General features: G+C 42.8%; 2 protein-coding genes across 2 annotated transcripts in view; one reads left to right on the top strand and one right to left on the bottom strand.

Annotated features, from left to right (window-relative positions):
• Positions 1-1,265, top strand: part of LOC139542190 (translocon-associated protein subunit delta-like) — a 4,357-nt gene extending 3,092 nt beyond the window's left edge. The window contains exon 6 of the mRNA XM_071347305.1: positions 404-1,265. Coding sequence (XP_071203406.1) covers positions 404-508 — 105 coding nt within the window. The 3' untranslated portion in view covers positions 509-1,265. The remainder of the gene's footprint in view (positions 1-403) is intronic.
• Positions 1,266-18,860: 17,595 nt separating this feature from the next.
• Positions 18,861-68,217, bottom strand: LOC139542186 (vasopressin V2 receptor-like). Its single transcript, XM_071347297.1, has 9 exons — positions 67,763-68,217; positions 67,000-67,038; positions 42,020-42,408; positions 41,043-41,288; positions 38,451-38,597; positions 35,818-36,595; positions 25,514-25,732; positions 23,938-24,386; positions 18,861-22,478 (listed from the first exon to the last, which is right to left on the bottom strand). Exons 3-7 carry the CDS (start codon positions 42,404-42,406, stop codon positions 25,533-25,535), a joined length of 1,758 nt encoding a protein of 585 aa, XP_071203398.1. The 5' UTR covers positions 42,407-42,408; positions 67,000-67,038; positions 67,763-68,217; the 3' UTR covers positions 18,861-22,478; positions 23,938-24,386; positions 25,514-25,532.
• Between the last annotated feature and the right edge of the window lie 3,872 nt (positions 68,218-72,089).

Below are 72,089 nucleotides of genomic sequence, written 5' to 3'. Positions count from 1 at the left end.
ATACGCATTACGCTTAGAAAATGGAGACGTCACAAACGGCAGAAGAGTAAACACTACTGGAGGCACCTTGTCGTTTTTGGAGACGGTGTTGTATTTGGTAGCAAACAGCAGTGGGCCGCAAACTTACGGGAAATACGTGAATTGTTTCCACAGTTAGCTGAGATGTTTATCTAGCTAGCAAATGTTAGTTACACAAAGCTCAGACACATTTTTGCTAGTTAAAGTAGCACTGTTCTGTCAAACACATCAGTCTTCAAAAATGGTGTCACCAGTTGTTTACATTTATCAATTGTGTTGCACCTTCCATGTGTCTTCACACATGATGGAACACTTGTATTTAGTGTTTTTCATTCTCATCTGAGATTCCTTCCTAACTGGTGCTGCGTTGTCTTGTTGTTTCTAGGGTGCGTGGAACGGCCCGTGGGTGGCTACTGAGGTTATGGCTGCTCTCATCGGTATCCTGCTCTACTACCTGGCCTTCAACGCTAAAAGCACCATCCAGACATAAAGGACTGCAAGTCCCACAATTCTCTGCAACTGTAACTCTAAAAGACTGTTGAATTCTGGTGTGACTTTTCTACCAATCCAGAACAACAATTTGCCACCATCCATTTCGAGATGCGGAACTAGTTGTTTTATATTTTTTATTTAAAAAAATTTAAGCAGAAGAAGCCATTGCATTTTCTCAAGTTGTGGTAAAAATTGGACACCTCAATCAAACCCGATGTACCCCACTAACTAAATTGAGCACAGTAATTTTGTGTTCAAAAGCAAACCCAGGTACTGAAAGTTAAAGGATTGTTTCTATATGCCAACACTGACTTCCTTTCACAGCCTCAGGCTTATTGTTTACCTACCGGTGGACTTGGCATCTGAGAGACAAGAATATGTGTTCATCATTCTGTGGTCTTTCTTGTGAAGGACCTTCATTGGTACTGACACTACACAGTCTAAAATGACTGGTTCTGTATCTACAAGAGTCTGAGTAGGAGTGCTGATCTAAGATCAGTTCCCCCATCTTCTATTCATTATGATCTGAATAGCAATACTGATCCTAGATCAGCACTCATACGATGAGATACTGTGAATATGGACACTGGTGTTTAAGAGTCTGATGCCACTGTGGATTTGGGAGTTGCTGACTGGCTGTCTTACCTACAGTACATGGAACTGTTGCACTGGCTGGCTGAAGAGGCCAAATATTCAAGAATTGGTGATTATTTGTGCTTGGTGGTCAAATGAATAAATGGTTTGCTTTTCTCATACTGTGGCTCAATTATGCTGCACACATCTACGTCTAGGGGCAAAACATTATCCAATGCCACACTACGATGCATCAAACTAAAATGAGTTACTACTAGAGTATGAAGTAGAGCAGGGGTCCCCAACTACATTCAGCTGCAGGACAATTTTTTTCTTGAGCATATGGTCGAGGAGCCTGATCATAACTATATATCATTTGTAAACTGCAAATTGATCGCAAGAAGCCCAGAGTTTTCAAAAACCCAAATTTCTGAATAAAAGTACTGTATACTAATATAGTATTTGAAAAACATAAAATCCCACGGTCTGCCTGTTGAAGACCCCTGAAGTAGAGCATGACCTTAGCGGTGAGGAAATTGAGGGATGTGTTGCCTGATACATTACATAGGATGCCTGTTAAACTGTATAGGCTTTTATCATAGTTGTGTCCCAAATGGCACTCTATAGGGCTCTGGTCAAAAGTATTGCACTGCACTATATACAGGTACCTGCCAAAATAATGGAAACACTTATATGAGAGATACAAATATATATTGAAAGCAGGTGCTTTCACATGTGTGGTTCCTGAGTTAATTAACACCCCATCATTCTTAGGGTGTTGAACAAAAATACTGGGCAGGCCATTATTTTGGCTAACATGGCTATGCCCCCATAGGATGACAATGCCCCCATCCACAGGTCACTGAATGGTTTGACGTGCATGAAAACGATGTAAAACATGTCTGTCTCAGTCACCAGATCTCAACCCAATTGAACACGTATGGGAGATTCTGGAGCGAAGCCTGAGACGGGGTTTTCCATCAACAAAACATCAGAGGATGGAATTTCTCGTGGAAGAATGGTGTTGCATCCCTCCAATACAGTTTCAGACACTTGTAGAATCTATGCCAAGGTGCATTGAAGCTGATCTGGCTCATGGTGGCCCAATGCCCTAAAGACACTTTATGTTGGTGTTTCCTTTATTTTGTCAGTTACCTGTAGGTAATAAGGTGTGCCATATATATAGCGTATATACCCCTTGACTCAACACCATCCCTTCAATGTATACCACAAATTCTGTAAAGGAATTCTCATAAATAGTTTTTCCTTAATGATGTCTTCTTTAGCAACCTATTCTTCTCCATACTCAGCATCTCCTCGCTCCTTTGTGTGGTATTATGTGGTAAACATATCCATAAATTCCTGCATCATCTAGGCCTTCCTATTGCTGTAAACAGGTTCACATGCATGCATATAAGTAGGCTGAAAACCCTGGTTGTGTCCCAAAAGGTGTATTATGTCCTGTATAGTGCACTACCTGGTCAAACGTAGTACACTAAAAAGAGAAAAGAGTGTTGTTTAGGACACAACCCCTTAATGGAACCAGTGGTTATTTTAGTATTGCAGGGGAAAGCTCAGGGGAATAACTGTCACACCGGGGTATGCCTTGATAGTGGAGGAGAGAGCATGCTCTACATTTCAAGACTGGCTGAGGAAGGAGTCTGATTTTAAGTGGCTGTTGCAATCTGGATCTCTCTTTATCTCTCTCTTTCTACTGTCAAATCTGTCTGGCTGGTTTGTTCTCAACTGTCTTCTAAGAAAGTAATGTAGTTATTTTAGGTCAACCTTTAAGTGGAGGCTGCTGAGGGGAGGACGTCTCATATTAATGGCTGGAATGGAGTCAATGGGAATGGTATCATACACATCAAAGACGTGGTTTCCATGTAGTTTATACCACTCAATTTATTCCATTCCAGCCATTATTATGAGTCGTCCTCCCCTCAGCAGCCTCCACTGATTCACTGTAGAGTCGGGTTCATTAAAAGTAGTTTTTCATCAGTTATTTGCAGTACTCCCGACTGGACAGCGTGTGGCAGCTGTGTGCTGCAGGTCTGTGGTTCACTACCATCATAATTGAACCGTGTTGCTACATACACTCCCTCTCTCTCCAGCTGAAACACCATCATCTCATAGGTTGGTCTGCGGATTACTTGTAGATGAAACCCTCATTTTTAACTTTGTGTGTTATCTTTTATGCTACTCAACTTTTTCCTTCATTCATGACACATTGTGAATGATTCATATGCCTCTATGGCAGAGTCTGGTCTCTATACAGTAGCAGTGTCTACTCTAGGCTTATCTATTGATTTCAAGGAAGCATTTCTAAATAAGTGATTTCTTTGCTGTGAACCAGACAGTGTGACAGTGAGTATTATATTGTATATATACTGTATATATGATTTATCGCATGGGATAGGCCTATTGTTGAAACTTCACTGGTTTATGAGAACACAGTAACTGTAACTCCCTCTGTCTATCCAAGCGAATTATGTCAACTCTGTACTTAGTCCAGGTAACACGATATACAGTACACTCTCCTGTATACCTAAACAATGTACAAAGTACACATGAGCTTTCTCATATCTATCTTTTCTTTAACTGCTTTAACAACACAATAGTTCGCCCAGAATTTTTTTGCGTTTATTAAGTCTACACTTTCTTAACAGGGGGAATCCATATTTATGAAAAGAACACAGCTATTTTGCTTATGCTTTGATGCAATAAATTATATTGAAAAAGGGTTTTAATGACTAGATTACTAATCTACTCCCTTCCCTGAAAATCCCACCAATAGTGATCGATTGACAGGCCAAACTATTAAGAATGTGGCCAGGATAACGCATGACAATGAGGAAATGAAATCGAAAATGGGAGGAATATTATAGTTTTACTCAATAAGGATTTGAATTTGAGTTTGGACTTGGTAGGTTAAGAAAAAGCATAGTTAAATTGCACATTAAGTTTTCATCTTCTTTTTGTCACAAATAATGTGATCACAATAATGTAGTACAGTTACAAATGTGAACTTTTATTTATATTTTAACAATTGTTTTTCTCAATATGGCAGTGTTCTCTGTTAGAGCATTGAACAAGAACTGTCAACTTGAAAATCCACACTGGAGTTTTGCATTTCAATTTGGTAATTATGTTCACATAAAAATAATATTGCTAACATATTATTAATTCATCAATATCATTATCAAATTAGCATTTTTTGGGGCAGCTATATATACCCGTAAATTAAGACCTGAATCTGCAATAGAAAGAATAAAATGTAGCTCCAGTAATATGGCTCATATTTGAATGTTTGGGCTAGAGCGGGGATATCCAACCTTTTTTATTTCATAAAGGCTACTTCATACTAAAAATTGTTTGTGGAAGCTACTCATATACAGCCTGCATATTTGAGAATCTTGTCTTTTTATGATGAAAGAAAATAAAAGGGTTTTACATTTGAACAAATCTTGTCATAAATTGTCATTCTGTCCAATAGTGACCTTTTGAACAACAACCGCAGTTAGTAAGCTGCATATTTGACAACAAATCATGAAGAAACTGAATTATCATGCAAAGTATGAGGAATAACAAAAGTGTGATCTCATCAAGTACATTAGTTGACATTCCGCTTTTCCTCTGACATTGTTTGAAGCACTGTCGCCATGACATTTTTTTTTAAATTAAGCAGCATACACATTTGATGCAATAACGTTATAAATTGTGAGATACAAATAGCCTGTGCTTTTTCTTTTATAAAATAGGAGCATACAGATAAAACTTTGGCTGAATTGTAACTGTGAAGTGGCCGTGGTGCACTTACATATGGGTCTCAGCCAGGACTGTTACTTTTGTAACTTAATTAAAACATTTGAACAATGTGATTTAACTGATTGAAGTTGGGAAAATAGGTGGCAAAAAAAAAACTGAATGGTGTTAAATGCATGTAAACAGCTTGCGGTGTTACGTATTACCCGGCAGTCAGGTGCAGAAGGTGAGTATAATAATGATAAATGATAAACAAAACACGAGAAGCGTACAGAACGTGGATAAAAACAAGACTATCTAGTGACTGATGGCTACTGAGGGCTAAATAAAGGGAGAGTAATCAAGAAAATAATGATATCCAGGTGTGCGTAATGACAGGGAGCATGTGAGCGTAATGATTGTTGCCAGCGACATCGAATGCCGTAGCGGGATTAGGTGTGACAGTACCCGCGATCACAAGGAGGGAACACGAGAGCCTCACTGCGGTGGCGGTCCACCTGATACTTCTGATGGTGGACGGAGCGCTGGAGCCTCGGTCTGGCTCGGAGTCCACGGAGCTGATATCCCAGGACACACTGTAAGGGAGTCAGCCCGGTGGAGGAGTGACTAAGTGAGTTCTGGGCGTACTCCCCCCAGGGAAGGAACCGGACTCTCTCCCCCTGTCGGTCCTGGCTGTGACTCCTAAGGAACCTCTCCAGCTCCTGGGTGATCCTCTCCACTGGCCTGCCCATTGGACTGAGGCTGGTATCCAGATGCGAGGCTGACTGTGGCCCCCAGCTTCTTCATAAAGGCTCTCCATACCCGCGATGTGAATTGAGGACCACGTTTGGAAACAATGTCCTCCAGAAAGATTTGGTTTGGGCACATACGGAGCAGGAGTTGACATAGCGGGCGACCTCCCCCACCAATGTGGGCCACCATTACTTAGCAGGGAGAGATTGAATGGTGCGGGTGATACCTGGGTGTCCAGCGGCGAGGGTTGTATGTGCCCAGATCAACAGCCGATTCCTTACCCCCATAGGGACGTAGGTGCGCTCCGGAGGGCAGGTAGCAGGTGCAGGTTCCCTCTCCAGAGCCTGGCGGATGACTACGTCTACGTCCCAAAGCACAGGAGCAACGATTCGAGATGGTGTAATGATAGTCGCACTCAGGATCGGAACCTCTCCCGAATCGTAGAGATGGGACAGGGCATCGGTTTTGATGTTCTTACAACCTGGGTGATATGACAGGGTGAAGTTGAATCTAGTGAAGAAAAGGGCCCACCTTGCTTGGCGCGGTTTAGCCACCACGCCGTCCGTATGTACTCCAGGTTCCTATGGTTGGTGAGGATGAGGAATGGCTCCTTGGTGCCCTCCAGCCAGTGTCTTCACTCCTCTAATGCCAACTTCACCGCCAGGAGCTCCCGGTCGCCGATGTCATACTTCCTGTCTGCAGGAGACAATTTCTTTGAGTAGTATGCACATGGATACAATTTCTGTTGGTTACCTTGGCGTTGGGACAAGATGGCTCCCTCGCCCACTTCTGAGGCATCCACCTCCACCACGAAGGGCAGCATGGGATCTGGGTGTTTCAGCAACAGGGCGGAGGTGAAACTCCCCTTCAATACACGAAAGGCCTCATCGGCTGCAGGACTCCACACCAGCTTACGAGGACCACCCTTGAAGAGAGAGGTGAGACGAGAGGCAATGGAGCTGAAGTTCTTAATGAAGTGGCGGTAGAAGTTGGCAAACCCAAGAAACCATTGGAGTCCCTTTATGGTGGTTGGGACTGGCCATGAACTCATCCATACTCACCCTCTGCGGGCTGATCTGGTATCCCAAGAAGGAAGCATCGACCTGATGGAACTGGAACTTCTCCACTTTAACATAAAGGCGGTTATCCAGGAGGTGTTTTAGGACTACTTGGACATTAGCGATGTGATCCTCCAAGGTGGCCGAGTAGACCAGGATGTTGTCGATATACACAACCATCTGGTGTCTGATCATGTCCCGGAACACATTGAACACGAACGCCGGAAAAACTGACAGAGCATTGGCTAGTCCATAAGGCATCACCAACTACTCGTAGTGCCCAGACGTCATGCTGAAGGCTGTTTCCCACTCATCCCCCTCTCGGATGCGGATAAGATTGTAGGTGCTCTGTAGGTCGAGCTTCCTAAAAAAACGGGCCCTGCGGAGCTGGCCCCTGTTCGATGGCGGCCGGTACCAACGGGAGAGGGTAATGATACTTATTGGTGATGGAATTGAGACCTCTGTAATCGATGCGGGGATGCAGACCCCATCCTTCTTGGTCGCGAAGAAGAATCCTGCCAACGCAGGATGAGCAGACAAAACCCTGTTGGAGAGCCTCCTGGATGTACTCCTCCATGGCCTCGGTCTCAGCCACTGACAGAGGGTAGACGTGGCTACGTGGTGGCGCAGAGCCTTTTAGCAGGTCAATGGCATAGTCCCAGGGGCAATGAGGAGGGAGACAGGTGGCTTGGGTCTTGGAGAACACCTCCCAGAGATCCTGGTAAACCTCCGCGATGTCGGGCTGGAGGGCAACCACAGGACTCTCAACCGATGTGGAACCACAGGGCAAGGGAAAGCAGGTCTTCCGGCATCCGGGTGCCCAGTCGGTAACTTCCATCCTCGAGCAGGAGATGGTGGGGTCATGACGTTGAAGCCACGGGAGGCCGAGGATGATGAGGAAGGGAAGGTTCTCCTGGTGCATGATGATGAGGGAAGGAAGGCCCTCCTGGTGCATATATCCCACGGTGAAGTTGAGTGGTGCTGTGACGTGTGATAATGCCAGATCCCACTTGTCGATTATCCAGGGCGTGGTCCGGAAGAGGAGAGGAGAACGCAGAGGACCTCCTCCATAGCCACACCCAGTTGCACCAGCTGGTCGTGGTGTTGGTGGAGTAGAAGACCTTGTTCGTTGACCGTTTGGGAGATGGTTTTATCTTCTGCTGCTTCCATATGTCGAGGTAGTATTCTGTAACGTATACGCCGGGAGTCAGGAAGCAGGTGCAGAAGGTGAGTTTAATAATGATAAACGCAGATAAACAAAACATGAGAAGTGTACAGAACGTGAATAAAAACAATACTACATTGTGACTGATGGCTACTGAGGGCTAAATAAGAGAGAGAGAGTAAACAAGGAAATAATGATGCCCAGGTGTGCGAAATGATAGGGAGCAGGCGTGTGGATTCATGGTTGCCAGGGCTGGTGGTTAGTTAACCAGTGAGGTCGAGCGCCGGAGCGACATGGGGAGAAAAACACTTTCACAGATGTAATAATGTAATATTAGGCCTACTGATTATTTCTAACTATCTTGCGAGCTATTCATTAACAGCCTGCACACTACTGGACATGCAGTTTTCTGCTAAGGTGCAACCTTTGGTAGGCTGATGGAAGGCTGCTCAGAATCGGAGTCTGCGCTACATCAAAAATAAATCATGTTTTATTGTCACATACAGCAGATAGGTGTAGTGAAATGTGTTGTTTTACAGGGTCCGCCACAGTAGTATGGTGCCCTTGGAGCGAATTAGGGTTAAGTGCCTTGCTCAAGGGCACATCGACAGATTTTTCTCCTTGTCGGCTTGGGTATTTGAACCAGCAACCTTTCTGTTACTGGTCCAACCCTCTTACCCCTAGTCTCCCTGCAAATCTCATGGACAGATAAAGAGGAAATGACAAACATTCGAGACAGAATTGAACTTCTGTATCACCAAGATTACAGATAAGCCTAATCAGACATGCCCATGCGCGTCATGGTTCTTACAGGCAAAGTGAAATGACACAATACATTTGCTCGTGGTGCATGCAAATGATATGGAAACACCATTGGACCAACACCATCAGACATGAAACAACAGATACAAATGTAACAACAGTGCAACAAAATAGATTTTGCAGGTGCCTTTTGATTTTACATTTTACACACCAGTGGTGCAACTGTTGCTTTCCAACTGCACTGAACCAAAACTTTAGAGTGGTCGACAAAACCATTCATCTTGAGGTGACGGGGGTGCTAAGTAGCCTACAATCTGTTCATTGTTATGTAATATTTCAAAGGGAGATCTATTTTAATACAGACTAGCTCAAAACATTACTAATCATTGAAAATGACAAATTACCCAATGGATCTTGACAGTTTTCTAGTAAAAAAGCATACGTTTGCACCCTTTGAAAGTGGGGTTGCAGCTGCTCTGTTTGCTCCATTGCTCAGGCGCCTATGATTATAACATGTTTACAAGCAGAACTGGTTTGAAATATGGTTGAAATTGTCATTACAACCTGTTTTGCTCACTTGGAAAGATTTAGAGTACAGCATTTTTGTTTTTGTTTCTTTCTTTGTTAAATTAATACAGTACTTTCGTGAGGCTAGATGTGTTGATCAATTGAGTTATTCTTTTTCTTGTTGAAAATTATAGCCTACCTAAACAAATAATGTGTGGTTATAATTTCTTCACATGAGGGATCACTTCACTGCGCTGGTAGTTGTTGAAAATTCAAATCCCATCTCTCGTTCAGTCTTTGAGTGGGTTTAATGTACTGTAGTAGTGGGTCTGTGTGATGTCAGGCACATACAGTGGGGAGAACAAGTATTTGATACACTGCCGATTTTGCAGGTTTTCCTACTTACAAAGCATGTAGAGGTCTGTAATTTTTATCATAGGTACACTTCAACTGTGAGAGACGGAATCTAAAACAAAAATCCAGAAAATCACATTGTATGATTTTTAAGTAATTAATTTGCATTTTATTGCATGACATAAGTATTTGATCACCTACCAACCAGTAAGAATTCCGGCTCTCACAGACCTGTTAGTTTTTCTTTAAGAAGCCCTCCTGTTCTCCACTCATTACCTGTATTAACTGCACCTGTTTGAACTCATTACCTGTATAAAAGACACCTGTCCACACACTCAATCAAACAGACTCCAACCTCTCCACAATGGCCAAGACCAGAAAGCTGTGTAAGGACATCAGGGATAAAATTGTAGACCTGCACAAGGCTGGGATGGGCTACAGGACAATAGGCAAGCAGCTTGGTGAGAAGGCAACAACTGTTGGCGCAATTATTAGAAAATGGAAGAAGTTCAAGATGACGGTCAATCACCCTCGGTCTGGGGCTCCATGCAAGATCTCACCTCGTGGGGCATCAATGATCATGAGGAAGGTGAGGGATCAGCCCAGAACTACACGGCAGGACCTGGTCAATGACCTGAAGAGAGCTGGGACCACAGTCTCAAAGAAAACCATTAGTAACACATTACGCCGTCATGGATTAAAATACTGCAGCGCACGCAAGGTCCCCCTGCTCAAGCCAGCGCATGTCCAGGCCCGTCTGAAGTTTGCCAATGACCATCTGGATGATCCAGAGGAGGAATGGGAGAAGGTCATGTGGTCTGATGAGACAAAAATATAACTTTTTGGTCTAAACTCCACTCGCTGTGTTTGGAGGAAGAAGAAGGATGAGTACAACCCCAAGAACCCATCCCAAACGTGAAGCATGGAGGTGGAAACATCATTCTTTGGGGCTGCTTTTCTGCAAAGGGGACAGGACGACTGCACCGTATTGAGGGGAGGATGGATGGGGCCATGTATCGCGAGATCTTGGCCAACAACCTCCTTCCCTCAGTAAGAGCATTGAAGATGGGTCGTGGCTGGGTCTTCCAGCATGACAACGACCCGAAACACACAGCCAGGGCAACTAAGGAGTGGCTCCGTAAGAAGCATCTCAAGGTCCTGGAGTGGTCTAGCCAGTCTCCAGACCTGAATCCAATAGAAAATCTTTGGAGGGAGCTGAAATTCCGTATTGCCCAGCGACAGCCCCGAAACCTGAAGGATCTGGAGAAGGTCTGTATGGAGGAGTGGGCCAAAATCCCTGCTGCAGTGTGTGCAAACCTGGTCAAGAACTACAGGAAACGTATGATCTCTGTAATTGCAAACAAAGGTTTCTGTACCAAATATTAAGTTCTGCTTTTCTGATGTATCAAATACTTATGTCATGCAATAAAATGCAAAGGAATTAGTTAAAAATCATACAATGTGATTTTCTGGATTTTTGTTTTAGATTCCGTCTCTCACAGTTGAAGTGTACCTATGATAAAAATTACAGACCTCTACATGCTTTGTAAGTAGGAAAACCTGCAAAATCGGCAGTGTATCAAATACTTGTTCTCCCCACTGTATATTCCTTTACAGCAATGAGAGATAATGATACATCCTAGACACTGAGCCAGAGATGGACTAGCAAACATACCCACAGAGTCAGAGGCTGGCATTTTCTTTTCAACAACTATCAGTGGACTGAAGATGTTGATACTCATGTTTCTTTTATTCAAACTCATCTTTTATTCTGACTTGGGTATCAACATCGCTTCAGTGCACTTATAATTGTTGAAAAGGAAATGGCAGTTTGCTAGTCCATCTCTGGCTCAGTGTCTAGGATTTGGACTGGAGTGTGGGGTAAGGATTAAGAGTGTGTTAATGGAGTTGTAGTGTACTGTAGGGTACTGTAGCTGTGTGTCTGCTCCATCAGGCAGAGGAAAACTCATTTGTCAGAGGTGTGAAACAGGCTCTGCTCTGGGGGCCTTTGTGCCAACACACACACACACACACACACACACACACACACACACACACACACACACACACACACACACACACACACACACACACACACACACACACACACACACACACACACACACACACACACACACACACACACACACACACACACACACACACACACACACACACACACACACACATACACACACACACACCACCGGGCTAGGGCTCTGGGCTGCAGACACCAAAGGAGCTTAGCAGGACTCAGCAGAGTGGAAACTGGCGTCACGCAAATTATTCTCACATGAAGTAGCTACCGAACCAGACCAGCTGTTTTCTACAGACAGTCAGACAGACAGGCATGTGGGCAGGCAGACAGTAACCTTTGTTGAGGCCCTTCAGTTTGGAGGAGAGTTTTAGTTGCTGAAGAGCTAAACATAACAGTTTAACCCTCTGAAAGATAAACATTTTCTCTATGATATTTACTGCCTTAACACGTACAGTATATTTTGAGTGCCTCTTCAACCTCAGGAGGCTGAAGAAATTCGGCTTGTCACCAAAAGCACTCACAAACTTCTACAGATGCACAATCGAGAGCATCCTGTCGGGCTGTATCACCGCCTGGTACGGCAACTGCTCCGCCCACAACCGTAAGGCTCTCCAGAGGGTAGTGAGGTCTGCAGAACGCATCACCGGGGGCAAACTACCTGCCCTCCAGGACACCTACACCACCCGATGTCACAGGAAGGCCATAAAGATCATCAAGGACAACAACCACCCAAGCCACTGCCTGTTCACCCCGCTATCATCCAGAAGGCGAGGTCAGTACAGGTGCATCAAAGCAGGGACCGAGAGACTGAAAAACAGCTTCTATCTCAAGGCCATCAGACTGTTAAACAGCCACCACTAACATTTAGCGGCCGCTGCCAACATACTGACTCAACTCCAGCCACTTTAAAAATGGGAATTGATGGAAATTATGTAAAAATGTACCACTAGCCACTTTAAACAATGCCACTTAATATAATGTTTACATACCCTACATTACCCATCTCATATGTATATACTGTACTCTATATCATCTACTGCATCTTGCCATCTTTATGTAATACATGTACCACTAGCCACTTTAAACTTTGCCACTTTATGTTTACATACCCTACAGTACTCATCTCATATGTATATACCGTACTCTATACCATCTACTGCATCTTGCCTATGCCGTTCTGTACCACCACTCATTCATATATCTTTATGTACATATTCTTTATCCCTTACACTTGTGTGTGTATAAGGTAGTAGTTGTGGAATTGTTAGGTTAGATTACTTGTTGGTTATTACTGCATTGTCGGAACTAGAAGCACAAGCATTTCGCTACACTCGCATTAACATCTGCTAACCATGTGTATGTGACTAATAAAATTTGATTTGATTTTGATTTGATTTGATTTGATTTGTTTTAACATGGACCATCTTCAGTTCTGGGCTAGTCTCATAGACAAGACATAACATTGTAAACAAAAATCCGGGACACTCAAATTAGTGTGACATGTTATGTTTGGTGTGGTTAAATATTACAGAAGATTAGCTAATGTATAAACGAAAGTAGGAAGGTTGGTGGGTAGGCATATAACGTGAATGTCTAGCAACCCGAAGGTTGCGTGTTCAAATCTCAACACAGACAACTTTAGAAAATGTGCAACTACTTACTACTTTTTAACTACTTTCCAACTACTTAGCATGTTAGCTAACCCTTCCCCTAACCTTAACCCTTTAACCCAACTCCTAACCTTAACCTTAATCTTAACCCTAACCTTAACCCTAACCTTAACCTAAGCCTATAACCTTTAACCTAGCTAATGTTCGCCACCTAGGTAACATTAGCCTTAGTGACCTAGCCACCTAGCTAATGTTAGCCACAACCAATTGGAATTCGTAACATAGGTGCTCCGCTACCGGGGCCGATTGGGTGGGCGTCAGGGGCCACAGGGCCAGGGAGACACTGCATACTGGATGAATAGAGGATTCACTGTTGTTGCTCATCATATATATGGAAAATTCTTAATATATTGTACGAATTTCAATTCGTAACATATCATACGAATTGGAATTCATAACATATCATACGAAATGGACATCCTCAAATGATTACATACCATACCAAATGTAACATATCACACTCATTTTAGTGTCCCTGATTTTCATTTACTATGTTACGTATACCACTGAGTCCAGGTTGTCATTTCAGACAGTTTGGAGGAGGGTTTTAGTTGCTAAACATAACAGTGTAATAAATCATAAATTATAATAGAAGAGTTAGTGTCAGACATGTCTTTGGATTTGATATAGTACAGTATCACCCCTAGCGGAATACCACACACTGATGTTGTATTGAGAATAATGGATGGTTCTTCTGCTGTAATGTCCATCATTGATCTATGGGAAGTGTTTTACAGTATGTCTCTTACAGTATGGGCCCGTCCCAAATGGCACCCTATTAGCCGGCTCTGGTCAAAAGTAGTGTACTTTATAGGGGATAGAGTGCCATTTGGGAAGCAACCTATGTCTTTACTGTATCTTCCCCGTTGTCTTCTTTTGTTCTGTAAAATAAAAGTGGGGTGACATCAACCGGGTTCCTCAATGTTTTACTTTTCTTCTCTCTCATCTTTCCTTCCCTCTCTTTCCCTCTGTTTCTTTCTCAGCTTCTTTCTCAGCTTCCCTCTGTCATTGTAGGCTATCATTGTAGGCAAGTAAAACGAAATGCATGCTTTTCAACCGATCGCTGCCCGCACCCGCCCGCCCGACTAGCATCACTACTCTGGACGGTTTTGACTTAGAATATGTAGACAACTATAAATACCTAGGTGTATGGCTAGACTGTAAACTCTCCTTCAAGACTCACATTAAGCATCTCCAATCCAAAGTTAAATCTAGAATCGGCTTCCTATTTCGCAACAAAGCCTCCACTCATGCTGCCAAACATACCCTCGTAAAACTGACTATCCTACCGATCCTTGACTTCGGCAATGTCATTTACAAAATAGCCTCCAACACTCTACTCAACAAATTGGATGCAGTCTATCACAGTGCAATCCGCTTTGTCATCAAAGCCCCATATACTACCCACCCCTGCGACCTGTATGCTCTCGTTGGCTGGTCCTCGCTACATATTCGTCGCCAAACCCCCTGGCTCCAGGTCATCTATAAGTCTTTGCTAGGTAAAGCTCCGCCTTATCCCAACTCACCGGTCACCAGAGCAACACCCACACGTAACATGTGCTCCAGCAGGTATATTTCACTGGTCATCCCCAAAGGCAACACCTCCTTTGGCCGCCTTTCCTTCCAGTTCTCTGCTGCCAATGACTGGAACGAATTGCAAAAATCACTGAAGTTGCAGACTTATATCTCCCTCACTAACTTACTTAATTTGCACACACTGTATACAGATTTTTCTATTGTGTTATTGACTGTACGTTTGTTTATCCCATGTGTAACTCTGTGTTGTTGTTTTTGTCGCACTGCTTTGCTTTATCTTGACCAGGTCGCAGTTGTAAATGAGAACTTGTTCTCAACTGGCCTACCTGGTTAAATAAAGGTGAAATAAAAAATAAATAAAAAAATATTCAATGTTTGGGTTTCCTTATAATCCTCTTTTCTACTGAAGTCAATTGCCTGATAAGTGCGAACCATCTAAGGGCAGACATATTTTTTCTCTTTTATTTGAAAACATCCATCTATTCCCTCCTAGTAAATCATAATAGAGTTTCTCCCTCTCTCACGCCCAAAGGTCAAAGCACCATGAGCCATTGTTCGTTTAGATACACATTTCAAAAGACCCAGAAGTGCTAACATTCTATTTTTCAGTGTCTGTGAACTGCTATTGTAAAGTGCAGGAGATATTTTGCTCAGAACTTTGTTGCCCATAAAACCTGTAAAAAAAAAACTTCAAAAGAAAGAAAAGAGCGCTAATAAAAACATATCACTTGTTTTTCTCTCAGGACCACGTGTCTGTTTTTACCATGTTGGACAAATCACAGGATCTTCAATGAGCATGGAAAAGACAAGCCTAAAAACACTCCATAACCATGGCAACAACATGCGGGTGTTAAGTGATAAACTCTCACCCCGATTCTATTGGCCGCTTAACAAAATAACCTCAAGCGATAATAAAAAGAATGCAAATACAAACTCCTTTCAAAAATATTCACATATAAAAATAAATAAATTGGGATATCCAACATTATAAAAGAACGTGTGACTATATTTGGAGTGTGACTGATGAAGTTGCAAACAGTTGTAGTTAAATTATAGTCATAAATATAGGTGCTGCAAATGCCTGTGGCGTGAGAAGATTTCCTGGAAAGAAACAAACTCCCTAAATAATATTTGCAGCTGTTCTGACAGACAAGTCTCTAGATACACCTTGACAGTGGGGGAAAAAGTACCCAATTGTCATACTTGAGTAAAAGTAAAGATACACTGTACCTTAATAGAAAATTACTCAAGTTAAAGTGAAAGTCACCTAGTAAAATACTACTTGAGTAAAAGTCTAAAAGTATTTGGTTCTTAATATACTTAAGTATCAAAATTAAATGTAATTGCTAAAATATACTTAAGTATCAAAAGTAAAAGTATAAATCATTTCAATTCCTTATATTAAGGAAACCAGACGGAACCATTTTCTTGTTTTTTTAAATGTATGGATTGCCAGAGGTACACTCCAACACTCGGACATAATTTACAAACAAGGCATTTGTGTTTAGTGAGTCTGCCAGATCAGAGGCAGTAGGGATGACCAGGGATGTTCTCTTGATACTTGCGTGAATTGGACCATTTTCCTGTCCTGCTAAGCATTTAAAATGTAACGAGTACTTTTGGTTCTCAGGGAAAATGTATGGAGTAAGGAGTATATTATTTTCTTTAGTAATATAGTGAAGTAAAAGTAAAAGCACTCAAAACTATAAATAGTAAAGTACAGATACCCCAAAAAAACGATTTTGACTTAATTACTTTACACCACTGCTCCTCGCTAAATAAAAAGTAATCAAGAGAAAGAAAGAAAGAAGTGAAACCTTTGTGTTTGATCAGCATAATGGTTTACCCAGATTGTTTGTTTTTACTATTTGTTACATCAAATGTGTTACAGTGTGAAAGTGTGTTAATCAACTGCAGCTTTTTTAGCCTTCACACTGTGTGTGTGTGTGTGTGTGTGTGTGTGTGTGTGTGTGTGTGTGTGTGTGTGTGTGTGTGTGTGTGTGTGTGTGTGTGTGTGTGTGTGTGTGTGTGTGTGTGTGTGTGTGTGTGTGTGTGTGTGTGTGTGTGTGTGTGTGTGTGTTCCTCAGGTCTGTGGGCTACACACTGAGGTTGAGTAACATACACAGGCTGAATCTGAAATAGCACCCGTTTCCCTATACAGTGCACTACTTTTGAACTATGGTGCCATTTTGGACCCAGCAACTGATTGCCCAGTGTTGTGCAGCCTAATGTGTTGGAGGGAGGATTCGGGTCTGTCTTTTATAATCTGATTTATTGGCGTAGTTTATGAGGGTTATTCCTTGAGCCCTTCATTCAGACTGCCATCCTCAGAAGTCCTTGGCTGACCCTAATATAATTGATTTGAATGAGGATGAGGAAGTTCACCTAGTATGTCCCTGGCCAGGCCATTCATACAGTCATACTGTCACACAGCTGGTTGTTAATTTCTCTAATAGCCTGTTACACACACACACGCACGCACGCACGCACCCAATTTTCCCTAACCCCTAACCCTAAACCTAACCCTTGCTCCTAACCCTAAAACTAACCCTAGCTCCTAAAACTAACCCTAAACCTAATTATAAGCCTAACACTAATTCTAACCTTATCCCTAAACCCCCTAGAAAATAGCATTTTACCTTGTGGGGACTAACAAAAATGTCCAACATTTTTGTTAATTTACTATTCTTGTGGGGACTTCTGGTCCCCACAAGTATAGTTAATCACGTCCACACACACACGCGCACGCACACACACGCACACACAAGCACACACACTAATACCCAGTCACAGCGAGGTGTCCTGGCAGGCCTAGGGAGCCGACCCTGCAGTGCCGTCTCTGTAATGAATAAGTGACCTTGACTGGAGACATCAGACAGAGTAGGCCGAGCTCAGCATGAGTCCTCTTTATGGACTGGAACTACCTGGGTTCAAATAATATTTGAAATAATTTCCAATGCCTTCATCTTTGCTTGATTAAGCTTGTCTGGCTTAACGGGCCAACAGAATAGTCCCAAAACTGCAAACCATGTCCATCTGGCACTCTAGGCAGGCCAGAGCAGACGCTTAAAGTATTTTAAAAAAAATTATACTATTTGAACCCAGGCCTGTCCTATGGACACAGATGGAGCTCTGTGCTGAGCCGAGCTCCTGTCAGATTACAAATGACCACTGACCCTGCCCTGGCTATGCTCTATCAATGACCTCTGACCCTGCCCTGGCTATGCTCTATCAATGACCTCTGACAGCACTCAAGCTTTATAACAGCCAGTGGTTTTATATTAACTAATGTTTGTGTGTGTCTAGAGAAAACCTTGGCTTGTCCCCCGGCTGAAAAGGAAGTCTGCTATGCATGCAAGATTACCCCAGTGAAGACAAGGAAACAGACAGGGGAAATGTTTCTAGGAATGATATTGTAATTCTTGTGGGGAACTTGTTTTTCTACACCGGAGTCAGTGTTTTTATTTCCATCCTCTTGTGTATTCGTTGTGTTGTGCCACAAGCGGATGCGTTCAGGAAAGTATAATCCACCTTGAAAACATGTTTTTCTTGGCTTATGAATCTGTTAAAAATCAAGACAAAAACTATCTGAACAGAAAAGCTACCTGAGAGCTCTCAACAACAACAACAACAATAAACAATCAACATACAACAAAAACAACAACAACAATCCACTTCCTTCTTGTCAATAGAAATGTGTTTGTTTGTTTGTAACTTCCAGAGGACATGACACCCTTTACACACTACTGAGCTGAGCCGTAGTGTTATTCGTAGGGAATATACAGTAGTTGGAACGGATGAAAAACATCTAAAAGCCAGGCTAGAAAGAGTGCAGGATAGATAAACAACATCTCTGTTCTGGAAGAGATCCCACAGAACTGTGATACTCTTTTCAAACTGGCTTGCATGTCTTATTCTAACGCCATCCCTTTACGGTTACAGCAACTATGGTGGACGATGCGGAACCAGCCGGGAACACTACGGCTCGTGTGAAAAGGGTATAATGTTGAAACCTGAACACAAATCATACAGATGAAGCACTGAGCCATCATGACCATCAGCCGACTGTAACTGGTCTACTGGACTGACACGTGAAAACGTCTTGTTCATTTAGTTAGGCTGGTCACACAATAAAGACACGTATCACACGTTTTCTTAAACACAGTTCACAAACCACACTGGAGAAAGTCTCATTTGAAATTGGTAGACACAGACATGTGGATTTAATCTCTTTTTATACACACAAAGTTACAACATGTACGTATGTAGCTATCATAGTAATAATGATCTTAAAGAAAGGTTTGTAAACAGATTATTGTTGTCATAAGTCTGTCATGCAGTTGAAGGGCCTATTTTGTGTATTATTATAAATAAATAAAGGAATAGAAAATATAACAAAAACAGACATACATACATCGCTACATACAGGAACATAAGGTAGTAACGGGAACTTAAATATGTCCATTTCTCATTTGTTTAGACATGGAATAAATTAGAGATATAAACACATGTGGAACATATAACATGACTTGAGGTCTGACATAATATGAATCTGATCCCTGCTTTTTGTGGTTTGTCTGTCTGTCTAGAGGGAAGCCCCTCTACTACAGTAAATACTGTATTATATTGTCCTATGTGTGAGGCCCCTCAACTACAGTAAATAATGTATTATATTGTCCTATGTGTGAGGCCCCTCTACTAGAGTAAATACTGTACTATATTGTCCAATGTGTGAGGTCCCTCTACTACAGTAAATGCTGTATTATATTGTATTATAAGGCCTCTCTACTACCAGATCTGTATTATAAGGCCTCTCTACTACAGTAAATACTGTACTGTCCTAGGATGGGGCCCTAGCCTGGTCTCAGATCTATTTGTGTTGTATTGCCAACTCCTATGGTCAGTTGGCAAGATAGCAGATCTGAGACCAGGCTAGGGAGGCCCCTCTCTCTACTATTTTATTGCTGCTATAACCAGTGCTTGACTTGGGCAGGAGCTCACCGGAGCTGAGTACCGGTGCCTCAAATGTTCCACTGCTTGAGCTCCTGTTCCTCTTATAGAATATTAGCTCAAAAGTATTGTGGAGCTCCTGCACCTGAATATAAAGAGTACAGGCACCCAAAACGAGTACCGGAGCATGTTTCAGTTCAAGTCAAGCACTGGCTATAACAATACAGGCACTTTGTTTGGTTCTGAGTGATTTGGATCTAGCCTGGTCCCAGGTCTGTCTGTGCTGCCTTGCCATGACAATAGGCAAAGCAGCAAAAACAGATCTGGGACCAGGCTAATTTGGATCCTGATATCAACTGAATGACAGTTTCACCTTAATAGACAACGGATGCCCTCATTCTATATTTCCAAAACACAACTCATCTTAGTCCTACTAAAGCATACTAAATTCAGTATCTAGTAAATATTATCTTATACATCTCAACTTCATTGTTACTGTACGTTAGACCTGAACATGTGGCTATTCTTTGTTTCCTATGCAGATATTGTAGCATTAACATATTTGGTATATACACTACCGTTCAAAAGTTTGGAGCCACTTAGAAATGTCCTTGTTTTTTAAAGAAAAGTGCTAACATAATTGCAAAAGGGTTTTCTAATGATCATTTAGCCTTTTAAAATGATCAACTTGGATTAGCAAACACAACGTGCCATTGGAACACAGGAGTGATGGTTGCTGATAATGGGCCTCTGTACGCATATGTAGATATCCATAAGAAATCTGCTGTTTCCTACAATACAATAGTCATTTACAACAATAACAATGTCTACACTGTGTTTCTGATCAATTTGATGTTATTTTAATGGACAAAACATTTTCAATTTTTTTTTCAATTCAAAAACAAGGACATCTGTAAGTGACCCCAAACTTTTGAATAGTAGTGTAGTCTTTTTGGTTCTTTATCACTTTACTCAAGTACATCTCTGTTGGAGCCTTTACAATTATAGAAAATACAAGTAACTGTCAAAATAAAGGAAACACGTGAGTAAACGAGGGATACAAAGTATATTGAAAGCAGGTGGTTCCTGATTTAATTAAGAAATTAACATCCCACCATGCTTAGGGTCATATATAAAATGCCCAGTTGCCCATTATTTGTGTGTGTCTGTGTGTGTGTGTGTCTCAGATCACCAGATCTCCACTACCGTCAACAAAACACCAAATAATGGAAGGAAAGGTGTCAAACACTTGTAGAATCTATGCAAAGGCGGATTGAAGCTGTTTCCGGCGGCTAGTGGTGGCCCAACGCCCTATTAAGACACTTTATGTTGGTGTTTCCTTTATTTTGGCAGTTACCTGTATGTCGGACATAGTATATATTCATCATAATCTCTTACACAATCTGTAAATAATAATGGTCGTACTGTACTGTGCCTCTGCAATACTTTCAATAAATATATTTAAAATCATTGATTTACATGGAATGGTAATTTCCTTCATTGTACAGTCTAAATTAAATTCCTTGTGGTTTTTCTACAATGTGTTATTACTTGTGCATGGACTTGACACCATAAAATATTCAGATGTGGTCATCACTGCATATTAGCAATGTGATATCTCTCTCGTGGGCAGTCTGTGAAGAGTCACGTTTCCATGTGTTTATGAGCTATACTCATAGTGTGACATCCATACATGACGGTGGTGGTGGTATTGCACTTCTAAGAAGTACTTCTAAGAAGTCTCTCTCTCTCTCTCTATCTTGAACATGCTCCCGTGTGTATAGTATTGTTTATCCAGATAATCTTTTTCATATTTCTCTCCAGATGTGAAATATAATCACATAATTGCGTCCCAGTTTATTGTCGAAGCCTTGGTCTGCTAGATTCATTCACTCCCTCTTCTCTCACTCTCACTCTCACTCTCTCAGTCTCTCTCAGTCTCTCTCTCTCTCAGTCTCTCTCTCTCTCTCTCTCTCTCTCTCTCTCTCTCTCTCTCTCTCTCTCTCTCTCTCTCTCTCTCTCTCTCTCTCTCACTCTCTCACTCTCTCTCTCACTCTCACTCTCTCTCTCTCTCTGTCTCTCTCACTCTCTCTCTCTCTCTCTCAGTCTCTCTCTCTCACTCTCTCTCTCTCTCTCTCTCTCTCTCTCTCTCTCTCTCTCTCTCTCTCTCTCTCTCTTCTCGCTATGTTGAACATGCTCCAATGTGTTTAGTATTGTTTATCCAGAGTATTTTTTCAGATTTCTCCCCAGATCTCTTTCTCTTTTCACAAGTCACCATTGTTCTTTCTTTCTTTCTTTCTTTCTTTCTTTCTTTCTTTCTTTCTTTCTTTCTTTCTTTCTTTCTTTCTTTCTTTCCTTCTTTCTTTCTTTCTTTCTTTCTCTTTCTTTCTTTCTTTCTTTCACCAGATATTCCTCTCCCGCTCTCCTGAGTGAAGATGAATTCCACCTCAGGCATGCATTTAGAATACATTTTGATTTGATTTCCTGTAGTTTATCCATAATATTAGCCTTCACTACTTCAACCGCTCCTCCTCCAAGGATTGCTCCCACGCTGTCATCCTCTGTTTATTCTGCTTCCAGAAATGGTCCTCTCCAGTTATTTCTTTCACACTCACTCTCCCTCCCTCTCTGTCTCTCAATTCAATTCAATTTAAGGGCTTTATTGGCATGGGACATGCTCACTCTCTCTATCTCTCTCCCTCCCTCCCTCTCCCTCTACTGGGATTCAGACAGTTACTCTAGATCTAAACAAAAGAGTAAAAGTCATCCACTGTTCCTCTACCTTCATATCACCTTTCCTCTCCTCTCTTCAGGCCTCTGATTGGAGTTGGGTTGCAGCCAATAATCAGCATAGGATCTCCCTACAAGAAGAGACAGAAGAGAGACAAGGACACACACACACAAACACGCACACGTGCAGACACACACACATACACACACACGCACACACACGTACACTCAGCTAGTTAATCAATACAAGTGGTAGGTAGTACAGAGATCCAAAGACTTGGCTCTGTGGAATGAGTCCCATTCACCCTCCCACAGCCCCACAGCATCTGTAGCTGCGTCCAAAATGGCACCCTCTTTCCTATATAGTCCACTACATTTGACCAGGCCCCATAGAGCTTTGGTCAAAAGAAGTGCAATTTGTAGGTAATGGGATGCCATTTGGGGCACAGATTGTTTCTCCGTCTGCATATTCAATCCACACACTCATGCATACAATGTAGGAGATTATAAAATCATGCATATGTAATCAGAACCATACAGCCAGTACAACGTGTATGTCTAAGATTAACAATGAATTGCACCAGTATCAGCTTTTCTCTCTCTCTCTCTCTCTCTCTCTCTCTCTCTCTCTCTCTCTCTCTCTCTCTCTCTCTCTCTCTCTCTCTCTCTCTCTCTCTCTCTCTCTCTCTCTCTCTCTCTCTCTCTCTCTCTCTCTCCCTCTCTCCCCCTCTCTCTCTCAATTGTATTTAAAAAAATAAAATAACTATACTTTGAACAATAACAATAAGCATACAGTAGAGGACATGTGCACGTTGATTGGTCTGTCAGACACTGTCCCTCAACTTATGGCAGGCAGAAATGTAGTGCACTGCCAACCCACAGCTCTCTGCGTCATCCCCAACAGGACGGGTAGTCTACTTTCATCAGAGAGGTCTTTGCAACCTTGAATAAGGGTTTCAAATTTGGGGAAATGACACTCTCTAATTGTTTAATATTTTTGACATTTTGTCAGGAAATGCAGCTCCGTCTCAGGTTCTGCTGTTGTGCAGTGGTTGCACAGCCTTTCCTCTACAGGGAGCCAGGTTTTCCTGTGTCTACCCTTCTCAATGGCAAGGCTGTGCTCACTGAGCCTGTACTCTCTCTCTCTCTCCCTCTCTCTCTCTCTCCCTCTCCCCCTCTTTCTCTCTCTCTCTCTCTCTCTTTCTCACTCAGTCTGCTGTCTGGCTGCTTTGTTCTGTAGTTTGAACCATAGCGTACTGTGAGCTCATGCACTGCTTTGTACATTAGGCATGTAGTCCAGTCAACAAACATTTAATGTACCCATGCCCTCTTGCGGGAGGTGAAGTAATTTGTAGCCTTGAAGGGAATCACCTTCCAACAACTGCACTGTTCTCTTTATATAGAGACATGTAGAGACAACGTATAATACAGGATGTTTATACTCCATGGTCAGCTGTTTTCGTTCCGTTTCTACAGTACCAAGTGAACATCTGATCCTGCTGTTGATACATGTATATTTATAGGTACAGTACTTATACAGGTGCTGTAAAGGTGTATATTCCATTACGTAGTGTCGATGTCTTCACTCACATTTGTCCTCCTCGGCTGACTCACGTTTCTCCTCTCGTTCAATAGCAACCTCCTCGGTGTGAGGGAGAGAAGACAGAGGGGACAGACAGACAGACAGACAGACAGACAGACAGACAGACAGACAGACAGACACAGACAGACAGACAGACAGACAGACAGACAGACAGACAGACAGACAGACAGACAGACACAGACAGACAGACAGACAGACAGACAGACAGACAGACAGACAGACAGACAGACAGACAGACAGACAGACAGGGGATGTTTCATAGGGGTCCTTCATTTCTGGCCATAACACAGCTGTCCATGTTTCCGTGTTGGGGGAAATGTGTTTGCTGCCTGAAGGTCAGTGCGGGCTGTCCTCTAGTCTTAGGTGCACGGCAGCAGTGGAGGTGGTGGTGTGTGTGTGAGACAGTACAAGTTGTCCTTGGTGGAGTGTGTGTGCTCTAAAAAATTGAAGAATATTTTTTTTTAAACAAGTAATAAATAACATCTCAAAAAGATAGGAATCAAAGTGATTGACACCCCTGTTTTTATTAATACTCCAGCACCCTACCCTTGTGAGGATAACAATGCGATTGGAAAACACATTGGGAGGGATCTTAGATCATTCCTCCATACAGAATATTTCCAGATCCTTGATATACTTCGTCTGCAGCGCGTATGGACTGCATCGTCAAAGATCCACCAGCATATTTTACAGTAGGTGTGAGGTACTTTTCTGCGTATACTTCTGTTTTTCAACGACAAACCCACCACAGGTGTGCGTGGCAGAAGAGCTCTTTTTTCATGTCATCTGACCACAGTACCGGTTCCAATCCAAGTGCCAATGCCATGTATCAAACTCCAGGAGTTTACATTTGTTGGATGGCATGAAAATAAAGCTCTTTGGTCACGTACACCAGTGGTGGGTTTTGCGTCGAAAGAAAGATGCATATGTAGAAAAGTATCCTATACCTAATGTAAAAATATGGTGGTGGATCTTTGATGTTGTGGGGCTATTTGGCTTCCACTGGTTCTGGGGCCCTTGTTAAGGTCAACGGCATCATGCACTTTATCAAGTACCAGGACATTTAAAAATCCTTAAAGGAATGGTTAATTGACCACCAAATCATCATTCTGCAATGGGCATCCCATCTTAGTCTCCGGACTTGAAAACCTGTGGTTTGAATTGAAGAGGGCAGTCCATATGCGCCACAGATGAAGGATATCAAAGATCTGGAAAGATTCTGTATGGAGGAATGGTCTAAGATCCCTCCCAATGTGTTCTCCAATCTCATCAACAACAACAAAAATGTAAGGGCGCAGTGTCGTTATCCTCGCCAGGGTAGGGTGCTGGAGTATTGAAAACAGGGGTGCCAATAACTTTGATCCCTATCTTTATGAGATTTTTTAAATGACTTGTTTACCAAAATCTCCTTCTCTAAGCAATTGTATTAGTATCAATGAATATAATTTTCAACAACAAAAATAGCATACAATATGGCTCAGTATTCGTATTATTTATTTCCTAATGATTTTTCTGCTCATCTTTATCAACGGTGTCAACAAATATTGACCCAACTGTACGTACGTGTGAGTGTCTGAGTGTGTCAGTAGAGGCTGTCCTTGGTGGTGGAGGTGTGTGTGGTGGTGGAGTCGTCAGGTATGGAGCCCCTGCGCGGGGTTCTTGGTCTGCAGCGTAACATGGCCTGTAGCTCCCTGGACACAGAGCTGCTGAAGAAGGTGTAGATCCAGGGGTTGGTACACGAGTTCAGACTGGCCAGCAGCATCAGGATGGTGAACGCTACGCCTGCAGAGAGAGAGAGGACACACACACGGTCAGACAAAGACACACACACAGACGCGATCGGGCAAACGCACACGCAGCCATCAGTCAGCCTGCAGGGCAGTGAGGAACATTACATTGCCAGAGCCAGCAGCACAGCAGCCGTAGGCTACAACCAGTAAATTACGGCAGAGCTGAATGAGTGTGAAGGTCAGAGATATAGATAGGTAAGGGGTCATATAGAATAAACGTTCCTCCTCTTTGCTAAAAACAGAGGTTGGGTGATTGTGGAGGCCAGGTCATCTGATGCAGCACTTCATCACTCTCCTTCTTGGTCAAATAGCCCTTACACAGTCAGGAGGTGTGTTTTGGGTCATTGTCTGTTGAAAACAAAATGATAGTCCCACTAAGTGCAAACCAGATGGGCTGGCGTATCGCTCCAGAATGCTCTGGTAGTCATGCTGGTTAAGTGTGCCTTGAATTCTAAATAAATCACTGACAGTGTCACCAGAAAAGCACCACCACATACTTCCTCCTCCATGCTTTACGGTGGGAACCACACATGTGGAGATCATCCATTCACCTGCTCTGCATCTCACAAAGACACAGCGGTTGGAACCAAAAATGTCAAACTTGCTTTCCACCGGTCTAATGTCCATTGCTCGTGTTTCTTTGTCCAAGCAAGTCTCTTCTTATTATTGGTGTCCTTTAGTAGTGGTTTCTTTGTAGCAATTCGACCATGAAGGCGTGATTCACGCAGTCTCCTCTGAACAGTTGATGTTGAGATGTGTCTGTTACTTGAACTCTGTGAAACATTTATTTGGGCTGCAATCTGAGGTGCAGTTAACAATAATGAACGTATCCTCTGCAGCAGAGGTAACTCTGGGTCTTCCTTTCCTGTGGCGGTCCTCATGAGAGCCAGTTTCATCATAGCGCTTGATGGTTTTTGCAACTGCACTTGAAGAAACTTTCAAAGTTCTTGAAATGTTCTGGATTGACTGACCTTCATGTCTTAAAGTAATGATGGACTGTCGTTCCTCTTTGCTTATTTGAGCTGTTCTTACCATAATATGGACGTGGTCTTTTATGAAATAGGGCTATCTTCTGTTTACCACCCCAACCTTGTCACAACACAACTGATTGTCTCAAACGCATTAAGGAAAGACAGTCCACAAATGAACTTTTAACAAGGCATTCCAGGTGACTACATCATGACTACATCATGAAGCTGGTTGAAAGAATCTCAAGAGTGTGCAAAGCTGATTTGATTTGATTTGTTAAACACGTTTTTGGTTACTACATGACTCCATATGTGTTATTTCATAGTTTTGATGTCTTCACAAATATTCTACAATGTAGAAAATAGTACAAATAAATAAAATCCCTGGAATGAGTAGGTGTGTCCAAACTTTTAACTGGTACCATGTGATCTCACGGGACTAGAATGCACTGCTTGCATGTATAAAGAACTTGTGTTTGTTTTATTATTCTGGGAAAGAACTCTGATTGGTTCTCAAAGAATTCATAGCTTCAGATGAATCAATTAATTACTATTATTCTAACTGTAGTTTTATGAAGCCATAACTAAAATAACTGACAAGTCAGGTCTTCTTAGAATACCATTTTTCCCAATAACTGGACTGATACCCCGTTTATAATTCCATAGTAATAAGTGTACACACTACTTTACAATAGTGCTGTTAAAAAGGCCAGCTCTTATTTAGCCGTTTCATCACCCCTAATCTAGTAGTTAAATTGTATTTGCCCAACACTTTATCTTCACCAAAGTGGTACCTATAAATCACTCCACTTGTATCGGCCAATCACAGTCCGGCGTTCCCCGTGTACCTCCTGCCATCAGATTGAGATCGTGCGGTCTGAAGAGAAGGAAGGACATATTGGACTGTTTTCTATGATTTCTGTTATTGCGTGCATCTAATTGTAAGTACTGTACATGTCATTGCTTCTTTAGTTGGCTGTTGCTAAGGCAGTCTAGTTATTTACCATATTTAGAAGGTATTTTCCTTTACATCATGCTACTCTTTTAGCCAGCTAACGTTAGCCAAGTAAATTAGGTGCTAGCCAGTCATGCCAGCTAATTTATACTCTGTGTACCACATTCCTCCTTTACGATATTATTTTCACGTTCATATTGTCAGCTTGTGTGGGAGAGTTAAAAAGGTTATTCCATCAAACTTAAAATTATTTAAATAGTACACAAGGCAGAACAGAACAACCAGGTTGGGGGTCAACAGGAATATTCCAAGTTCAGACAGAGGGGGGGAGTCATATAGCTATGATCGCCAGGAACTTTACTTTTGGTGTCTATTTTTAATTGTTGCGCTACTGGTGCTGCCTGTTGATGTTAGGTAGGCAGCTACAGTAGCTGAATGATGTTAACATCTTCGGGTTTTGTTTCATTAAATGTATTTTATTTCATCTGGGTGCTTGCGTCACCTACTAACACCCTGGTAACGTTATTACACGTTAGCTCCCGTTCTCCTCAGTCCTACAAAGCACTAACGTGAAATAAATAAAACATCCCAAGGTTATTGCTGTAGATATTGTTATAAGGGAGTGTGAGACTATTGAAACATGTATCTTTGAGAGTTTTATTGTTGTTATTAATATAGTTTACAGAGTGCTAAAAAGTGTTGCTGTTACTAGCTAGCATGCCTTTCTGTGATGCAGACGGTTAGCTAAACTGCCGACTGGTGCTGGCGTTGCATTATGGGAGATGTAGTTTTGGCCCTCTAAGGTCTGAATGGGATAGAGGCGATTTCACGTTGTAGATTGTTTGTGTTGCAGTGTTTTTGTACATGAGTTGTTGTATTTTGGTACTGTCAACACTGAAAGCACCTAGCAATGTATTGGGGATGTGAGACAGGATATGTGTTTTACCTTTCTTCATGCTCCTGTGTAGAACAACTTGTCAGATGGTGCATTGGAGACTGATGTGTTCCTGTCCTGTCTTCTCACAAGACTATTGTAGATCGACATAAAAGCCAAAAAGACAGCCGTGGTGTCGCTCTTCATTTCTTGGTTCTCCAGTGGTACATATAAAGACCGCTACACTTATAGCCGTGTTTATGGACAATTACAACCTTTATTTAGCCTCATGCTACCTTGCACTGTATATTTAGTCGTATGTATGTATGTAACCTAATTTAGCCTGTGCCTTTCCTGGTGGGGCAGTTACTATTCCTTGTTGTGGTCTCCTGCACATGCGCAGACCTTGGGTACATTGCGGTCACATTTCAGTTACTTTCTATGTCATTCAATTGATGTATAGTTATCATATGGTTACCAATAATTGGGCTTTTGTGCTGTAAGTGTGTTACTATAGCCTATGCATTTTGTTTTGCCCCTTACATTATATCTTGGCATAAGCAGTATAGAGATTGTGTATTTATGTGTATTCTAGATACTAGCACGAATACCACCACCAATACCATCTACTGGGCCTGTATATTATATGTAAGCCTATACTCGTGGTTATTCCTTTCTATTCTGTTCCATAGAAACACTTTTATACACTCTCACTTCCACTGTGAGCACTGTCAATCAAGGAGTATGGTGTGGTGAACCCTTATCTGTAATGAACCTGTTCTGAAGATATCTGACTTGTTCTTGCTGGACACACCTGTGGCGGCTGTACCGCATCCACTGGCAGATATAGCTCTCTAGTATATCGCTTAGTATTTTTCAAGTGCACAATATAGGGAATAGAGTGCCATTTGGGACATAGGCATGGAGAGATCGAGGTCATGGTCCCCTTCCTCCTCTTTGGCAACAACAGAGAGTAGTGACTATTTAACAGTACCAGTATTCAGTGTGGAAACGAACTGTTTACGGTTTTCCATTTTAGTTTCCCTCTGGCACTATTAGACGTGCTGTAAATTTCCTTCTGGAACAAAAATCTCTAAACTTTACCTATTTCCTTTCTACTTCTAACATGCCGTTTTTATGTAATAAGTAGGACACCAAGCACTGGCCTCCTCCCTCTTTACTATTGCCAGTTTAGGAAGATAAAAGGAGCTGGGGGTTGACTAGAGACTACACAGCTGATAGCAATCGGTGTGTGCATGATGACTTATGTGTGCGTGTTTGCATGCGTTGGGTGCCTATTCATGTGTGTGTTTAACTCTGTGTGCGAGCTGTTGGCAGATGCTATTGTTGATGAAATGTCAACATCTGTCTGGGGTGTGAGCAACAGGAGATATAAACAGGTTATTTACTGACACTGAGGTATGCTTAGTGTGTGTGTGTGTGTGTGTGTGTGTGTGTGTGTGTGTGTGTGTGTGTGTGTGTGTGTGTGTGTGTGTGTGTGTGTGTGTGTGTGTGTGTGTGTGTGTGTGTGTGTGTGTGTGTGTGTGTGTAACGATCTGGGCGTAGTGGGTGCGGAGTCAGGCGCAGGAGGCAAGTTCAGGATAGCGTTTATTACGCACAGGGAACAAATAGCGCTCGCCAAGAATACTGGGGGCACAATAACAAAATGCCCAACACAATACGTATTGCCACATAGTAACACAGTGGGAAAAATAGTTAAGCCCGCACAAAGAGCAGGCGGGCCTACCGGCTTAAATAACCCAACTAATCAACCTCAACAAGGAACAGCTGAAACTAAACAGACAAAACAAACAGAAAAGGGAAAAGGGATCGCTGGCAGCTAGTAGACCGGTGACGACGACCTCCGAGCGCCACCCGAACAGGGAGAGGAGCCACCTTTCATTAGGATGAAATCCTGGTTGAGACTGAAATGACTGAACAAGTGAACAACGAAACAGCACAGCAAGTAAGTGAAAGAAATAGATTTTGATTATGTTTTACTGGTAATAGGGACATACATAAATGTCAACAAAATAAGTTTTTGGTCAGTGTGTGTGTGTGTGTGTGTTAACTATTTAAATGTACTAGAATGCTTAAAAGGCTGCTAAAATGTTAAATATCGGTTATCGGTATAGTTTTTTGGGGGGCAAGGAAAATATCGGTATTGGCCAAAAATGTAATATCGGTGCATCCCTACTAGAGGTCGACCGATTAATCGGAATGGCCGATTAATTAGGGCCGATTTCAAGTTTTCATAACAATCGGAAATCGGTATTTTTGGACACCGATTTGGCCGATTTTCTTATCTTTTTTAACTTCTTATGGCGGTAAGCGGAGCCTTGAGTACCCTGGAAAGAGGTGGCCATTTCAAACGGCCTCGTTCTCAATTCTTGCTCGTACAATATGCATATTATTATTAATATTGAATAGAAAACACTCTCTAGTTTCTAAAAACGTTTGAATTATGTCTCTAAGTGAAACAGAACCCTTTTTACAGCTCATTTCCTATCCGGAAGTGAGATTTCCAAAAGCTAAGTCGCTCTTCAAAAGCTTGTCTATATAAGGTCATGTCACTTAGGACTGTAGAAACACGTCATACACCTTCCTCTGGGTCTCATACGGAAGTGAGAACAGAAAGGAGTTGAATATCTCTTTCAGAGAATGCATACACCCTCTTTGAATGAGACGACCGCCATAATTTATTTTTCCTGAGGCGCGAACTCGGACCAGGACTCTCCACCTGGAAAACGGTTGTTCTCGATGAATATGACATCTGGCTTCGATTTTTTTTGATACATGTCACAATATCATCCTAAAGTATGTTTTTTAAATATAGTTTAATTATATTATTTAAATTTATTCGGGATTTTATACGTGATGCGTAGGAAGAATTTCTTTCAAGATGGAGAGGTTAGCACAGGAAGGCCAGTGTGTTTGCTAATTCAAGAGGGAAATAGTTCGTTTTGGATCGAAACAAAGCTGGTTCTGAACAAAAGACCCATTGTACAACATTCTGAATGAAGATCAACAAAGATAAGGACCCAATTTGGGATGCTATTTCATATATATCTGTCGAACTGTGCTATGCTACCGTTTGCCTTGAGTCAATGCTGTTGCTATGTTTGCTATTGTAGTAAGCTAATATGACGATATATTGTGTTTTCGCTGTAAAACACTTAAAGAATCGGAAATATTGTCTGTATTCACTAGCTGTATTCACTTTCATTAGCTATCCACCATATATTTTTCTGAAATGTTTTATGATGAGTAATTAGTAGTTGACGTTGGTGTCTGTATTTACTCTGGCTACTCCCGTGCTATTTCTGACTGTAGCTATAATGGTAGCTATGATGGTAGCAGTAATGTAAAACTGATTTATAGCTGAAATATGCACATTTTTCGAACAAAACATAGATTTATTGTGTAACATGTTATAGGACTGTCATCTGAGGTAGTTTTTTCTAGGTTATTTAGGTTAGTTCTAGGTTAGTTAGGTTGGCTTTGCATGCTAGCTGCATGCTAGCTGCATGCTACCGGTGCTGTGAAAAATGTCTGTCTCTCTTTTTGTATTTGGTGGTGAGCTAACATGAATATATGTGGTGTTTTCGCTGTAAAACATTTAAAGAATCTGAAATATTGTCTGTATTCACAAGATCTTTGTCTTTCATTTGCTATCCACCATATATTTGTCTGAAATGTTTTATGATGTGTAAATAGAGTAGTTGACGTTGGTGTCTGTATTTTCTCTGGCTACTCCCGTGCGATTTCTGACTGTAGCTATGATGGTAGCAGTAATGTAAAACTGATTTATAGCTAAAATATGAATTTTTTTTGAACAAAACATAGATTTATTGTGTAACATGTTATAGGACTGTCATCTGAGGTAGTTTTTTCTAGGTTATTTAGGTTGGTTCTAGGTTAGTTAGGTTGGCTTGTGCATGCTACTTGCATCCTACTTGTGCTGTGAAAAATGTCTGTCCTCTTTTTTATTTGGTGGTGAGCTAACATAAATATATGTGGTGTTTTCTCTGTAAAACATTAAAAAAATCGGACATGTTGGCTGGATTGACAAGATGTTTATCTTTCAAATGCTGTATTGGACTTGTTAATGTGTGAAAGTTAAATATTAAAAAAAAATAGATTTTGAATTTGCCGCCCTGCACTTGAGCTGGATGTTGTCATAGGTGTACCGGTGTCGGGCTTGCAGCCTTAACAGGCTAACCACCTGCCTTACATTGCACCCCATGAGGAGCCTGCATGGCAGGCTGACTACCTGTTACACGAGGGCAGCAAGAAGCCAAGGTAAGTTGCTAGATAGCATTAAACTTATCTTATAAAAAACTATCACTCTTAACATAATCACTAGTTAACTACACATGGTTGATGATATTACTAGTTTATCTAGCGTGTCCTGCGTTGCATATAATCGATGCAGTGCCTGTTAATTTCTCTTCGAATCACAGCCTACTTCGCCAAAACGGGTGATGATTTAGCACTGTCGTTGCACCAAACCTAACCATAAACATCAATGCTGTCACGATCGTCTTGCTGAGAGAAAGTGGACCAAGGCGCAGCGTGTGCAAAATACATTCTCTTTTATTGTAGAGAAAGGGAAAAAACACGCAACAAACACTATAACAAACTGAAACAAAACAACAAACGAATCGTGAAGCTAATAATGTAAGTGCACACACAGGCTACAAACGTACAACATAGACAATTACCCACATTAACCTAGTGCCTATGGCTGCCTTAAATATGGCTCCCAATCAGAGACAATTAATGACATCTGTCTCTGATTGAGAACCATTCAGGCAACCATAGACACAGCTAGACACCTATATTAAACACAAACCCATCTACTCTATTTAACCCCCTAAACCATACAACCACCCTAGACACTACAAAAACACATACATTCCCCATGTCACACCCTGACCTAACTAAAATAATAAAAAAAACAAAGAATACTAAGGCCAGGGTGTGACAAATGCCTTTCTTTAAAATCAATACATAAGTATATATTTTTTTGGCGAACTGTGTGGGGTCCATTTATTCCTAACAAAGACCGTAATTAATTTGCCAGAATTGTACATAATTATGACAGGTTGTACAATGTAACAGCAATATGCGGGATGCCACCCGTTAGATAAAATACGGAATGGTTCCGTATTTCACTGAAATTATAGTTTCCGGATTCGACCATATCAATGACCAAAGGCTCGTATTTCTGTGTGTTATTATGTTATAATTAAGTCTATGATTTGATATCTGATAGAGCAGTTTGACTGAGCGATGGTAGGCAGCAGCAGGCTCGTAAGCATTCATTCAAACAGCACGTTTGTGCGTTTGACAGCAGCTCTTCGCTGTGCTTCAAGTATTGAGCTGTTTATGACTTCAAGCCTATCAACTCCCGAGATTAGGCTGGTGTAACCGATGTGAAATGGCTAGCTAGTTAGCGGGGTGCGCGCTATTAGCGTTTCAATCGGTGATGTCACTTGCTCTGAGACTTGGAGTAGTTGTTTCCCTTGCTCTGCAAGGGCCGCGGCTTTTGTGGAGCGATGGGTAACGATTCTTCGAGGGTGGCTGTTGTCGATGTGTTCCTGGTTCGAGCCCAGGTAGGGGCGAGGAGAGGGACGGAAGCTATACTGTTACACTGGCAATACTAAAGTGCCTATAAGAACATCCAATAGTCAAAGGTATATGAAATACAAATTGTATAATGGAGAGAAATAGTACTATAATTCCTATAATAACTACAACCTAAAACTTCTTACCTGGGAATATTGAAGACTCATGTTAAAAGGAACCACCAGCTTTCATATGTTCTCATGTTCTGAGCAAGGAACTTAAACGTTAGCTATTTTACATGGCACATATTGCACTTTTACTTTCTTCTCCAACACTTTGTGTTTGCATTATTTAAACCAAATTGAACATGTTTCATTATTTATTTGAGGCTAAATTGATTTGATTGATGTATTATATTAAGTTAAAATAAAAGTGTTTATTCAGTATTGTTGTAATTGTCATTATTACAAATAAATTAAAAAAATCATCCGATTAATTGGTATCGGCTTTTTTTTGGTCCTCCAATAATCGGTATTGACGGTGAAAAATCATAATCGGTCGACCTCTAATCCCTACTACCAATTACTTCACACTGAAAGAAGTTAAGCTACACTAAAGCTACCCCTACAAAGAATATAGTTTACTGAACTAAAGTTACTTTGAAAAAGTACTTAGTGAAAAGTTATCATATGTAAATCTGAAATGTCATAGACTGTAAAATGCAAGCACAGATCACTTTGGGGTCATATGATGTCTGAAGAACCTACCCCGGCCCTTGTCTCACAAACACCACTCTAGCTCAGCCTCCGTTAATCACACAGACTAATGGTTGGTATCAATGGATGTAGTAGAAATAGACAGATCCAATTGTACAACCCAGAAGTCTGTAGGTGTTTAAAATGGTGTTAGAAGTCCAAAACATGCCAGCGTCAAAGTAGGATTTCAACACAAAAACAATGTTTCAAGTGAGAATTAGGGCAGGTCTGATAAAGAAAAAGAAAGAAAATGATTGCCTACTTTACCCATTTTCTTCTTTTTGCAAAAAAATAGTTTGTAGTTCCACTAGTTAGCTATACCACTACATGGCTAAAAGTAATTCAAGTGCAATTCCATCACTTTTCAACCTCATTTTCATTAATCCAACACAATACCAGTGTCTACATACGTGAAAACGGTGCATTTTTACATTTTGTAGAAAAAAATATAAAGTTAAAAAGTTCTACTCGATGACATCAATGATTTTCAAATACTATGAGAATTGAGGTGACGCGTGGAGCAAGAAAATACCCTCCTATTGGCCAGAAACGTGTTGAAAGTTTTTCTTACTTTTAAGAAATGTGATGTCACAGAGAACAATTTTTTAGGAACTTTCTTCATATCTTTTTAACCACGGATCATAGAACCGTGCTGCTTTTACATATGTAGATACTGGTATGGTGCTGGAGATAGTGAATATGAGTTTGAGAAGTGGCGGAACTACTGAAAACACTACCTAGATTTGAATTCAGTTCAACTACCACTAAACTACTGGAAAATGTAGTTAAATTACTAGTTGAATTACATGTTCACTACTCCCCAACACTGTGGATATGAAAACAATAACATATTTTTAACCTCAGTGACCCAAATATTTGGACATACATTGGAGCTCAGTATGCTTTGTGTGCTTAGTAAGTGTGTTCTGTGTGCGTGCGTCTTCGATCTCTAACCTTGGTCTGGAGGGTTGGGGTCCCAGGCGGCCCACAGCTGAACGATGAAGAAGGGGGACCAGCAGACTGTGTAGACCAACACTATCACCAGAGTCATCCTCACCGTCTTAGACATGGCCTTGGAGATGGAGGGGGGCGTCAGGGCCCGGGGGGGTGGGGGAGGGTACTCCAGCGATGGGCGTGGAGAGGAGACACACCGGGGGGAGGATGGGAGCTCGAAGGATGTGTAGGACTCATGACAGTAGCATCCACCATTGTTAGGAGGCACTGAACCACCACCACAACCACCTGAGGTGACTGGGCCATGGGATCCATGTGAGCACGTGTCACATGATTGGGGAACTACAGCTGTACTAGAGCCCCTTTGGTCACTGAGGCCGGGGTTGGAGGGGAGGGTTATGTTATCTGGGGTATTGAAGGGGCTTTGCTGTGTTGCTACTGTGTGGTTGTTGTGACAGCTGCTGTATTGTGGAGAGGGGGACAGGTAGGGATAGCACTCTGAGGGTACAACAGCTGTAGTAGACTGGGGGGAGAGCGGTAAGAGAGGGTTACAGAGAGTGCTGGAGGGGTTGTTGTTCATAGTCTTTAGAAGCTGTTCCCCTCCTGCTCCTCTCCCCCCTCTGCATGCCCCTCTCCCCTGATCCCTGGTCGCTCTGTCGCCGTCCTTTTTGACTCTGTGGAAGTGGAAGATGACATCGTTGTTCTTCTTGAGCTCTGCTGACACCATCCTCTCTGACTTCAGATAGATGTTGTTGTGAATCTCTCTGAAGATCCGGATCTGGAATTAGAAAGAAATAGATGAATGAGTGAATGAATGAATGTGTCTTAATGAGTCTGAATATGTCTGAAGTATGTAGCTAGATACTAAAAGAGTAAAATACATACAACTAATAGAAACGTACAGCTAACTTCCAAAATAGAGGAAACACTTGAGTAAATGAGGGATACAAAGTATATTGAAAGCAGATGCTTCCACACAGATTCCTTAGTTAATTAAGCAGTTAACATCCCATCATGGTTAGGGTCATGTATAAAAATGCCCAGTCGTCCATTATTTTGGCTACCATGGCTAGAAGAAGAGATCTCAGTGACTTTGAAAGAGGGGTCTCAAAGGAGCATAGAGTGTTTAAAGGGTTTGTGTGCCTGTCACCAGATCTCAACCCAATTGAACACTTATGGGAGATTCTGGAGCGGTGCCTGAGACAGCGTTTTTCACCACCGTCAACAAAACACCAAATGATGGGATTAATCTCAGAATGGTGTTGCATCCCTCCAATAGAGTTCCAGACACTTGTAGAATCAATGCCAAGGTGCATTGAAGCTGATCTGGCGGGTCATGGTGGCCCAACGCCCTAAAGATACTTTATGTTGGTGTTTCCTTTATTTTGGCAGTTACCTGTAGATACTAATAGATCAAATGTACTTAGACAGTAAAAGAGTGCACATAGAGAAGTATTTTGGAACCGATTCCTAAACCTAATCATCCCAACACAGACACCAAACATAGACCTTTCTAACTCAATTAAATGTCCTAGATTCTGTTTCCTGAAAAAGCACAAGACCCCAGCAGGTCATGAGAAACTGGGTCTTAGAACAATGTCTTGCCAAACCATGTTAGCAAGGAGGTCACATGATCAGATCTGGGTTCAAACACAACTTTAAATAATTAAAAATACTTAAGCTGTTTTGACTGAGCTTGCCTGGCATAATGGAACCAATAGAATATTGCCAAAACACCAAACTCGCCCATCGGGGGAACTCCAGGCAGAATAAATTACACACTCAAAGTATTCGAAAGATTTTAAATAGTATTTGAACCCAGCTCTACACTTGTAATGAAACACAAATTAATTCAATGTCCCTAATCTTTGGCTGGGATCTGGTTCATTTGACTGTTATTCTGGTTCCTCGCTGGGTCCCTCACAGTGGGTAGTGTTCTGACAGGCCAGCCACACAGCAGTAGGTCTACAGTAGGCTGTGTTAATTAGGCCAGGGGAAACAGCAAATAGCCGGACCCTGGAAATATATTTCCTTAAATAGAGCAGCTTGCTCTCTCTCTGAGTCTGACTGGACCAGAGGGAGGTAGCCCAGAATGTCTCTATCCCCCACGGGATGCTACACAACACCAGCCAGTACAGCCACCCCATCTATCCCACCAGCTGTCCGGCCTGTCCTTGATCTGATAGAACTGACTCCCTGCAGCTTATTCAACAGAGCCTACCAAAAACCGCTCCATCAAAACACAGCAAATTTTATTCATGCAAAATCAATTTTTTAATTCTGTGTTTTGTATGTTCTCGGGGGTGGCAGGTAGCCTATAGCTTAGAGATATGGTGTGCATCCCAAATTTCACCCTATTCCCTATATAGCGCACTACTTTTGACCAGAGCCTTAAGGATAATGAAATAGGAAGTGAACTGGTAAACGGAGGGCAGCTGGTCTCTGATCCCAGGCACCCTCCAAGGGCATTGCACCGCGGTTAACGCTGTGCCTGTCAATGTGGAAAAAGGATACATTTCTATTATATTTTTGTTCTGTGGTCACACTGTGTTGTGTACTTGTTGTCGTACCTGGCAGACAGTGATCATTAAGCCTGGCAGTGTGTGTGCGTCTGTTTCAGTAGTAGACAGTACCTGGCAGACCGTGATGATTAGTGCTGGCAGTAAGAACACTGCTAGGGTCATCCAGGTGATGTAGGCCTTGAGTCCCCACGGCTCAGCGAAGTTAGCCCAGCACTCAAACTCTCCTGGAGACACCTCCGACCGCGAGAAGATGAACAACTGGGGAGAGGGGAATGTTGGAGGGGGGAGAGGGTGGGGAATGGAGGGAGGGAGGGGAGGAAGGAAGAGTGAGGGGTGAGGGAGTCAAAACCAAACTAAACATCAATTTCCTTCACAACTAACAGAACAGGAGACCACACAGTCTAGGAAACTTCCACTGATCTCATGATATGCCTAAAAATGGAACATCTTAAATTTGACTGCAGGCCCTGGGGTCAGGGCAGGAGTGTCCCATTGAGACTTAATTTCCTGAGCCAGCATGTCATCTAGCTGTCCCTGGTACACACCCGAGGTAGCCTATACTGATCAGCAGTACCAGTGTCCCTACCTCTATATTGTTCTGAGGGCAGCTCTGCCTCGAGGGCAGAACATATGTAAATGGTTGTGTGAAAGCTCAAGTAAACGGTAAGTGGGCAGAGACTGTCATGTTAGGGTTGTGTTTGAGGCTAGGATTAGGTTTTGAGCCCGGATGTGGACATGAAGCTAGGGTTAGGGTCAGTGGAGGCTCTTCAGTGGAGGAAGGGGAGGCCCATCCTACTCAGTACATTTCTGAAAAATAAAAATGTTGAAACGTTTGTGATAAATCTATAGTAAATATATATCACGTCACCAGATAACTGATTAAAACACACTGTTTTGCAATGAAGGTCTACAGTAGCCTCAACAGCACTCTCTATGGTGGCACCATGGTGTAGCTGGAGGACAGCTATTTTCTGTACTCCTCTGGGTACACTGACTTCAATACAAAACCTAGGAGGCCCGTGGTTCTCACCCCCTTCCATAGACTTACACAGTAATTATGACAACTTTTCTTGCAGTATGAAATAACATCTTGTTCATCCAGTCAAAGGCTGAAAGAATCCATCTAGTACTGAAGGCATAAGCTACAGCTAGCTAGCACTGCAGTCCATAAAATGTGGTGAGTAGTAGACTCAAAGAGAGAGAAAAACAATAGTTGATCAGTTTTGAACGAGAGAGAGGGTGGGAGGGAGAGAGCTAAGCAGGGTCGGTCCTGGTCTGTACCTGGATGGGAGAACAGATGCTGCTGGAAGCGGTGTTGGAGGGCCAGTAGTAGGAGGCACTCTCCTCCGATCTAAAAGAATATCCCAATGCCCCAGGGCAGTGATTGGGGACATTGCCCTGTGTAGGGTGCCGTCTTTCAGGTGGGACGTTGAACGGGTGCCCTGACACTAAAGATCCTTATCATAAGAGTAGGGGTGTTAACCGCAGTGTCCTGGCAAATTCCCAATCTGTCCCTCATACCATCATGGCCACCTAATCATCCCCGTCTTCCAATTGGCTCATTCATCCCCCCCTCTTTTCCCCTGTAACTATTTCCCAGGTCACTAATGTCAATGAGAATGTGTTTTGGTAATAGAAATATAGAAATAAAACCTGACTCGAACAGAGAGGAATGCTATTTACTTTAGCTAGCTGGCTAAGGATTTCCAAGACTGCAACTCTTCCAAGTCAAGGTAAGCTTTCGGTTTTATGAATGGATTGCTTCCGGGGCCCACCCCCCATTGTAACTGCTAAACTGCTTGACGTGATTGTACACATGGATTGGATTGTGGGTTTCCTAGCGCGTTAGTTTAAGTTTGTTGACTATAATGTTAATATGGTAACAACGATGTAGGCTTTGTAGCAGCTAGTGGTTATATTATGAAGGTTTGGCTTGGAGAAGATTTTTCGCCTGGTCACTGATCAGGGGTGTGTTCATTACAGTGGTTCTGCTGCAAAACATTTCTTCAACGAAAGCAAACGAAACGGGGAGGGACCTACCTAAATTTGTCCAATAGAAAGGAGTGTTTTGCAACTGTTTGGACTAATGATTACACCCATGATCAGCTAGATGCAGGCAAGAGTGTGCAAGGGGGTATTTATTGTGTCACTTTCTGTCATCTTGATTTCTCCAATTTGTCTCTCGACCTGTGCACCTACGTTATAAATGTTCATTTGTAGGCTAGTAATGTCATAATGAGTATAGGGTAAATTTGAGTATGATGTAGTCGCCTAAACCCATCAATGTTACATTGAACTGGGGGAATGGAATAGGAATGACAGTCATCCTATATGCTGTAATAGAAATAAAGCCTCGCTAATCAAAAATAAAAATCGTCCTCCCTAATATTAAACAGCACGAACCGCCACTGGTTAGGGTTGAGCTGGGATGTGGACATGAAGCTAGGTTTAGGGTTAGGATTGAGCTGAGATGTGAGTTTAGGGTTAGGGTTTAGTTGAGATGTGGACATAAAACTAAGGTTAGGCTAACTGTCCCCTACAGTGCCAACCTGTGGTAGGGAGAGCAGCAGGGCCAGGCAGTCATGATGGAGTTAGGGTTAGAGGTTAAGGCTTAGGTTCAAGCTTAGGCTTGGTGTTCCTACCTGCCTGTGGTACGGAGAGCAGCAGGGCCAGGGGGTCAGAGGTCAGTGATAGTGCTCCTACCTGTGGTATAGAGAGAAGTAAGGCCAGGCCCCAGGCCATCATAATAGGGGTGTTCCAGCGGGACACGGACCCACCACGATAGGCCTGCAGTGGGCAGCAGATGGCATAGTGCCGGTCCACTGTCATGGCTACGATCATATAGGAGGACGCGAACATCCCTACGATCTGCAGGTACTTTACTGAGCGACACAGAAAATCCGGCCCCTGGAACCTTTCTGTGATGTCCCACACCAGCTGGGGGAAAACCTGAGGGGCCGACAGGAAATAAGAGAAAATTTAGCTTGGCTACGTTAGATACTAGCATACTACTTAGAATCCATGAATCATTGCATGCTAGTGTGGACATTGAAACAGAGTAGACTGACTGCCATAGCAATGGAATAATAATATTTATTTAAATGCTCACGCCATTTCCACTGCATTTTGAGAACTGCACCCACCATACAATATTAGGCGAATGTGTGTTAGTCATTTAGGACGGCCATATACAGATGTAGGATCTTAATTTGAGCCAGTTTGCTACAGCAGGAAAATAATCCAGCAGCAACAGAAAACGTGAATTATAATGTGGATTATAATGGACATTTTGGTAGGGGTTGCTACATTTTTCATTATGTCAAATCAAGTCTAAAATTTCAACGTGAAAATTACTAACTTCAGAAGCCTTTTTAAAACTCAAATACACTAGAAGTTTGCAGGAAAATTTGCAGCAACATAATAAATTAAGATCATATATCTGTAACAATGATTTCGAGTTGTATGAATAGTTGACTAATTCATATTGTTAAACAGACTAGAAGGGACAGAATCATGGTCATGTTAGCTTCACCACACTCTCCATGTCATTGTGATTTAGGTCTCTCATAGGTTACTGATGTTGATTACTGTATACATGTGGTGCCTAGCAATCAAAACAGGGCTGGGGTTAATCCCAAGAGAACTGGATTCGACTCTAATCTCTGAGGTGTCAGTCTCACCTGGAACAGCGCCACCACCAGGTCAGCCAGACACAGGTTGACCATGAACAGATGCATGGGAGCGTTGTGTTTCCTCCTGCGGAGCAGCACCCACAGTACGAAGCCATTCCCTAGGGTAGTGAGGGCCAGCACCAAGCCCAGGACCCCTATCTCCGCCCGGGCCAGACCCAGATCCCTCACCCTGGGCTGGGGTAAGGCATGGGGCGTGGTGGCTGAGGCGTTCTCGGGGATAATCCAGTAATAGGACCCTGCCCCTTCATGAGAACTGTTAAGGGATGTGAAGTCGGAGAAGAGGGAGGAAGTGAGGTTGGTTCTTCCTGTTGTCACGGATGCCAGAGAGGAGTGGCCTAATCCATTCCAACCCATTTCCCCGGAGATGGTTTCCATGCCTGTGTAAAACAAAACAACAGAAACCTCATAAAACAAATAATTATAAAATCTCCCCCTGTGTTTGTTTTGGAGGGAGAGAGGGCAAAGAGGGCACAGGGCCTGCGGAAATGACCTATAGTCCTATAGTCCAGCCTTGTTCTATACCGGAGCATGCAAGTCACAAGCTTCCTCTGTTTGATGCAATAAACATTGCGGCTAAGATTTGATAATAAACTGATGGTTTGTTAGGTTTGGTTAATCCAATTTTTATTAAATGATCTTCAATTGCCTTCTAAGTTGTTGGACAGACGAGTAGTCTTACTATCCCCCTTCCCTCCCTTCTTACGTCTTAGCACTCTCTGTCCAGACTTCTTGCCAATACTTCTACCATCTTTCTTTGACTTCTTCCAGGGTCTCTCTCTAGACAAACTGTAAGAACACTTTGTTTCATTGATTGGGATCTTCTTCCTGATATGTTTTGTCATGAGGATATAAATAGCTTTTACAGGCCTCATTATGAAACAAACGTGATAATAACAATCGTCCACGATGTAATCAGGGAGGGGACTGTTGATTTATCTTCATTCGTTCGTACGTTAGTCACGCCATATCTCAGACAGCACTGGGACGATTTTGACTAAAGTTAGGTGAACGATGCGTCTTGCCATAAAGATCCGCCGTTTACTAAATTAAACGGATTGGCCCAAGGCGGGAGCTATACTAATTAACTGACATTTGTTAGTCACATGCGATATCTCAATTGGTCCAAGGGGGGGTGCTGCATTATTCGTGCAGAGACTGTTGTCTTGCTTACCTTCTAGAGTGCTTTTCCTTACAGAAATAATCTCAAAGTGCTTAAAAAAGAAAAACAAACGGCAAATGCAACAACGTGATGGTCTTATCATTAGATTGAATGTTTTCAGATTGAGATTATACTGATTGTTCAAACTTAAAAGAGATGCTTCAATGTCAACTCTTTGTGTCTGAATGCAGTGCTCTGAATAGGGAATAGGGTGCCATTTGAGATGCAACCATTGTTTATTTCCTCAGTATGTATGTAGTTCAGTAAAGCTGTGCTTTTATGTAACAGTTCTACAACCTGTCTGTTGGTCTGTCTATCTAATTCTCCTTCTTTCTGACGTAAGTCCCGCTTTCAATTTGTTTTCTTTCTCATACTTTCCCTGGCTCGATTTGACAGCTTCTCCCTCTATCCCACTCTCCCTGTATCCCTCTCTTTCTCTATCCCTCTCTCCCTCTCTCCCACCACATTTTAGTCCTTCACCTTTGCTCTTATCTCTCTCTCATCCCTTGTTTATACCATTCTTTCTCTCCCCTCCAATTACACTCTCTCTTGATCCCATTAAAATCCCGTTTATTTTCTCCCTATTATAAATAAATAGCACAAAAGTAAATAATAACATAATTGATATGAATGAAACTGATAATCAGAGAAATAAAGTCGTGGGATAGGGAAAAGCTTTGACCAAATAAATAGACAGAGGGGGAGAGGAGAGGGAGAGAATAGGGTGAGGGGGTGGTGGGAGAGCGAGAGAGTGGTGAGAGGAAGGAGAGCGAGAGCGAAGGGGAAGCTGAGGGAACAGAAGAGTTGAAGAGAGATGAAAGATAAGACAGGAGGAGGAGGAGAGGGTGAACAAAAGGAGAAGAAGAAGAATGGACAGGAAATGAGGTCATAATGATACTATAATTACCATGGTGACAGCAGGTATGACCTGACGTTATCAGGGGGACGTTAATTGGATGGAATATTTGTAATATACTTGTTACAGTATTTATTTGACCTTTATTTAAAGGTGCAAGTAGTACAATTCTTCATTCAAATAGCAGGCGACTAACTTAAGAACAAAGTCTTATTTACCCTGATGGCATTCCCAGGTACAGTACTCACTTTGAGAGTTAGAGGTCAGGTTGTTCTGGAAATATATATTTGGAAACTGAATGAATGTAGCTCTGCTCGAATTATATTTTAATTTAGTGTGACTAACAAGAAATTACAAGGTTTGCACTCAGTCGTACCACAGCCACTTAATGTGCAATTTGCTGCCAGTAATAATGTTCACACAGCCTGGTATGTGTGATAATACAGCATGACTTATTCTTCTAAAGTGTTAGCAACTGTGCTGCTCTCTGCCAGAGGAATGTATCTATAGAGAAGACCTGGGTTCTATTACTATTAGAAATATATATTTTTTTTAATCTTTCAAATACGTTTGCTCTGTAGTATCTAGAGTGACAGATGGTGGGGGTTACAGTTTTGGGACTATTCTATTGATCAATTAAACCAGGCAAGTTCAAACAAGCACATAGAAAGTATTTTAAATGATTTCAAGTAGTATTTGAACCCAGTTCCGCTGTACAGGCTTTACAACCCAACACAGCTGCATCGCTCTAACCCCGGCCCATTGTCTGGGTCACTCAGCAGGCAGGTAGAGAGTGATTGAGAGACAAGAAGCAGAGCAGAACCAGAGTTTTTCCCTCTCTCTCTGAAGTGTGTGTGTGTGTTTGTGTGTGCAGAGCCAGCGCTGCACTCTATGAATCCCCACGGGGTTACCAACCAAATGTCAGGAATCCCAAACATTGCCAATGATGGCGATGAGTTCAATCATACTGTAAAAGAAAGCTGATCATTTGTGCCAGATTAATGCACTTGTTGAATGTCTGCTAGCTTACCTAACCATATCCTCGAGAGTATAGTTTATTTTTAATGTATTTCATAACTTCAATTGTGGGATATTGTCACTTTACGTTCATTAGTACAATTTGTAACATTACACATATGTTTTGATTTTGTTCAGTTCTGAGCGACTGGTTTGAAGAGCCTTTGAAGGCAAATACAAATGCACTCGCACAGAAAACTTGTTCACTTGACTGACTATGTTACTACTGCTGACTGAAACATGCTCAGTAAAGTTCGACAAACTTTATATCTTTGTCTGTCATAACTACCACACAAAGTATTTTGAGACACGGTCACAGCAGTGGGATTTGGACCTCGGAACTGTTTTTAATTAGATAAATAGATAGGTACTTTATTCATCGCTGAGGGGAATTTTTTCAAAATTATGTGTTCAAGGTTGTAGTCAGAGGCCTCTTCTTTCTCTCTCTCTTCTGTCTTCTTTCTATTTTTAATCAGGGAATCTCTTGGCCTGCCTTTGAACCCCATTGGTCCCGTTGTATCTTTAATCTAAAATCTAAGAGGCTTCTTTATACTTATGTTGCCCACTGGGTCTACCCTTCCCTACCTCCTCAACCCTCCCTCCCTCCCCCTGTAATTATAGGTGGCCTTGTGAGCACCCAGAATATTGTATAAAATGTTGCAAGTTCGCTAGCACAAGCTTTATGCCAGACCAAAGGTAACTTTTCGAAGAGGTTCAGCCCGGCGCAGCGAAACTATGATGTGGGGGACCGGGAGCTGTTGGCTGTTGTCAGGGCTCTGAAGGCGTGTAGACATTGGCTTGAGGGGGCTAAACACCCTTTCCTCATTTGGACTGACCACCGCAATCTGGAGTACATTCTGGCAGCTAGGAGACTGAACCCTCGCCAGGCGAGGTGGGCCATGTTTTTCACCCGCTTTGTTTTCACTCTATCCTACAGACCAGGTTCCCAGAACGTTAAGGCAGACGCACTGTCCCGGATGTATGACACGGAGGAGCGGTCCGCGGATCCCACTCCTATAATTCCAGCTTCTTGCCTGGTGGCACCGGTGGTATGGGAGGTGGACGCGGACATCGAGCGGGCGTCACGTGCAGATCCCACTCCCCCACAGTGTCCAGTTGGGCGTCTGTACGTTCAGTTTGATGTGGGGTCCGCGGTTTGTGGGGCCATTTAAAGTTTGACCTGATATCGTTTGATCTGTTGGACCCACACGTCACCCTCCTCTGGTCATCCTGGCATCGGTCAGACAGTGCGCTGTCTTGCTGGGAAGTACTGGTGGCCCAATTTTGCTAAGGACGCGAGGGTTTATGTTTCCTCCTGTTCAGTGTGCGCACAGTGCAAGGCACCTAGACACCTGCCCAGAGGGAAATTACAGCCTCTTCCCGTTCCACAACGACCGTGGTCACACCTATCGGTGGATTTCGTGACGGATCTTCCCCCGTCACGGGGTAATACCACGATCCTGGTCGTTGTGGATCGGTTTTCTAAGTCCTGCCGCTTCCTTCCTTTGCCCGGTCTCCCTACGGCTCTACAGACTGTGGAGGCCCTGTTCACCCACGTATTCCGGCACTACGGGGTGCCTGAGGATATAGTTTCTGATCGGGGTCCCCAATTCACGTCTAAAGTCTGGATGGCGTTTATGGAACGCCTGGGGGTCTCGGTCAGCCTCACCTCAGGTTTTCACCCCGAGAGTAACGGGCAGGTGGAGAGAGTATACCAGGATGTGGGTAGGTTTCTGCGGTCCTATTGCCAGGACCGGCCGGGGGAGTGGTCGGTTTTCTTCCCCTGGGCGGAGATGGCCCAAAACTCCCTTCGCCACTCTTCCACTAACCTATCCCCTTTCCAGTGTGTGCTAGGTTATCAGCCGGTCCTGGCACCTTGGCATCAGAGCCAGATCGAGGCTCCTGCGGTGGATGAATGGTTTCGGCACTCGGAGGCGACATGGGACGCTGCTCATGTGCATCTACGGGCCATCATGCGGCAGAAGGCGAGTGCCGACCGCCACCGCAGTGAGGCCGGGTCTGGCTCTCGACCCGAAACCTGCCCCTTCGCCTGCTCTGCCGGAAGCTGGGTCCGCGGTTTGTGGGGCCATTTAAAGTCCTGAGGAGATTGAACAAGGTTTGTTATAGGTTACAACTCCCCCCTGATTACCGTATTAACCCCTCGTTCCATGTGTCTCTCCTCAGGCCGGTGGTGGCTGGTCCGCTCCAGCAGTCTGAGGTGCGGGAGGTTCCTCTGCCCCCTCTGGACATCGAGGGGGCCCCGGCGTATACTGTGCGAGCCATCATGTACTCAAGACGTCGGGCGAGAGGCCTTCAGTACCTTGTGGAGTGGGAGGGGTACGGTCCCGAGGAGAGATGCTGGGTGCCGGTGGAGGACATCCTGGATCCATCATTACTGCAGGAATTTCACCGCCTCCATCCGGATCGCCCTGCGCCTCGTCCTCCGGGTCGTCCCCGAGGCCGGTGTCGGCGCGCTGCTGGAGCCGCGCGTCAAGGGGGGGTACTGTCACGACTTCGGCCGAAGTTGGTCCCTCTCCTTGTTCGGGCGGCGTTCGTCGGTCGACGTCACCGGCTTTCTAGTCACCACCGATCCATGTTTCATTTTCGTTTTGTTTTGTCTTTATCATACACACCTGGTTTCCATTCCATTAATTATGTTCCTTATTTAACCCTCTGACTTCCCTCTCTGTTTTGTGCGTTATTGTTTGTCATGTGGGTTCGTGTTGTTATAGTGCTCTGGATTATTGTGTTTTTCCTTGTTGGAACTTTACTTATGTTTGAGTAAATTTTGGACTATTACTCATATCTGTGTCCTGCGCCTGACTCTGCATTTTTCCATTCACCAACACCCTCACACTTAAACGTTAGCTTTTTTTACATTGCACATATTGCACTTTTACTTTCTTCTACAACATTTTGTTTTTGCATTATTTAAACCAGATTGAACATGTTTCATTATTTATTTGAGGCTAAATTGATTTGAGTGATGTATTATATTAAGTTAAAATAAAAGTGTTCATTCAGTATTGTTGTAATTGTCATTATTACAAATAAATAAATAAATACATTTTTAAAAATCGTCTGATTAATCTTTATCGGCTTTTTTTGGTCCTCCAATAATCCGTATCGGCGTTGAAAAATCATAAATCGGTCAACCTCTAATGATGACGTTATTATAAATTAAATTAAGCTGTTTCACGAAAATGTGCATATGAAACCATAACTGCCATGCAGATCTGTAGAAATGGTAAGACAAATTGGCATTCCACATGAGAAAGGTTGCCGACTCCTCGTGTAGCCTATTACCGGCAACTTCAGGAGAATAATGGCAGAATCTGCGAAAGCCAGCAGGAGCGGGAGGAGAGTAGTTGGGTTAGATTACGTTTTTTTTCTTCTGGTTATCTCTGGTGCCTTCTTTGAGGCATTTGTCTTATTTCATCAAACCGTATGCTCAATGCATATAGTTGATTTTATTAAAACACATAGGGTGTGTCTATATATGGAAAAATACACGTAAACAAATTTCAACCAATCGATTAGTCGAAAGAAAAGAAGACGTTTAATTTTTTTAGTCGGGGACAGCCCTAATATAGTTACACATTTGGCAGGAGGTTAGGAAGTGCAGCTCAGTTTCCACCTAATTTTGTGGACAGTGGGCACATATCCTGTTTTTTCATGAGAGCTAGGTCTGGCTATGGCGACCTCTCTCAATTGCAAGGCTATGCTCAGTGAGTCTATACATAGTCAAGGATTTTCTTAATTTTAGGTCAATCAAAGTGGTCAAGTATTCTGCCCTGTGTACTTTCTGTTTAGGGCCAGATATTGTTGAGGTAATTCCACTAGAGGGAATAGTAGCCATTTTTACGGGCTCCGGACCAATTGTGCTATTTTGTGTGTTTTTTGCACTGATCTTAACTTTTTTTGTACATCATATTTACGCCATCATTTCCTATGACCGCAAAGAGCTTCTGGACATCAGAACAGTAATCACTCAACTAAATTTGGATGAGGATTTCTACTTCAATGAGTGGGGTGGCAGGTAGCCTAGTGGTTAGAGCGTTGGACCAGTAACCAAGAGGTTGCTAGAGCCAATCCCTGAGCTGACAACCTAAAAATCTGTTGTTCTGACCCTGAACAAGGCAGTTAACCCACTGTTCCTAGGCCGTCATTGTAAATAAGAATTTGTTCTTAACTGACTTGCCTAGTTAAATTAAGGTTAAATGTAAAAAAAAATAACTGTGAGTCGTGGCTGAACAAGAACATAGCACATTTGGGGGGGTTCTCTTTATTAACAACAGCTGGTGCGGTCTATAATATTAAGGAAGTCTCGAGGTTCTGCTCATCTGAATTAGAATACCTCATATCTATATTTCATCTATACTCACCCAGAGGTTGTACTTCTAGTGGCCAGTGAATTTAATGCAGGAAAAAATCTGTTTGACCTAATTTCTACCAGCATGTCACCTGTGCAACTACAGCCAGAAAAAACTATCACCTTTACTCCACACACAGAGACGCCTACAAAGCTCTCCCTCGCACTCCATTTGGCAAATCTGACCATAACTCCGTCCTGATTGCTGCTTACAAGCAAACACTCAAACAGGAAGTACCAGTGATGAGCTCAATATGGAAGTGGTCTGATGAAGTGGATACTAAGTTACAGTGTTGTTTCACTAGCACAGACTGGAATATGTTCCGGGATTCATCCGAAGGCTTTGAGGAGTTTACCACATCAGTCACCGGCTTCATTAATAAGTGCATCAACAACGTCGTCCCCACACTGACTGTACGTACATATCCCAACCAGAAGCCATGAATTACAGGCAACATCCACACTGAGCTAAAGGCTAGAGCTGCTGCCTTCAAGGAGTGGGACACTAATCTGAACGCTTATAAGAAATCACGCTATGCCCTCAGACGAATCATCAAACAGGCAAAGCGTCAATACAGAACTAAGATTGAATCCTACTACACCGGCTTTGACACTTGTCGGATTTGGCAGGGCTTGCAAACTATCACAGATTACAAAGAAAAACCCAGCCACGATATGTCCGCTGACGCGAGGCTACAAGACGAGCTAAATGCCTTCTATGCTCACTTTGAGGCTAGCAACACTGAATCATGCATGAGAGCACCAGCTGTTCCGGACGACTGTGTAATCACACTCTCCATAGCCGATGTGAGTAAGACCTTTAAACAGGTTAACATTCACAAGGCCAAACGAATTACCAGGATGCGCACACAGAGCATGCGCTTATCAGCTGGCAAGTGTCTTCACTGACATTTTCAACCTCTCCCTGACCCAGTCTGTAATACCTACATGTTTCAAGCAGACTAACATAGTCCCTGTGCACAAGAACGCCAAGGTAACCTGTCTAAATGTCTGTCGTCCCGTAGCACTCTGTAGCACAGGAGGTCGGTGGCACCTTAATTGGGGAGGACAGGCTCGGGGTAATGACTGGAGCGGAATTAGTGGAATGGTACCAAATACATCAAACACATGGTTTCCATTCATGTTCCAGACATTATAATGAGCCGTCCTGGCTTATAATGAGCCGTCCTGTAGCCATAAAATGCTTTGAAAGTCTGGTCATGGCCTACATCAACACCATCACCCAGACACCCTGGACCCACTCCAATTCGCATACCGCCCAACAGATCCACAGATGACGCAATCTCCACTGCACTCAACACTGCCCTTTCCCACCTGGACAAAATGAGCTCATACTTGAGAATGCTGTTCGTTAACTACAGTTCAGCATTCAACACCATAGTGCCCTCCAAGCTCATCACTAAGCTAAGGACCCTGGGACTGAACACCTCCCTCTGCAACTGGATCCAGGTCTTCCTGATGGGCCGCCACCAGGTGGTGAAGGTAGGCAACAACACATCCGCCACACTGACCTTCAACACAGGGGCCTCTCAGGGGTGCGTTCGTAGGCCCCTCCTGTACTTCATGTTTACCCACAACTGCGTGGCCTGCATGAATCCATCATTAATTTTGCCGACTACACAACAGTGGTAGGCCTCATCACCAACGACGATGAGACAGCCTATAGGGAGGAGGTCAGAGACAAAAACCTCTCCCTCAACATCAGCAAGACAAAGGAGCTGATCGTGGACTACAGGAAATGGAGGGCCGAGCACGCCCCTATTCACATCGACAGGGCTGTCATGGAGCGGGTCAAGAGCTTTAAGTTCCTCTGTGTCCACTTTACTAAGGACCTATCATGGTCCAAACACACGTGAAGAGGGCGTGAAAATAAATCTTCCCCCTCAGGAGGCTGAAAAGTTCTACAGCTTCACTATTGAGAGCATCTTGGCTGGCTGCATCACCGCCTGGCATGGCAACTGCTTTCCATCTGACCATAAGGCGCTACAGAGGGTAGCGTGTACGGCCCAGTACATCATTGTGGACCACTATACCAGGCGGTGTCAGAGGAAGTCCCTAAGAATTGTCAAAGACTCCAGCCACCCAACTCTTAGACTGTTCTCTCTGCTACCGCACAGCAAGCGGTACCGGAGTGTCAAGTCTGCGACCAAAAGGCTCTTGAACAGTTTCTACCCCCAAGCGATGACTGCTGAACAGTTAATCAATCGCTACCCTTTTTAGTTGTATTGACCCCATTTTTATTTGCGCTAACTCTCTTGCACCAGCTCTTTGCACACTCACTGGACTCTACCAACACACACACACACACACACACACACACACACACACACACACACACACACACACACACACACACACACACACACACACACACACACACACACACACACACACACACACACACACACACACACGCTGCTGGTACTCTGTTTATTATCTATCCTGATTACCTTGTCATTTTTACCCCTACCTGCATGTACATTACCTCAATTACTTCAACTACCTCGTACTCCTGCACATTGACTCGGTACTGATACTCCTTGTATACTGTTATACACTGAGTGGACACAACATTAGGAACTGGTCTTTCCATTACATAGACTAACCAGGTGAATCCAGGTGAAAATATGATCCCTTATTGATGTCACTTGTTAAATCCACTTTAATCCGTGTAGATGAAGGAACGGAGAACCATTAAAGGATTTTTAAGCCTTGAGACAATTGAGACATGGATTGTGTATGTGTGCCATTCAGAGTGTGAATGGGCAAGACAAAAGATTCAATTGCCTTTGAGCAGGGTATGGTAGTAGATGCCAGGCAGACCGGTTTGAGTGTGTCAAGAACTGCAATGCTGCTGGGGTTTTCATGCTCAACCTTTTCCTGTGTGTATAAAGAATGGTCCACCACCCAAAGGATATCCAGCCAACTTGAAACTACTGTGGGAAGCATTGGAGTCAACATGTATCCCTGTGGAACGCTTTCGACACCTTGTGGAATCCATGCACTGACGAATTGAGGCTGTTCTGAGTGCAAAAGGGGGTGCAGCGCAGTATTAGGAAAGTGTTCCTAATGTTTTGTACACTCAGTGTAGTCTATTGTAACTTTTTCATTTTTTTCCTTATTTTTTTTTTACTCTGCATTGTTGGGAAAGGGCTCGTAAAGTCTACACCTGTTGTATTCAGCGCATTTGACAAATAAAATGTTATTTGATTTGATAGCATTCCAATTTGTTCTCTGTTTTGGTTGATTATTTCCAGTGTGTCAAATAGTTATAATTTAGCTTTCTCATAATTTGGTTAGGTTTAATTGTGTTGCTGTCCTGGGACTCTGTGGGTCTGTTTGTGTTTGTGAACAGAGCCCCAGAGCCAGCTGGCTGTGGGGACTCTTCTCAAGGTTAATCTCTCTGTAGGTGAGGGCTTTGTGGTGGAATGTGTGGGCATGGCATGTGGTGGAATGTGTGGGTTTTGCGTTGTACACAAAGTATATTTTTGCAGAATTCTGCATGCAGAGTCTCAATTAGCTGTTTGTCCCTTGTCCCATTTTGTGAATTCTTGGTTGGTGAGTGGACCTCAGACCTCACAACCATAGATGGCAATGGGTTCTATAACTGATTGAAGTATTTTTAGCTACATTCTGATTAGGATGTCAAGTTTTATGTTCCCTTTGATGGCATAGAAGGCCCTTAGATCGTTCACAGCCTTGTGTTAGTTACCTGTGGTGTTGATGTTTAGGCTGAGGTAGGTATAATTCTTTGTGTGAACTAGGGCAATGATGTCTAGATAGAATTTCTATTTGTTGTCCTGGCAACCATACCTTTTTTGGAACACCATTATTTGAGTCTTACTGAGATTTACTGTCAGGGCCCAGGTCTGACAGAATCTGTGTAGAAAATCTAGATGCTGCTGTAGGCCATCCTTGGTTGGGGACAGAAGCACCAGATCATCTGCAAACAGTAGACATTTGATTTACGAGTCCCCTCTCTCTCTCTCTCTCTCACTCAATGCTCACTGTGACCAATAAAACTGACTGAATTAGAGGTGTGAATGTTTAAATGTTTAAATTAAATTGGGATCATTAACATTTAGAAAGAAATCCCTACCTGAAAAACAAAGAATCTTTTGTGTTGTTTTTTTCTCTGCAAAATTCATATCACAGTGAAGTTATCACAAAACTACCACTAACTGTTACAGTGATGCTTGTACGAACTCGAACCCAGTCGGAGAGAAACACAGCAAGCAGAGGAAAAGGTAAATTCAGCTCTTTACTTAGTCTTGACAAAAACAAGGCAACAGCACAAGAGTGCACTAAGCAAAACATAAGACCAAAGCACAGATACAAGCAACTGAGGAACATAAATAGCAAGGCAACCAGGTGAACAGAGAAGGTCATCAAAACCATGTGAAACCAATAAGTAATAATTAGGGTAACCTGGAAACTAGAACACAAGGCAAGGGCGCCCTCTAGCGGTAACCCAAGGGAACAACAATCAAATAAACGTAAACTGTGACAGGACCCCCCCCACTCAAGGAAAGGCTCCTGATGTTCCACTAGGGGTAGCAGAGAGGCGACGAACTCCCAAATGAGTCCGGGATCCAGAATGTCCCGAGCCAGAACCCAGGATCGCTCCTCAGGACCGTAACCCTCCCAGTCCACGAGATACTGAGTCCCACGACGGAACTGGCGACTAGAGAGGATGCGTCGCACAGTGTAGGCTGGCTGTCCCACTATCATGTGAGGCGGAGGTGGAGTCCGAGTTGCCAGAACCAGAGGACTGAACACCACAGGCTTGAGTCTGGAGATGTGGAAGTTGGGATGAATCCTCATTGACCGGGGAAGATGAAGGCGATAGGCCACTGCATTGATGCGCCGTAGAACCTTGAATGGCCCAACGTACCGGGGTGCCAACTTCTTAGATTCCACGCGTAGGGGCAGATCCCCAGTAGACAACCAGACCATCTGGCCCTGGACGCAGGAGAGGGTGAGAACGGCGATGACGGTGGGCCTGTCGTTGAGCTTGAGCAGAGGACCTCAGGATCACTGACCGAGCCCTCTTCCAGGTGCAGCGGCAACAAGAGATGAGACGTTCAGCGGATGGAACCACCACTTCAATCTCCTGATCTGGAAACAGAGGAGGCTGGTACCCGTACAACACCTGGAATGGTGACAGGCCGGTGGAGGAACACTGGAGAGTGTTGTGTGTGTACTTCACCCAGGGAAGATGCTGACTCCAAGTGGCGGGGTTGGCAGACACAGCACCGTAAGGCGGTCTCCAGATCCTGGTTCACCCGCTCTGTTTGGCCGTTGGACTGAGGGTGATCGCCCGAAGACAAACTGGCTGATGTCCCCAGAAGAGTACAGAACACCCTCCAGAATCTGGAGGCAAACTGGGGACCCCGGTCGGAGACGATGTCCAGAGGAAGTCCGTGAATGCGTAAAACATGCTGAATGACTAGATGAGCAGTCTCACGGGTAGATGGAAGCTTAGGCAGCGGAATGAAATGTGCCGTCTTGGAAAAGCGGTCCACAATGACCAGGATGACAGTGTGGCCCTCTGAGGATGGAAAACCCATGATGAAATCCATAGAGAGATGAGACCAGGGTCGAGAAGGTGTTGGCAGCGGATGAAGAAGCCCCAGAGGCTGCTGACGAGGAGTCTTGTTCCGGGTGCATGTTGGACAGGCAGCCACGAAGGTCCGAGTGTCCACCTCTGCCGAGGGCCACCAAAACCTCCTCCTCAAAAACTCTAGTGTTTTCTGTCCTCCCGGATGAGAGGTGCGACCTTGAACCGTGCCACTGTGCCCAAAGAGGAACAAAAAGTCTGTTAGAAGGACAGCCGTCAGGAACTGCCTCCCTACCTTGCGCCTCCCTCACTACAGTCTCTATACCCCAGGACACCGGCACGAGGATGAGCGACTTGGGGATGATGGATCCAAGTGGCCGATCCTCACTGGAGCTGGGGAACTGGCGAGACAGGGCATCCGGCTTCACGTTCTTAGACCCCGGGTGGTAAGATAACATGAATCTGAACCGAGTGAAAAAAAGAGCCCAATGAGCCTGTCGGAGATTGAGGCATTTATCCTCCTGAATGTAGGCCAGGTTCTTGTTTTCCGTCTAAACCTTAAAAGGATGTTCCAAACCCTCCAACCAGTGCTGCCACTCCTCCAAAGCCAGTTTGACCGCAAGTAGCTCCCGATTGCCGACATCATAGTTCCGCTCCGCTGGAGTGAAACGTCTGGAGAAGAAGGCACGGGCGTGAAGCTTTTGGTCTTTAGCTGAGCACTGAGACAGAACCGCACCCACGCCAACGTCAGAAGCATCCACCTCTACCACGAAGGGAAGAGAAGGATCCTCATGAACTAGAATGGGTGCAGGAAAAAAGAATCTGGTCCTGGAACGCCCTCTCAACAGCAGAGGTCCAGCTTACATGCCCAGCCTTACATGCCCTTGGTGAGCGCTGTCAATGGCGCAGCCACAGAACTAAAGTCTCTCACAAATCTCCGGTAGAAGTTAGCAAAACCCCAAAAACACTGGACTTGCTTGACAGTGCTGGGCCGCGGCCAGTTGACCACCGCTTCTACCTTTTGGGAGTCCATCCGTACACAGCCTTGAGACACAATGTACCCCAGGAAGGAGATCTGAGGAACGTGAACTCACACTTTTCACATACAAGTGGTGAGAGAGGAGTCTTTGAAGGACCTGGCGTACATGTTGGACTTGTTCAATCATGGACCTGTAGAAGATGAGGATGTCATCCAGGTATACAAACATGAACTGGTGAAGGAAGTCGCGCAGCACGTCATTAACCAGGGCCTGGAAAATGGCTGGCGCATTAGTAAGTCCAATTTTTTTAAATAAACAAATACCTAACTGTTGCTAGCAGCTGCGTAGGCCCCCAACAACAGACATTAGATAGGAATCTTCACGCGAAAAAAGTGCCAATTACAGAAATGATGCAGTTGAGATGCAGCCATTGTCACTGGTAAAGGATGTCGGCTTCAATGCCCTGATGGCATATCTAGAACCAGACTACAAGATGCCATGTTGAAAAACTGTGATGGTCTGGTTTGTACAATGATTGCTCTGCAAGTACAAAGCGCAAGCTCTCAATCATCCAAATGGGGCGTTAACAACATATTGTGCGATGTCTATGAACACGCTGCCATATATCACTGCAACAAGTCATCACACTGATGAGAAGTGGGACATGGAGTCCCGTGTACTGACAATTGAGAACATGGAGGAGAGGGACACAGCAGAGAACCTAAAAATGGCATTAACTACCATCGTTGCTGAGTGGGTGGTGGACAGCAGTAAGGTAGCCTTGAGTAGATGCCTTCTGGTAGCCTGCAGTAGATAGAACTGTATTGTCACCTAGTGGTCATACACAACCCCATAACTGCATTAAGAATTCACATGTCATTTCTTATTGTTTAAACATTTAAATGATTAAAAAATGTCTGTTTAAACGTAAATATATTTTTTTGTCACATCCCTAGACTGAATCAGCCTCCAGAGGAAGGTCTCATGATGGATCGACTACACTGGGCCACGGTAGAAATGTGGTAATGATGTTAACTTTAACCTAGATGCTGAACCAGGAACAGCTCACATTCTGCTCTAGCCGGGGTCATGTTCATCAGGCACCAAACTGAAGAAAACGGAAGGAACTGCCTGCATTTGTCCAATAACAAACACCCATTTGTGGTGGTGGTGATTACTAACTTCAAGACATTTGGTTATGATGAGGATGACTTTACGGCTGGTAATTGGTAATTACTTTCAATCAAAATTGATCAAATGTGTGTGTGAGGTCTCCCGGGTGTGTGCTGATAAAGCATCTTCAATACTCTCCCTTTCTACTCTTCCTCCTCATCCTCCTCCAAAAAAGTCCTCAGTGCTCTCCTCCTTCTAAACCTCGTCCTCAGGGTAAGAGATCCGGTGGACGAAACTCCTTCCTAACACGTACTGTTTAGTCATCGCTGTTAGATCTAATCAATCTGTAAAGTGACACGTGTTAAATGGGGTCTCCTCCCAGGGTGCTTAAGAGTCTTCAGTCCTCTCCTCCTCTATTAGTACTGTTTAGTAATCACTGCTAGACATCATCCCTTGAGCGAATATCAAGATGTCGGTTTACCGCAGTTTCCCTAAAAAAGTTTTCCCCAAAATTGCTCCCTGGTTCTCGAGTTCTTGAGAGCACCCTGCGGACATTATAGGATTTCCACCATGTTCCGTGTTCCAGAACTTCCATTCTCATTTACATAATAGAAGGTGCATCCAAAATACACGATAAGCATGATTTGCACACATTCATACACTGATGACTAATGGGATGAAGCGCTACACTGCACTGTACACACAGGCGCTCATTATTTACATCAGTCATTCTTTACATTTAATCTTTGATATATAGAGTTATTAGAGTGGTGCGAGTCATACAACCCAATCTGCAAACCTCTCTGCCAGAAAGCAAGCACTCCCATTCACAATCTTCTCGCAAAGTACAAATTGTTCTGTCATATTTTGCAAGATGGACTGTGGCCCAGCCAAAGACTCCCTCAGCCTGTAACTTCCACTCGGCCTTCTGTACCTTAAAGCTTTTATCCTGATTAAAACGAATGGACCAGATCCCTCCCTCCTGCTTTCCTTCTGCAGAATTAAACGAGTGTGGAACCATCAATTTTTCTGTCCCACTTCACCCCTTCATAGACACCTCTCTGTTCCCCACTCCCCCTTTCTTTCTCTCTCTCTATTTCTTTCTCTCTTTCTCTCTGCTCACACGTTTTGTGTGAGTGTCAATCCGTCATATCAGGCTCACTGGAACAAATGTGCTGTGAGACTTGGATCAAAATACCGTCTGTTCACAAACACACACGCACGCACGCACGCACGCACGCAGGCAGGTACACACGCACGGAAACACACACACGCACGGAAACACACACACGCACGGAAACACTCACACGCACGGAAAAACACACACACACACGCACGGAAACACACACACACGGAAACACACACACACACACGCACGGAAACACACACACGCACGGAAACACACACACACGGAAACACTCACACGCACGGAAAAACACACACACGCACGGAAACACACACACACGGAAACACTCACACGCACGGAAAAACACACACACACACGCACGGAAACACACACACACACACGGAAACACACACACACACGGAAACACACACACACACACACGGAAACACACACACACACATGTGCAAGGAAACACACACACACACACACATACACACACACATTGGTTGGCAGAGCAAGCAGGCAGCAATGAGAGTCATAGAAGCAATCAGAGAGAAACTAACAGTTGAGCTACACAGGGATTCTTGGAAATATTCTCTGCTAAACTTTCACGCCTCTCTCTACCCTGCCTGACCATCTCTCTCTCTTGTTTTCTGTCTGTCTCTGTCTGTCTGTTTCTCTCTCTTTCGCTCTCTCTCTCCCCGCCACTTGCACACACACACACACATACACACACACACACTGTTCTCAAAAAGAAAAAATCCTCTTCTTGTGCAACCCTGCCTCTATGTTACACAAAACGCAATAATGCATGAATGACTCAACCGTGTGTAGGTGAGCGCTATGTCTTACGCCATATTGTACTGTGAACCAAGCAGCATTGAAGTGGAGTAGTCGGCTGTATACTGCTATGTTCAGCGCGCTCCGTATTGTCAAAGACTTTATTTATATACCAATCAATAACACATTATTCAGCCGAGGCAGGAAGATTCAGCTGCTGACACACTCTATGGGTGCCCTACACTTCTAGAGCCTTTGATCAGTATTCTGTTCTGGAACACATGGGAACATAATTAACTTTATAGATTGCAGTTGTCCTCTAGCTGCACACTTATACTTCAACTCTCCCACACAAACTAATCAGAACCCCGACTACTCACTTACATTTTGAGTTGTATTACCTTTTCTAACCTTGTCCGGCCGATTTAAAGTTAAATTAACATTCTGTCCATATTTCTCATTATCAATTTGCGGAGGGAGGCATGTCCCAAACATTCTCCATGTAGCCTATACTTTGAAAGTCAAAAGGCTTCTCTTGAACTTCTACACTCTTGGGGGGAAAAAAGTACTCTCTAGAACCTTAAAGGGTTCTTCTGCTGTCCCCATAGGAGAACCCTTTGAAGAACCGTTTGGGTTCCTTATTGAACCCTTTCCACAGAGGATTCAACATGGAACCCACTAGGGGCCTCTTATGGGGACAGCCGAAGAACCCCTAAGGAACCCTTTTTTTGAAGAGTGTATGAAGTAGCCTGGGTTCCCCTCTATCTCTATGTAACCACTTTGTCCTACAATAGCGTACCTTGCCAAAACAACCTATTAAAATGTTAATGGGGCCGACCACACCTCATTGACCTGCATTGCAATGACACACTTGCTGCTTGACTTTGCAATGAGGGTTCTCGCCTTGAGCCATAGTCAATGAAGGTTGGCACTGACAGACTTACAGACATCTCTCTATTTCTACAATACATCTTCCAGGCCAGGGAGGCCGAACTCATCTGGCCTTGCAGGCAGGATTGTTGGGTTGGGTTCAAATCCATTTAAATATGAGTCAATTCAGGAAGTAAACTGAAATTCCAATTCCAAATTGTTGTCATAGAGAACCATTGGCGAGATTTGGAATTTCAGTTTACTTCCTGAATTGACGGAATGGAATTAACTTCAACCGTGTTCTACTGTCCCTGCTTGCCGAAGAGAGGGTCCAAGTCCTAGTTGAAACCAATAAAGCCTTGTTCACAGCTCTATTGACTGTTGTTCTTGTAATATATGATTAACCAATAGGGCCATTATACTGTCATACTGCACGTGCTGGGAAACTGACCCTCTTAAACTTGGTTAAGCTTCTCTAATGTCCGTGAGTTATTTACTCTGAAAAATAAGAACTTAACAAGGTCATGCAAGTTACTTGTTTCTGTTGACGTCAAAAACAACATAACAAAATGTCAAGTAAATTATATGGGGAGAAATTCGCCCAAGTAATATCACTGGCCTACATTAGCCTATTATTGTTGAGACCTCTGCCTTATGTCCATAACTGAACACATAACACAGAACATAGAACACATAAGCAGGGTTTGGAACCGGTTCAGGGAACAGAACCGAAAACCGGAAAATAACTATATTTGGTAACACTTCCTTTTAATTACATATGTAATTACACTATAACAAGTATTGTAGTTAACGTAACGACTCATAGTTACTTACTTAAGTGATAATGCCCTCGAAGCCGGTGTTTAGAGGATATATTGGCATGGGTGTTGTTCATTGAGGGCCGGCAAACTGCCAATATATCCTCTAAACACCGTTTTCGAGGGCATTATCACTTTGCCAACATATTAAAATAATGTTTGACATATTTTTATTAAAAACCTTATTTTGATGAATTTACTCATACTATTTCATCCTTCCAGAAGATATAGTCCCGACACAAATCTAGCGTTGCCAGAGACGCGACCCAGTCGTTCAGTCTTTTTGTTCTGTATCTATGGACGCGACACAGTCATTAGTTCTAAATGTTCCATTGCCATACCGGCTGGCAATGTTCTTATATCTTGCTTGCTAGCCAACTACGGCAAACTTACAGTCAAAACAAAAAGGGCAGCCAGAATAACAGCAAAGTAGCTGCGTTTGCATTTGTTTAAGCTGTTTTCTAGTGACATTTATTTGGATACATTCATAACAATGAGCTAATGAGGTGCGATTTCGCCTGGTATAGAAAATCTGCACACTCGTCAGGACACTGTTGTTCAGAGGAGCTAGCCAACAACACAGTTAACATAATCACTTCAAACTGAAGTTTAATTTGACCTTTTTTGAATTTACATTTCTTTGTATATATCCATAAAAAAATTATGCCAGCTGATTCATGATTTCGACTGGCTGAGAAACGCTGCCTGTCTGTCTCGTCTCGACTCCAGACATGGTCATTACTATGGGACAACTGGAGATTTCATTTTAATATTTATACAATGTTGCAAATGTCAGAGAGACAGACATCAAGGTTTATACAAATCTCCGCTGTTGAAGTCTAAAAGAATGTGAGATAATGTCTAGATGCTTTTTATAGTGGAGATCAAGTTTATAAATTGCCTGGCTGGGCTGATGAGACAGTGGATTGTGCAGTGAGATTGAACAGAGTAAATAGGCATTTTAACATCATAGATTTAGCTGGTGGTAACTTGTTGAATAGACACCGGCTCGAATGCGGTTTTAACCAATCAGCATTTAGGATTACACCCACCCGTTGTATAAAATGTGATAACAACATGTAATTGGTAGTAATTACAGAAGTGTAACAATGAATGCGTGTTACCATGCTTGTTACAAATGGGTAGGTTGTGACAAAGGTTGGGATCCCATGTGGATGCACTGCGTGTCTGAGAGATTATCGCCTCAATAAACGCTAATTACTAAACCATGAATGTGCACTGTTCAAAATATATCTCCAGTCAGCATTGTTGCTAGCACTTGCCCCCAAAATAAAGGGTTAACTTGGTTGAGCTGACGAAAACAGATCTAATACAAGTGTCATCCCAGATAAGGAATAAGACACTATTTCAAAGCACATGTAATGTTTGCCTAAGTACAATGTAATTGCTAGATGTTACGCAGGTTTTAGCTAGTTAAAATGAAGTGTATCTCGAGGGGTACTTACTTGTAACTAATGTGTACCTTTACAGTACATTACCCATTCTGACAACCTGGCCCTCAATTTAAACCTTGTGGATGCGAGATCCAAGTGGGAGAATAAATACACTAGTACACCACAGAGTACATGTAATATCTGCATAAGTACAATGTTATTACTAGGTGTTATACAGGATTTGTCTATTTATAATGAAGTGTATATTGAGGGGTATCTACTTGAATTATAATGTACCGAGCCATTGGTGGGAAAAGTACCCAATTGTCATACTTGAGTAAAAAATTCAAGATACCTTAATAGAAAATGACTGAAGTAAAAGTAGAAATAATTTCACATTCCTTATATTAAGCAAACCAGATGGCACAATACAATTTTTTATTTTTATGGATAGCCTCCAACACTCAAACATAATTTACAAACAAAGCATCTGTTTAGTGATTCTGCCAGGTCAGAGGCAGTAGGGACGACCAGGGATGTTCTCTTGAGTGTGAATTGGACCATTTTCCTGCCGTGCTTAAGCATTCAAAATGTAATGAGTACTTTTGGGGAAATGTATTAAGTAAAAATTACCTTATTTTCTTTAGAACTGTAGTGGAGTAAAAGTAAAAGTAGTAAAGTAAGGTACAGATACCCCAAAAGACCACTTAATTAGTACTTTAAAGTATTTTTATGATTCAGAGATTATTCAGACCCCTTGACTTTCCCCACATTTTTTTACAGCCTTATTCTAAAATGGATTAAATAAATAAAACATCTAATCAATCTACGCACTATACCCCATAATGACAAAGTGAAAACATAATTTCTATTTTTTCTTTTCTTTTTTTTTTTTCTTTTTTTTTTTTACAAATGTATAAAAAAAAAGAAATACCTTATTTTCATAAGTATTCAGTCCCTTTGCTTTGAGACTCAAAATTGAGCTCAGGTGCATCCTGTTTCCATTGATCATCCTTGAGATTTTTCTAGAACTTGATTGGAGTCTACCTGTTGTAAATTCATTTGATTGGACATGATTTGGAAAGGCACACACCTGTCTATATAAGGTCCCACAGTTGACAGTGCATGTCAGAGAAAAAAACATGCCATGAGGTTGAAGGTATTGTCCATAGGGCTCCAAGACAGAATTGTGTCGAGGCACAGATCTGGGGAAGGGTACCAAAACATTTCTGCAGCGTTGAAGGTCCCCAAGAACACAGTGGCCTCCATCATTCTTAAATGGAAGAAGTTTGGAACCACCAAGACTCTTCCTAGAGCTGGCTGCCCGGCCAAACTGAGCAATCGGGGGAGAAGGCCTTGGTCTGGGAGGTGACCAAGATCTGATGGTCTGACAGAGCTCTAGAGTTCCTCTGTGGAGATGGGAGAACCTTCCAGAAGGACAACAATCTCTGCAGCACTCCACCAACCAGGCCTTCATTGTAGAGTGGCCAGACGGAAGTCACTTCTCTGTAAAAGGCACATGACAGCCCGATTGGAGTTTGCCATAAGGCACCTAAAGACTCCCAGACCATGAGAAACAAGATTCTCTGGTTTGATGGAACCAAGATTGAACTCTTTGGTCTGAATGCCAAGCGTCACGTCTGGAGGAAACCTGGCACCATCCCTACGGTGAAGCATGGTGGTGGCAGCATCATGCTGTGGGGGTGTTTTTCAGCGGCAGGGACTGGGAGACTAGTCAGGATTCAGGCAAAGATGAACAGAGCAAAGATCCTTGATGAGAGATCCTTGATGAAAGCCTGTTTCAGAGCGATCAGGACCCCAGACTGGGGGCGAAGGTTCACCTTCCAACAGGACAACGACCCTAAGCACAAAGCCAAGACAACACAGGAGTGGCTTCGTGACAAGTCTCTGAATGTCCTTGAGGGGCCCAGCCAGCCAAACCCGATCGAACATCTCTGGAGAGACCTGAAAATAGCTGTGCAGCAACGCTCCCCATCCAACCTGACAGAGCTTGAGAGGATCTGCAGAGGAGAATGGGAGAAACTCCCCAAATACAGGTGTGGCAAGCTTGTAGCATCATACCCAAGATGACTCAAGGCTGTAATTGCTGCCAAAGGTGCTTCAACTAAGTTCTGAGTAAAGGGTCTGAATACTTATATAAATTTGATATTTATTTTTATATAAATTTAGCAACCAAAAAAACATATTTTTTTTGCTTTGTCCTTATTGTGTGTAGATTGATGAGAAATTTTTTTTTTAAATACATTTTTGAATAAGGCTGTAACTTAACAAAATGTGGAAAATGTCACAGGGTCTGAATACTTTCCAAAGGCACTGTATGCACATAATGTGACATAGTAAGCAATTTTCGGGACCACTTTTTGTATACAAAAGTACCGGAGAATCTCTTTAATAATAAACAACCATTCATAAGGATGGTCGTCAACATAAATACAATTTTATGTTGGAAGATTTTAAATGTTGTATTATTATTAGATGAAAGATATGGAAAGCCATTAAAGCCATTTTTGATTAAGCTGGCCCCGACTAGAAAATGTATTTTGATCGACAGAGAGTCGTCGTCTCTTCTTTCGACCAATCGATTAGTCAACATTTTGAAACTTGTATTTTTCCATATATAGACACCCTATGTGTTTGAATAAAATCAACTATATGCACTGAGCTTGTCTGATTCTTTAAGCACACTGTTTGAAATAATTAATATAATAATTAAGACACACAAATGTAATTAAATCATTAAGACACACAAATGACTCAAGCGGGAGGGACCCCAATGGCCACATTGTAAAAAAAAAAGACGGAGTCCCTGTGTGACTGGAACACGTTGTCTCTCTCTCCTCCCTGCTGCATCGAACAGGCACCACAGCACAGTAAGTGTTTATCACACTGTCCGTGCTGAAGCTGCAACATAATTACAGACATTTAGTTTCTTATTTTTTTCTCTGAATGAAAAGTTATGTTACCGAAATAACTTATTTGTTTTGGAAAAACTTTCCCTATTCCCTCAACCCTTGCCCTCTTTACGTGAAACATGTTTGCATCACATGCACGTGACCAATAGGGCTTGACCATTAGGGCTTGACCTGTAGCCTATCATAATGACATCTATAAATTGGTTATAACAAACTCGAACACCGTAACACGTGACAGCAAAATGGATCCGGAGGACGTGAAAAAGAAACTTGAAACGGGTGAACGTTTACTGGTTTCTCAGGAGGGAATGTGGAAGTCAGATGTGTGGAAGACATTTAGACTTAGTTGTGGAAATTACTGGAGCTCAAGAAAAGGAGGGTATAGGAGGAAGTGCTGAGTGAGTATTGTGTGCCAAACAACTGCTGTTGGATTACAATATTATACTTTTTTCTGACCATTTGGAACAGTGAAACAAGACAAAATTAATTAGAAGTGTATCAGAGAGTCTGTTATGATGAGAAACTATATATAAAGCCTTTATTACAGCAAAGAATTAAAACAGTTACATGCATTCATGAATTGCGGTTTATTTTTTGTTCAGAGCTACTTATCCAAAGCTTCCTTTGTTAATTCATTTTAAAACTAAAATGCTTGATTCCATTTCAAAGAATGAATGATTTGTATGCTGTGTGATGACATGAACGAATGAATGATTGATTGATATAGAAGCCTAAATATTGAAATATAGGTAAGGTACGGTATTAAGATTAAACCGGACGCACTCTTAGGACTGCAGCTCGATGGTGGTTATACAAGGCTACTACTGTAAGAAACCTACTAATGACATTACTTATTATAATGATGATCATAATAATAATTGTAATAATAACAATAAGAAGAAGGAGATCAAGAAAAATTAGGGTATACAAACAGACAGGTGCTGTTCGATAACAATATCATCTTTTCTGTCCGTTTGGAACAGTGTAAACATTGTAAACACGAAATAAATTATAAATAATATCAGAGAGTCTGTTCTAACGAAAAACAATTGTAAAGCCTTTAGCACAGCATTGCAAAGATGAAAAAGAGACGAATTTGTGAAATGGCTTTATCCAACATTTTGCGGCTGCGTGAGGCTTGGCGCTCACCGGATTCAGTAGGCTATTAACACAAACACGAACAGGCAACAGAGGCAGGATCTGTCTTATTTTTGTAGATTATATATGGATGATTTATAAAGCCATGCATGTTTAACTGTTAGGCTATTGATTATAGACCTAATTAAGTTGGTTTCCTCTCTACTCAATTTTCTTAGACAATTTTGTCAAGAGCTGTTTCCTCGTCTCCTCACTCCGCTGCATTGTTCGTCAACACTAATATGCTGGTTAACTTCGCTATTATGCACATAGCAACATATCGGGAAAGGCACCAATTCAACGGTTCACTGAAGATTATGTTTAAGAACCATAGACAGCGCTGGAGGTAGCGCATTTGTTCTAAAATAATATTATATTTATTAGTGTTGCACCATTATTCTTACATGATATAACCAATTACAATTTCAGTAGCACATGTCTTAGGGTGATGGACTGTGCCATCCACATGGCCTCTGTAATGGATTAGTCCACAGAGACAGGCACGAATCAGACATGTGACTTGAGCATGATACATTTGTTGATAATTTGCAACTGCTCGACTAAAGAAATCTCGGTCGACAAACAGCCTATTGACCAAACAATCGACCAGTCGACTAAATGGAGTCAGCCTCAGTTTTTGATTTTGTCTGTGTACAATTTATACTTTGAGTGTATATTTGAATAATTATCTGGGTTCATACATCTATTAATTAGCATCGAAACAGTTTTGGTCAGTGTGACAGAATGTAGGCTAGGCACGTACACACCAGAAGAGAAGAACAAACCAAGGTGAGTATAAATCTTCTCTCCCTGTCTCAGTCTCGGCTCTCACCTTTTTGTCAGTGCATGGTCAACCTCTTCATGTGTCCTGCTACAGCAGGGGAAGGAAGGAGAGAGAAATAGTTGTAGTCATAACCACAGCCTACAAAGACATAATGAAAAGTACAGAAAGGTCCACACACTATATGCTCTTTATACCACCTTTGATGCAACGTTTGAAAAGTTCTTCATTAGTCAAATATTGTCATTGAAGGTGAAATACAGAGCATATAGTGTGCAGGCCTTTCTGGTCTTCTCAGGAAAGGAGAGACTCATTATATTCCATAAAAATGTATTAGACTGATGATTGGCTGGTCTAAACGCAGTGGCAATTCCCAGGACCAGGAGCTCCCATAAGAATCCCTACATACACAGCTACTGACCTTGGATTGGTCAGTTATACAAGGAATGAACAAACTAAGATAAGTGTGGCAAGAGTGTTGACATATAGGCTAGGTACATATAGCAGAATTTTGTTGACTTTCTGCATCAATGTCTATAGGCTAGCATGTTTATCACAAAGCTTTTATTATAATCTTATCTCATTATGCCTGTCATCATGCTTCACACACACACACACTGAATATTTATTGTTGTAAACTGCCATGCTCAGACAAACGCACAGCTACTGTAACATCTGAGGATAAAAAAAATACATGTTTACACCGGATAGGCGCTGTGAAATGTGTTGTTTTACTTGGTCATAACGTTACAAGGAAAAGTAAAAGGTAGCTACAAACGCTCAAGTGAGTTAAAAGCTAAAGTACTGTACTTACTTTTGCTTGTGGTGCTCTTCAATGATGTTTCACAAAGGTGTCAGAATCCTCACCGAAATTCACATCTTTGGTCCTTCAGTTCAACACTGAAGCCCATGCATTTCCATTGTGTCTGTGTTTGTGTCAGAATCAGAGAATCCGTTTGTCTATTTACTCTAATGTAGATTAAGAGACCTGTGTTAGAACTGTCTGTCTCAAAGTCTGTGTGATTTAAATTTGTAGAGAGCTTGTTGAGTGTATGAGGCTGAAGTGAAATCAGTGTGAATATTGTATGTCTGTACTGTATTTGCCAGGTTGTGTGGTTGATGGTATGTCGATGCTGTGTAGTTCACAAGAGTCTGTGAGAGTAATCCATTAGTTCACCATGCGTTTCCGGGCTCCCTCTCTTCTCTGCTATTTCTGAGTGCCTCTACTCACTGACAGGACTGAATTTGAGCTCCGTCTGCTCTTACCATCCCTCCTTCCCCCTCGCCCTCCCTCCCAGTCCTCCCCCTTCCCCTTCCTCTTGGCTCAAACCAACCTGTCCTCTAGAACGGGAGGAGGAATTAACAGCCAGAAGGAAGGGTGGCCAATGTTATTATACATACCTATGAACTCTCAGAGAGAGCTAGAGAGAGAGAGAGATACCGCATTGTAATAGGCTAGATTGACTGTACTGTATGTAGCCTATACTGTTGTTGTTATGGGATGGGGGAAGAGAGAGAGAGAGATAGACAGGAGAAACATCCAACCATAGGAATAAATATACTTTACTGAGTAAGGTGTTGTTACGTCGTTGTTATGTGATTACTGAGTCATTGGCATTTACTGTTGTTTTCACGCCATCTCATCCGTTAATTCCTCCTTTGTTAACAACATTGTTACTAAACACGTAAAACCTTTGATCTCTTTATGGGGCTTCCTGGAGTGGCCTGTTGGTCATGAATACCACAGTCTATGACTAACTATTGGCAGTCAGCTTGGTCAACAACAGCATGTTCACAACCCACCTGGTTGAACACACATGTAGGTAGGTAGGTCACCATCGGGGCCTGTTTTGAATTATGTCAAGTTTTGTGACCCTTGTTAAATGCATTTTAAATACATTTGACTTTATTATACAAGAGAGAGAGAAAGTGAGTGAGTGTGTGTTGGTGTGTTTTAGAAACATACTTTGCTGCGTGCATTTGTGTGTGCACACTGTCTCTGTTTTCATGTCACCGCCACCAGCAAACAAAGGGTTTTACCAGGAGTGTTGTCTTTCTCTGCCTGACCATACCAGAGCAGCATGGCTCAGCTGGCCCTGAGCCAAACGATGTGGTAAAGAGTTCCATGGAACGCAGACCGTGGGGGATAGAAGAAGGACGCCGGAATCGGATTTGCGCACATTCAACAAATCTGATCTAACAAAGTGGTCATCTTCAAATCTGTTATGAATGATGTGTTGTAACAGGCCCATAATGTGGTTACTAAAGTCCGATTTTGGATAAATTTAACTGTTTTCACTGCATAACATTTAGAAGTTGTTCTTTTTCAGGTTAAGAGTGACTGCTAAATGCTAACGCCCGTTCCTATAACTTGTTAGCATAGCTAGCATACAACAATCACTGGTAGTAGTCAGTCTTTTTAAACTGCAATGCAGTTTGTTGGGTGACGATGACATGAACATGTATTGGGGTTTACATCCATGCAAGCGATTTTTACCTCAACATAGTATGAAATACACATATAAACACTAGCCTAAATGTAGGCACATTTCTCTGGGGGGCAATGAGGAGATTCAGGATCTTTCCCCCAAGACATCTTTCCCACACAAGTTTCCATGGCATTACCATTGTTTGGGTCAAGCTCCGTTGACCTCTTCACCGCATCTGTAGAGACTCAGTGTTCCAGAGGGTCTCTGAAGCCAGAGAGCTATGGAACTAGAACAGTGCCAGATTATCCTCACATGTCACCGTCACCTTCAAACTATTCCATTGTTCTACCGATGGTTCTCATAAGTTAATGCAATATGATTATCCTGTCTCCTTTGGACATTGGCTTTGTCCAAAATGGCACCCAATTCCCTATATGGTGTACTACTTTTGACCGGAGCCTTATGGGCCCTGGTCAAAAGTAGTGCACTAAATAGGAAATAGGGTGCCATTTGGACGTTGCAATGTGTCACATTGCTGCAGTGCAGCATCAATCGCTGATCCACTTCTGATCCATTCAAATTAAACAGCAGTGCGTGAGCAGCGTATGGGAGGACGAACGAAGGCTTCCGGCCAAAGAACTTAATGAAATTACCTCAGGCAGCCCATAAAAAGCAAAGCTATGAGTCTTTAGGTCAAGCACTGGCGTAAATCCCTGAGAGGGAAAGGGGCATCTTGTGATGATAGTTTACACAGGAGGGAAACATTTGATTAAGCCTGGTCACTCAGACATGGACGGTGTGAGTAGTCTGGTGTCTAAGAAAACAATAACACTAAACAATAAAACCATTGAGACACGATAATAACACTTTGACCAGTGAGACACACGTTTCATTCAACCACACTTGACTAGACAGTCAAGCACTGCATTGGAACACCACCACCATTCTAATGTTCCCTAGAAACGAATATATTGTCCATAATAGTAATAACACGTTGACAGAAAACGAGTGAGACACGTTTCATTTAACATTTAACCACGCTTGACTACACAGAGTCACACACATTGAACCACCGCCTCCATCACTCACTGTGCAACAGTCCGCAGGCAGATCTGTGTAGGCTATGCGCATGGAAAGTGAATGCGCATGTCTAACGAAGTTAGGAATGTACTATAAACTCACTCCACAGCTAGCTTGAAATGTTGCGGATGGAGCCGTTCAGTTGTTACCTTTTTGCCGGCTCAACCCGTTGGAATGTTGTCAAGGAGGGCGGTCACGTTTGTTACGAAGCAGAGGATCACTGGTTTTAGCCCAGTACGGGGCAGTCGAACAGTGGAGGAAGCTAAGCTGTTAGCAGCACACTGACCCCCGTTACACATGTATGCGCTTAACAATAAACACATCTGGAGACATCGCATCATTTTTGGAGACATGATTTTTTTTTTTTATCAGCTTTAATTAAAAACATAGCTCTAAGATGATTTTCTCTTTCATGAAATACAGACAGTTGCTTTGCACCATCTCTTTTTGTAACTTTCTTTTGTGCAAAAAATATCTTTATTTCATATTCAGTAGGCTTGTTTTTTTTATATATTTCCCTAGTTTTTGGGATCAAAAGAGTTGATTAACATCAATACATTACATCACAAATGACTGAGAATTGATTTGAAGGAATTCACAAAACAAGATGGTTCTTCTCCCTTTTTAGTTTTGTTCGAACTTGCCTCCCGATCGTTAGCTTCTATTACAGTATTAAGATAACATTCTATAATGACCGTATACCCTACGGATAAAAGTTCCACCACAGACGTTCCTTTTATTCAAGAGTACGTTTAAAAATTGTTTAGTGTCTGTTAGATCTTTCAGGCAGAGTTCTTTTAAAAATGTCTTTCAATTAAAGGCCACATAGATTATGCTTCAGGATGTTAAACTGGTGTGGCCTCATAAAAAAATATAGGGTGACATCCTATGTAGGGTTACGTTTCACATCTTTTATTTTTGCATTACCTGTAGATGGTGAGGAGTGACGTCACTTGACCGGTTGAGCTGTCGATCTGGCCATCTCAGAAGGGGTTGGCGGCAGGGGGTGATCTCTCATTGTACTTGTGTCTCCGGCTCCTTCTGGGTCCCCGTTGGAGGACCGTTCACATATATTAACCTCGCTCTCAGGAAGAAAAGAGTCGAAAATTGTCTTCTTCTTTTGCGCTCTCACTCTCCTTCTCGCTCGATGACTGAATGGTCTCTCTCAGATTTCTTGTCTTCGGCCTTCTGCTGTTTGCGTTCCTGTTCTGCTGGTTCTTCACTGGAAGCTGCCTGTCTTAGAAGGAGTGGCTTTGGCTTTGTGGCCAAGGGATCCACAGAGCCAGCACTTGATGGTTGTACATTCTTTGGCTTGATGGTCAGCAAGGTTACAGATGAAGCAGCTACCGGTCTGGTGTAGAAACCCTACCACTGTAGATGCCCAAAGCGATTGCGTTCGGCACCTTTAACAGCTCTCCTGTCCTTCCCCTCTTCACCTTCACCCTGTACTTTCTCACTCCGTACCAGATCCCATACTTATGGACGGGCTTCACAGCTGGCTGTAGAATGGTGCGATATCTTTTGATGAAGGTTCTTCTCATCGATGTTCATTGAGGATTCCACCTGCCAGTACTTCCACTTCTCATCCTGTGACTTGGTTGCATAGATTCCAGGAAGTGGTGCAAAGACGTC

This window comes from Salvelinus alpinus, chromosome 17, assembly GCF_045679555.1.
Source record: "Salvelinus alpinus chromosome 17, SLU_Salpinus.1, whole genome shotgun sequence".
Lineage (NCBI taxonomy): Eukaryota > Metazoa > Chordata > Actinopteri > Salmoniformes > Salmonidae > Salvelinus > Salvelinus alpinus.
Note: the sequence above shows the minus strand (reverse complement) of the source record. Positions and strands in the feature narration are given on the sequence as shown.

Coding starts and splice junctions, on each gene's coding strand:
- LOC139542186 (XM_071347297.1), bottom strand. CDS start 42,406: ATGGAAACCATCTCCGGGGAAATGGGTTGGAATGGATTAGGCCACTCC. Junction 41,289..42,019: donor TGGTGGTGGCGCTGTTCCAG/GTGAGACTGACA, acceptor TCGGCCCCTCAG/GTTTTCCCCCAGCTGGTGTG. Junction 25,733..35,817: donor CCCCAACCCTCCAGACCAAG/GTTAGAGATCGA, acceptor CTCTCTCTGCAG/GCGTAGCGTTCACCATCCTG.